At 44.7% G+C, this 70,968-nt stretch overlaps 4 protein-coding genes and 1 long non-coding RNA gene across 5 annotated transcripts; 3 read left to right on the top strand and 2 right to left on the bottom strand.

The window, feature by feature from the left end:
* Positions 1-15,595: 15,595 nt before the first annotated feature.
* On the top strand, positions 15,596-22,055 carry LOC127296245 (65-kDa microtubule-associated protein 7). The gene is made up of 12 exons (XM_051326280.2): positions 15,596-16,077; positions 17,734-17,937; positions 18,735-18,992; positions 19,608-19,823; positions 19,915-20,070; positions 20,152-20,311; positions 20,405-20,556; positions 20,747-20,834; positions 21,010-21,083; positions 21,168-21,242; positions 21,326-21,676; positions 21,763-22,055. The coding sequence occupies exons 1-11, from the start codon at positions 15,973-15,975 to the stop codon at positions 21,674-21,676; spliced, it is 1,839 nt and encodes a 612-aa protein (XP_051182240.1). The 5' UTR covers positions 15,596-15,972; the 3' UTR covers positions 21,763-22,055.
* Positions 22,056-22,401: 346 nt separating this feature from the next.
* LOC127296246 (uncharacterized) lies at positions 22,402-25,477 on the bottom strand. Its single transcript, XM_051326281.2, has 2 exons — positions 24,690-25,477; positions 22,402-22,745 (listed from the first exon to the last, which is right to left on the bottom strand). Exon 1 carries the CDS (start codon positions 25,243-25,245, stop codon positions 24,703-24,705), a length of 543 nt encoding a protein of 180 aa, XP_051182241.1. The 5' UTR covers positions 25,246-25,477; the 3' UTR covers positions 22,402-22,745; positions 24,690-24,702.
* A 1,071-nt stretch (positions 25,478-26,548) lies between these two features.
* Positions 26,549-32,394, bottom strand: LOC127296247 (uncharacterized). Its single transcript, XM_051326282.2, has 3 exons — positions 32,123-32,394; positions 27,958-28,031; positions 26,549-26,978 (listed from the first exon to the last, which is right to left on the bottom strand). Exons 1-3 carry the CDS (start codon positions 32,306-32,308, stop codon positions 26,900-26,902), a joined length of 339 nt encoding a protein of 112 aa, XP_051182242.1. The 5' UTR covers positions 32,309-32,394; the 3' UTR covers positions 26,549-26,899.
* A 19,527-nt stretch (positions 32,395-51,921) lies between these two features.
* On the top strand, positions 51,922-52,665 carry LOC139839274 (uncharacterized). Its single transcript, XR_011756898.1, has 3 exons — positions 51,922-52,095; positions 52,197-52,516; positions 52,598-52,665. It is a non-coding gene; the product is annotated as an uncharacterized lncRNA (long non-coding RNA).
* A 233-nt stretch (positions 52,666-52,898) lies between these two features.
* On the top strand, positions 52,899-54,052 carry LOC139839273 (uncharacterized). The gene is made up of 3 exons (XM_071829321.1): positions 52,899-53,003; positions 53,104-53,367; positions 53,446-54,052. Exons 1-3 carry the CDS (start codon positions 52,934-52,936, stop codon positions 53,889-53,891), a joined length of 780 nt encoding a protein of 259 aa, XP_071685422.1. The 5' UTR covers positions 52,899-52,933; the 3' UTR covers positions 53,892-54,052.
* The last annotated feature ends 16,916 nt before the right edge of the window (positions 54,053-70,968 follow it).

Below are 70,968 nucleotides of genomic sequence, written 5' to 3'. Positions count from 1 at the left end.
AATTCACTTAGTTGCATATCTAGAGAATTTACCTTTGTGTCAAGCCTAAATTGAAAAAGAACTAAAAATTGGTTAGCACCTATTCACCCCCCCCCCCTCTAGGTGCGGCATACGATCCTTTCAATTGGTATCAGAGCCTCGGCTCTTATTTCGGGCTTAACCGCCTAAGAGTATGCCGGACAATGGACCTACGGAAGGGGAGGCTAAGATGGTCACCATGGATGATATCAATTCGTTGAGTTCATCCATGGAAGCTCAAATGGAAAGCATGAGAAAGATGATTTCTAAGCTTTTGACTCCGCCCCGTCCCGTGGCTCCCACCAAAGAGGTTAATGTCACGGATGCGTTAGAAGAGGGTGATGCTTCGGTATTACCCTCCTCTACCACACCCGTAGATGGTGATAACTTAAACACTATCAAATCTACCATTGCATCTCCTAGAGGAACTAGTGGAGGTGAGAGCTACAATCGAGTGGCTCCACCTTTTCTATCTCCCGATATACCGGTTCCTCACCGTCATATAAACATTCGAGGTGACCCACCTAAGTTTTCCGTTAATGATTACGATACTTGGCAATTTGAGTTTAGCTCTCATGTTCGCAGTGCCTCCAATGAACTTTGGAGAATCATCGTGGAAGGCTTCAAGCCTTACAACCCTGACAAGTTGACTAGAAGAGAAGCGGTTGATAGTCAACTCAACAACACCGCCTTGCACATGATTCAAAATAGTGTGGGGACAAAGGAGTTGTCTCGTGTTCGGCACTTCACCACCGCCAAGGAAGCTTGGGATGGTTTGGCCGCGAGTTGCATTGGAAGTGAGAGCACAAGAAGGAACAAGTATAATGCTCTTCGGAATAAAGCTGAAGGATTCATGAGGCTACCGGATGAAGATCATGAAGACATGTACGGAAGACTTCTCACCGTTGCCGGTGCCTTCCGGAATGTTGGTGCAACTCACATTGATGACTCTTGGATCAAGGAAAAGTACATTGATTGCATGATGCCGTTTGAGCCTATTGATGTCAAGACTCTTGTCGGTAGAGAATGCTATGCCTCTCTCACCTCTCAACAAGCCGTGCACGAGATGCAAGCTCTCAAGGTGCTTGAGCAAAACTCTCATGATTCTCGCAATCGTGCTCTTGCGATGTCAAAAGGGTCCAACCTTGCCTTGGTGGTCAACTCCGTGGAAGAAGTGATTCCTCAAGAATCTTGTAGGGCATCTTGGAGCATGTCCTATCCGGAAGACTTGGAACACCACTACCATGACCACATGGCGTTCCATGCAAACACCTTTTGGATTGATCCATCCAAGGCCAAAGAAGACAACATCAAGAGAAACAACTCAAGGGGTCCCTCAAGCTCGGGCCCAAGAACAAGATCTTGCTACAATTGCAATGACAAGCGCCATTTCATTGCCGAATGTCCCTATGAGAATAGGGAGACTCATGGTGGAAGGCTCATCCCCAAGGACAAGAGCAAAGACTCAAAGGGCAAGTATTCAAAGCCCCCCAACAAGAAATTCTATAACAAGAACAAGAAGGGAAAAAGGCCCTCAAGGATTGTGCTAGTGACTAAAGAAGAATACTCTTCCGATGAGATTGAAAGTGCTAGTGATGATGAAGAGGAAAGCTCAAGAGAAGTGGCCGCCATTGTCACTACCAACATTCCCTCTTCCTCTCTCTTTGATTCACCCAATGAGAACCCTCAATTGAAGAATGCACTTTGCTTCATGGCAAGGTCCACCTTGGACACATCTATTGTGCTATCAACTCAAGAATAGTATACCTCCGGAGATGAAGATGTTGATGATGAAGAAGATGCAAACTCAAATGGATTGGTTGCCCTTGCCTCGCTCTCCACTAACTCGTCATCAACAAGTGAATCTCCCAATGAGGTCATTCATGTGGAGGAAGAAAGTTGCCTCATGGCTAAATCTTCCGAGGTATCATCTCCTACCCCCTCTACGCCTAGCACTTCAAATGATTTAGGGGTTGATCTTGCTAGTCTAAAAGTGAAACAAGAAATGCTAGAGTTTGATGATTTCATTCTTAACCTACAAGGTAACACTAAGAAGCATGTTTCAAGTCTCATGGTTCGTATAGCTCAACTAAATGGTACTCTTGAGAAAAAGTGCCAAATAGAAAGAGAAGACTCTCTAGAAATACATGCTCTTAAAAATGCTCTTGAGGAATATCAAGAAACTATAGCATCTCTTGAAGAGAGGCTAGAAAATCTTGAAGAACCTCAAGATAAACTTAACAAGCTCACTAAAGCTAGAGATCTTGCTAGAGCTAAGACTAAAGTGCTTATAAAGGAAAAGGCCAAATTTGGTGTTGATCACGAGAAACTTGTGAAGGATCTAGATGAACTAGACAAGGCTCACAAAGCCTTGAAGAGTGAATACTCTCTCCTCTCCGAGTCTTATGAGCAACTTCAAATTAGGCTTGCTTCATATGACATACCTAGTACCTCTACTCCCTCATGTGATCATGCAAATATTATTGAGGAAAATGCTAGGTTGAAGGATGAACTTGCTAAGGCCTCCTCTCCCCAAAGTAAACTTTCCTTGGATGATCTTTTGAGTAAGCAAAGGTCAAACAATGGGAAGGAGGGACATGGCTATAATGCCAAGTCTAAAAAGGCAAATAAGAAAAAGGCCAAGCCCGCACATGAGAAAGTCACCACTAATGGTGAAACCCCAAAGGGCAAAACCATTAATGATGATGGTGCGGGAATTGATAACCCTCACTATGTTCTTTTTAAAGATTATTATGGTGATGTTTATGCTAAATATGTTGGTCCATATGATGGTTATGTTGCTTGGTCTATTTGGGTCCCTAAAACCCTTGTTGCTAACAAAAGAGGACCCATTGAAAAATGGGTACCTAAATCCAAGAATTGATCTCATGTAGGACTATGCCGCCGGAGGGTCAAAATGGGTACTTGATAGTGGATGTACAAGTCATATGACCGGCGGCAAGAATCTCGTCAAGGAGTTGAGGCCCAACATAAATAGTATCACCGTCTCCTTTGGCGATAATTCTACATCCGAGGTATTGGGTTTTGACAAGGTTGTGGTTGCACACAACATTACACTTGTGGATGTCATGCTTGTCAAAACCCTTGGTTACAATTTGCTTTCCATTTCCGCCCTTGGCAAGATGGGTTTCGCCGTCTTATTGATAATGATATTGTGGTCCTCTTGTGGAGCAAGACTCTAAAAGTCGCTTTCGTTGGGTATCGCGAACACAACTTGTATGTGGTGGACTTTTCGGGGACCACCACGACAAGTGCGATGTGCCTATTCGGAAAGGCGGACGTGAGTTGGTTGTGGCATCGCCGCCTAGCCCATGTCAACATGAGAACTTTGCAAAGTCTTCACAAGGGGAACCATATTGTGGGACTAATGGAAAAATGTGTCTTTTGCCAAAGATCGTGTTTGTAGGGCTTGTGTTGAAGGCAAAATGCATGACTCTCCGCATCCAAGCAAGACCATCATCTCTTCCAAGAGAATCTTGGAGCTCCTTCATGTGGATCTCTTTGGTCCCGTTACTCATGCAAGTCTTGGTGCGAAAAAACATTGCTTGGTGATTGTTGATGACTACTCAAGATACACTTGGGTCTACTTTCTCAAGACGAAAGATGAGACTCAACAAATATTCATTGACTTTGCTACCGAGGTGCAACGCCAACACAACCTCCTCATTATGGCAATAAGAAGTGACAACGGCTCCGAGTTCAAGAACTACACACTCAATGATTTTCTTAGTGATGAGGGGATTCGTCATCAATATTCCGCTGCTTACACCCCTCAACAAAATGGTGTTGCGGAGAGGAAGAACCGGACTCTTATGGATATGGCAAGATCTATGATGGCGGAGTATAAATCCCGCTATAACTTTTGGGCCGAAGCCATCTCCACCGCTTGTCACTCCTCTAACCGGCTCTATCTTCGCAAGGACTTGAACAAGACTCCATATGAAATACTCACCGGGAACAAGCCTAATATCTCATACTTCAAGGTGTTCGGGTGTAAGTGTTTCTACAAAATCAAAGGGGTTTGTTTATCTAAATTTGCTCCTAAAGCTTTGGAGGGTATATTTGTTGGTTACGGTGCCGAATCTCACACTTATAGAATCTTTGATATATCCTCCGGGATTATCATCGAATCTAGTAGTGTGAAGTTCGAAGAAAATGATGGCTCCCAAGTGGGGCAAGTTGATGTATGTGCAGGTGATGAAATACCTCAAGATGCCATAGTAAGAATGGGTGTGGGATTTTTCCGCCCCGTTGAGGGACACGGTGTGGCGTCTCGGGAAGGACTATGCTCTACCACGGTGGAGCCCTCATCTTCTCAACATCAACAAACCCCATCAAGTGAAGCAAATGATGCACCAACCCAAGAACAAGAACAAAACCCTCCCTCTTGTGTGCAAGATCAAGGACAAGATCAAGGACAAGATCAACCAAGAATTCATGATGGCTCCGACGAGTATACATTTGATATTTGCTCCGCACCAAATGATGTCCAAGATCAAGCACATGAGGTTGAGCACACTCAAGAAATTGAAGTTGCTCAAGTTGAAGGTCAAGACGGGGACCCAAAAGATCAAGTTGATCAAGTGATACCTCCAAGGCCAAGAAGAACCAAGGAGGAGATCGAGGCCCGTCGTCTAGCAAGAAGAGATAGGAACCTTGAACTTCGTGGACACACTCATGATAAGGTTCTTGGTGATGTAAGGGCAAAGGTTTCCACAAGAAGGCAATTGGCTAACTTTAGCAATCATCATGCCTATATCTCCTTAGTGGAACCCAAGAAACTATTTGAAGCCCTTGAAGATTCGGATTGGTTGGAAGCTATGCACAAAGAACTCAACAACTTCAAGCGCAACAAAGTGTGGACCTTAGTAGAGAAGCCAAAGGGGTGCCGCAATGTTATTGGCACTAAATGGATATTCAAGAACAAGCAAGATGAGTTTGGAAATGTTGTGAGGAACAAGGCAAGATGGGTTGCTCAAGGGTTCTCTCAAGTTGAAGGAATTGACTTTGGAGAAACCTATGCTCCCGTGGCTCGCCTTGAGTCCATCCGTATCCTTCTTGCTTATGCATCGCATCATAACTTTAAGTTACAACAAATGGATGTGAAAAGTGCATTTCTTAATGGTCCTTTGCATGAAGAGGTTTATGTTAAGCAACCCCCGGGGTTCGAGGATCTCAACTTTCCTAACCATGTCTACAAGCTTGATAAAGCTCTTTATGGTCTCAAACAAGCTCCTAGAGCTTGGTATGAGCACCTTAAATAAATATTGGCAGACCGTGGGTTTGATGTTGGGCTAATCGATCCCACTCTTTTTACTAAGAGGGTCAATGGGGAGCTTTTCGTTTGCCAATTATATGTTGATGATATTATCTTTGGCTTTACTAACAAAGCTTTCAATGATGAATTCTCAAAGCTTATGACCGATAGGTTTGAGATGTCTATGATGGGAGAGATGAAGTTCTTCCTTGGTTTTGAGATCAAGCAATTGAGGGAATGAACCTTCATCAACCAAGCAAAATATCTCCAAGACATGCGCAAGAGGTTCAAGATGACCGAGATGAAGGGTGTAGCCACTCCTATGGTTACTAAATGTCATCTTGCACTTGATCCCAATGGTAAAGAGGTGGATCAAAAGGTATATCGCTCCATGATTGGATCCTTGCTTTACCTTTGTGCATCTAGACCGGACATAGTGTTGAGTGTTGGTGTGTGTGCAAGGTATCAAGCTTCTCCTAAGGAGAGCCACAAGATGGCTCTCAAAAGAATCTTTCGGTATTTGGTTGATACCCCAAGATATGGTATTTGGTACCCCAAAGGCTCAAGCTTTATTCTCAATGGATACACCGATGCGGATTGGGCGGGAGACAAGGATGATAGGAAATCAACTTCCGGGGCTTGCCAATTTCTTGGTAGGTCCTTGGTGTGTTGGTCTTCTAAGAAGCAAAATTGTATATCTCTCTCCACCGCCGAAGCCGAATATGTTGCCGCCGCAAGTGGATGCACTCAATTGTTATGGATGAGGCAAACTTTAAAGGAATACGGTGTCATTTGTGACAAAGTGCCTCTATTATGTGACAATGAAAGTGCCATCAAGATTGCCTATAATCCGGTGCAACATTCAAGAACGAAGCATATTGAGATCTGGAATCATTTCATTAGGGATCATGTTGCCCGTGGTGATATTGAGCTTATCTATGTTCCTACCAAAGATCCACTTGCCGATATATTCACGAAGCCTCTTGATGAAGCAAGGTTCACTTATTTGAGGAATGAGCTAAATATCATTGATTCAAGGAGTATAGCTTGACCATCTTGCAAACACACCTTTGTCTCAAAACTTTATTTGGTTTAGATGTGGGCATGGAAATAGGGGGAGTGCGGTTTAAATTATTGAGCTATCCCTCCCCCCATAATGCCAACATTAAAGATATCATTCTCGTTATATCATATGTTGATATGTGAGCTTCAATGATGAGTATTGGTTTGGACCCAAGATATATCTTCGCGGTGCCACTCCATAACACTCATATATGGTGGCCTAGGCCACCACACTCTTCTTAGTGAAGAGTTGGGGTTATTTGGATCTTCATTGGATTTTATTGACATCTCCTTGTTTATGGGAAATCACTCACTTTTGGCCTTCATTTGCATTACTTGCAAAAATGAGTGATCATGTACCATCTCACAGTTTGGCGCATCTGTCCTAAGCCTATATGATCTAAGCCATATCCTTTTCCCTCTCCGAGTGCACCACTTTCCTGTCAAAAACCTGTTCCTGGCACAGTTTTTCTGTTTCACCGGAAGTTCCGGTCGTTTCGACCGGTACTTCCGGCTGGAATCTATCTGCCAGTTCCTGCCCGCTGTACCTGATCAGTGATTGTGGTTTCTGAGGGACCGGAAGTTCCGGCTCCCACGAGCGGAACTTCCGCCCTTACGATCCCACTACTTATCTGGTCGGGAACGGGGAGGCAGTTCCTGCCCCCTCACTTTCCCCCATCCAAGATCTGTTTGAAGCACTTCTCTCCCTGTGGCGGCTGCTCCTCCCTCCGGCCGGATCTCCCTCCTCCGGCGACCCCCGCCGGATCGGCTCCGTGGATTGGCATCCCCTCCCTCTCCTCCTCCATGGCTCCCCCCGGTTTGTGCCCTCTCCCTCTCTATGTGTGGGTAGACCTCACTAGATGAACTATAGGGTATACTCTAGGCAAAGCTATGGTAGAACATCTCTAGATGCCTTTCCCTTACTAGATCTTGCATAGGATGTTGTGATAATGCGGGTCACCTAGCCATTGCCGCAGATCTGGTGAGAAACTGCTGCTGTTTTCGAACAGCCGGAAGTTCCGGCCCTGCACGCCGGAACTTCCGGCCTGGCAAGTTTTTCTGCTGTTACTCAATATCCTGTGCAGGCTCTGGTTTTGGCCTCCTTGCTAGTGTGCACTCATTTATCATTCCTATTCTGTTGATTCCATCCCAGGTGGTTCCAAGAAGAGAGGCAAGGCTCATGTGGATGAGATTGAGGAAGAACTTGAGCAAACTAGACCATCCAAGCTCACCGCTCGTCAGCAAGCTGCTCAGAGGCATAAGTCACCCGCAGTTCGAGGCAAGAATATCCATGTGTCGGTGAAGAACATGTTGTATCTTGAGTACAAGGAGCTCCGTGATATGAACCCTTACCTCACCCCTCGGAGCAATAGGGTTGGGGATAAGCGGTTCCACAACAAGACTCAAGAGGAGATTTTCTATGAAGTCTATGTGCCATTCAAGAAGGGGGTAGCCCCTCAACATGCCATTGACACCGGCATGATGGCCGCTTCTAGGTACTTTGAAGAAGCCTATGCTATGTGTGGAGAGTTTGGGCTCTATCCCATTATGGAGCTCAACAAGGATTATGACATCGGGTTGATTCAAAAATTCTATGCCACCGTCCACTTTGAACAAGATGAAGCTAGAACATTCCGGTGGATGACTCATGAAAGACTCCTTGAGTCTAACTTGGCAAAGTTTGGAAGTGCCCTTGGATATCCTCGCTACCCGGGCGTAGATGCAAATGGTTGGAGGTGCCATGATAGTTCATTTCCTCAAACAAGGGAAGTCTTGGAGCACCTCTACATCAAAGGTTGGGGTATTCCGGGCAAGAGTGCGGATCTTCTCCCTACTTGGGACATTATGCTTAGAGTCTACCGGAAAACCATTGGACCAAAGGGTGGCAACCTTGATGAGTTACATCTATATGAAGTGGATCTAATGGCAAACTCCTTTGCTAAGAAGGGCACCGGTGAGAGGCTTGATGTGATGGATTACATCTACCATGAGATGTGGTCATGTGTGATGGAGAAGAAGCTTCCCTCATTTGCTCCGTACATTATGAAGCTCATTGAGGACACTTGGGTTGACACTTGTGAGAGTACCCTCCTTCACTCTATTCCTCTCAACATCACATCTCATGAAGTGAAGGTGCTGAGGACCAAGCGCCACAACTCCCCCATAGAAGATGTTCCCCCCATGGATGAGAAGCCACCTAGCTGGGCTTCTAAGCTTGCTCGCCGCATGAGACAGATTTTTTGCCTCACCTCTGCAGTCAACCACCGTCAGTATCAGCAGCATGCAGAAGCCAAGAAGTCTCGGGTTCGTCAGAAGAGCATCATGAGGGATCTTGAGGTGGAAATGTCTCCTCCCGGATCCGAGGAGAATATCACTCCGGAGGCTGAGTGGGTTTCTCGGCATGGTGTTCCTCTTCCTCCGGATGGTCTTGAGATCGAGTCTCCTCCTCACACTCCTCCCTACCCCGGCGCTACATCGAACCTCCCTCCCGGTTGGGCTAACGCTGACCCTTGGGATGTGTAGTTTCTCCTATCCCTTTTTGGTGCCTTGGTGCCAAAGGGGGAGAGTGAGAACCTTATTAGGTTGCTCTCCGTTGGGTATTTGCATGGGGGAGTCACAAGCTCGTGTTGGCTTTGATTTTTATCGCTTGTGATTCTATTTATCCTTGTGGTGTCGAACTATGTTCTTAGTTTATTTGGTTTGTAAACTCTATCTATGTGTTTGGAACCTTATCTATGTGTATGGTAAACTCCGTATGTGAGTCTTCCATGGTTATCTATGTGTGCATGATCTTATTATTCATATGCTTATCACTATGTTGTATTGCTAACCCATGGAAGACGGATGCAAGATATAGGGGGAGCTTTTTATGTACCAATGCTCATATCTAGGGGGAGCTCCTCTATATCTTTCACATTGTTGGTTTACATTTTTCATTCCTTGCAAATACTTGTGTTGTCATCAAACACCAAAAAGGGGGAGATTGAAAGAACATTTCCCGCCCTTTTGGGTTTTGTGTGTTTGATGTCAACACTAGGTATATATTTATGTGTGTTGATGTAGACAGGTACAAGTTTTCGAGAAATATATTTGATCGGTGATATGGTATGGCTGTTCTGATGTTATGAAGGCTTTTTATCTCTGGCGGAAGTTCCGGCCTCAGCCGGCGGAACTTCCGCCCTGGTGCATCCAGCAGAAGCCTCTCAACGCAGCTTTGTTTGCAGGTTTTATACCCTGACCGGAAGTTCCGGTGAAGTTGGCCGGAAGTTCCGGTCAGCGGAACTTCCGCCCAACTTCCGGACAAGTTCCGGAATTCCCGAATTGTGGCTCAGTAATGTCCAGTATGGTTTTCTCGGAATTCCGGAACTTGGCCGGAACTTCCGGTCACCGGAAGTTCCGCCCTAGTTCCGCCCAAAGATCTTCTGAACTGGATGTCTGTCGAAGGCGGAAGTTCCGGTCCTCCTGGCCGGTACTTCCGGTGCATGCCGGAACTTCCGGCCCTCCTGGCCGGAACTTCCGGTGTTAGTGGATTTCGCCCCAACGGTCAGATCTGAGAGCTCCAATCATATAAATAGCTCTCTTCTCCAAAGGGACAAGTTGCTCAATCATTGCAAGAAAAATCTGCCAAGCTTCACCACCATTAGAGCCACCTCAAGAACACAAGATTTGCAAGATCTCCTTCCTCCCCCAACCAAAGCTCTTGATCTTTGGAGATTCGAAGGAGAAGACACCGATCTACATCCTCACCGAAGCGTTTTTCATTTCCCCCTCATTTGTTTGAGGGATCTCATGCTAGTGTTCCTATTTGGTTCCCTAGTTGATTTGTGTTGATGTGTTGTTGTTGATTGTTGTATTGTTACAGATTTGGGAGCCTCCAATTCAGTTGTGGATGTGTGCCCCAAGAACCTTGTAAAGGCCCAGTTTTCGCCTCGAGGAAATCCCTTAGTGGAAGTGGGCTAGGCCTTCGTGGCGTTGCTCACCGGAGATCTGAGTGAAGCCTTCGTGGCAGTTGGTTTGGCTTTCGTAGCAACCACACTCCTCCAAACGTAGACGTACCTTCTTGCAAAGGAAGGGAACTACGGGAATCATCTCCGTGTCATCGCTTGATCTACTCTCGGTTACCTCTATCCTATTCTATCTCTTATATTGCTTAGCTATATCTTTCTTAGTTGCTTATCTTGTCGTATAGGTAAATTCACTTAGTTGCATATCTAGAGAATTTACCTTTGTGTCAAGCCTAAATTGAAAAAGAACTAAAAAATGGTTAGCACCTATTCACCCCCCTCTAGGTGCGGCATACGATCCTTTCACAATCCTCCACCATCATCCCATAAGCCATGACGATAGAGGAGCAGACGACCTAGGCCGCCACGATCGTGAGCACAATGACGATGTAAATAGTTGTTGCGGACATGGACAATGCCCCAACAACTGTCACGCCGACCAGATCTACGCACTGGACGCCGGGAACTATGCGCCACCACAGCAGTTGAGTGGATCTGAGCCGCGCAGTACTAGGTTAACCCCCGGACTAAAGCCGGACAGATTCGACTGCAACACACGACCCGCACTTCCCGACCTCATGCGCAGCCAGACCGCCGACCCTCCCCGCACCACGCCGAGCTAGCCTTCGCCAAATCCCATCCGAAGTCGCTGCCAAGGCTAGCCGCAGTGCCCATGCATCCTTCCGCGTCCACAATGAGCTCCCCTCAAGTCACCTTCGAACATGGGGGTTGTTGCCATCGTGTCAAGGCAAGTGGCAGCGACAGAGGAGGAGCGTCCTGGGCGGAGGACCTGTTCGGTGGTTCTCTCATGGTTTCCCCGTGTTGCCCAAGCAAAGCGACATGGGGGATGGTCTCAAAGCTATCTTAAAGTGGGGAAGAATTTCACTTGCCTTGTCTCTGCAGTCCGCACCAACTAAAGATGCATACGGTCATTAAGAATGAGTATAAAGATTTTAAATCTTGGTTAAGAACCAATCCTGGTCCTGACGATAAACTGCATGAGTACTAGGACAACTGGTTTTCAAGTATAACCTAAATTCACGACGATGAGAATTTAAATCCAGGTGTTAGGTTCGCACATCCGGACAATAGCGACGTGCGTAGTGCGTGCGTACGAGAGATAGCTCGAGTCATCCATCGAGAGGTACACGCAAAAGAGACGTAGCACTACCCAAGGCACGGACGAGCGCAAGGTTCGGCGAGATCTGTCCTAACGCTGAACGGTACACGTAGATTAATTAGTTCTTCAGAGGAGTACCGAGTTCAATACTTGGGTTAACTGAGGAATGACTAGTGCATTATCTTTGAGAGTACTGGCACTATGTATAGCTCCTCAACAAAAATATGCAGTACTAGGAGCATCACTGATTGCGTCAATGTACCAATCAGTGTTATTGACCTCAACTTTGTCTCTGTTTGGTTTGCTGCAGGGGGAGATGCTAGAATACCAGGAAGCAGTACTATGTAGTACCGCACGTCCTAAATAAATGAAGCAGATAAAATAGTTTCAAAGATTGCACGAAACAAACACGTGCAAGTGTGCTAGCACCTCAGGGTAGGGTACTGTTCACTCCTCAGAATTCAGGAATACTTTTTTTTCTCCTGAAGATTTATCACGGGGGTTGGTTTGTTTGACAAAATGAGCGTAGCTAGGCGACCGTACTGTCGCGTACATGTCACTGCGACGGGATTAATGGCGAGCCGGTCGAAGGGACCATGTGAAACGCTTGACATCGACTCTAGTCTCATGACGATGGCCACAGTAGTCCTCGTGGCAGAGACTCCTTACCATTTCTGATCTGCCTGTAGTACGAATCCACGTGACGATGCGTGCTTTATGAAGAAGAAAACATTGCATCTACTACAAACAAAATTTGGAGCTCGGAGTGGAGTATTTGGAGCAACCAATGTATCAGCATGCCTTGCGTTGTCTCCTACGGGCGACGCGGGGGTGAAACCCTAACCCCTCCCCCTCCCCCCTCCTCCACCCTCCGTCATCCCTTCCCTCCTCGCCATTCCTAGAGGTGCTTCCGGTCGAAGTCCACGGTACCGGTGAAGGGGGCCGCGGGATTTTGGCCCTTCCACTCCTCGGCGCGGCCACATGGAGGGAGGTTGGTGTTGAGGTCGCCGCTCGACAGCTTCCTTCTGGCCATACGCTTATCCCCAGGCTGGCGGCTTTAGTGGCCACCCTCTCCCTTACGGGGACGGGTGGATCTGGATCTAACGAGGCTGGGGCAGCCGCTGGTGGGGGCCTCGGTTGGGGGAAGGGGGCTTTGGGTGGTGGTTTCGGCGTAGTCTCTCCGAGCGGCGGCCATGCTTGGCTCACGTCCCCGGCCATGACGGTGGCGTAGCCTTGGATGTTGGGCGGCAGCTCTGGACAATTTGGTTGTTGCTGCTCTAGGGGTGGGCAAAGCTTTGTTGACGTTGCTCCAGGGGTGGACATCGCTCTCTGGTGCTCGATTGTTGTCTGTCGTGGTCGTGCGGGCGATGCGGTGATGGTGGTTTGTAGCACACGTCTCACACCATCGTCTCGTCATGCTCTTGGTGGGGTGTTGTGCTATCATGCACCTCCTTTCGCATAGCTCGATCATGCCTCCTTGCAAAACTTGCGTGCTTCTCCGATCGGGGCAAAGTCTTTCTTCATCGACTCTAGGCTCACCATCTCACACTCTTTGAGCTTGTCGCCGCCATTGTCACCATGGCTGCTCATACACGGTGTTTCTCCCGGTTTGGTTGGCTACCTAGAAAATCAAGGGTCGTTGTCTAGCTATGCGTCATGCCACAGGTGACGCTGATGATATCTTCTTTAGGTCGTGGGCTCAATGCGTTGACAAGTGTCAAGGTTGCGTTTTTGGGATGGTGGTTGGGCTAGGACGAAAGCTCAACAAGGCCTTGGCCAGTGCAAGCGACGACGGCATCCTTGGGCGTCGTTCCTCTCCTTGGAGGCGTCGCGTTCAAGCCCTCCTCTTTTAGAATTTCGAGTCATAAAGTCAACCAAGCCTTCGGTCATGGGTGTATTCTATTTCTGTATGGGAGATATGTTGGTTTGGTCAGTTTCGACATCGCGCCTTTCAACATAAGTCTTCGCCTTCATCGATGGGATCAAGATCTCTGCCTAGTGTTTAGTTCTAGTTAGTGTAGCTTGCTCTCCTTTTATCTGTAATCATTAGCGGCTAACCCTTTCAAGTCGGTGTAAGTGTCGTTATACTGGTATCTATTCTAGAATTTATTAATATAAAGCTAGGCTCTTGGAACTTTATGTTGAAAAGGAAGTTATAAACATTGATACACCTGGAGTTTGTGAGTGTAATTCCCTCACTGTGGCATGTGGGGATGAGCCTCACCACAAGGGGCACATGCAAGCCTAGATCTAGTATGAGCGCTGCATTGTTTATGCCTCCAATGAATAAAAATATCTGAACTCGATGTCTTTTGCTCCTAAATTCCTAATCTATGTTTGGTTGACCTCAGCATCACATGGTCTTATCGTCACACTGTGCATGTGGAATTTGCAGGCTCTGATCGATTCATTCACAGAATTAGTATACGTTTGAAGCTTAAAGATTCATATGCAGCTAGCTGCAGGAATACATGTTCAGTCAACTCTTTCCTGCGCGCCACTTAACGGTCGGCACAAACTGTCAAATCGGCGCCAAGATTTACAATCGCAGATTCCTCATCCCATCCCATCCATCATTAGATTACGATGATCAACGTCCGTAAAACAAGATCGCGTGTGTCCATGCTCCTCCCGGTTGCACGTGATCTGGACCACCGGTTGGCTGGCTCCCAGTGTGGCTTGCAATCTACGGCGTCAGCAAAAGCGGTCCATAACAATGGTGGTGTTTGGCGTAGCCGGCCGCCTTTTCAGCATATGATTTGTAGTGTTGTAGGTAGCCCCACGCACTGGGAAATGGAAATGTTATTGGTAGATGCTTGATTTGGTGGTATGATGACCATTACACGGTTACACCGACGTAACTTTCAGGTTCTCAATCAATGATGCAAAATTTGTCTCACAAACTTGTACCGTACATGTTAGATTATTAGAAAATTTCTCAACGAGTTTACTCATCGAAAGCAACATCACAGATGCACTAACATATTTAACTTAACATACTTAGCCATATACATTAGATTAAACACATGCAACAAATAGGAATATTGAACAAGTAGTAGCGTAAGATTTGAGATGAGAAGCACGTGTATCGCCACCGGAAAAGCCGCTCCATCAGCGGCATCACCATAACCATTGTTGATGTTGTTTGTAGTGTTGTTGGAGACGCCGAATATGTCGATGAAGAGGCAGACCGACGAGGAAGAAGAGGAGGAGCAGCGAGCAGTCACGCCGAGACGCTTCCTAGAAAACCTTATCGCATGCTTCCCAATGCAGGATCTCAACGACGGAGTTTCGGAGGCCCGCTCTTTCGAATGGATGCAGTCGGGATAGGGAAGACTAGAGGACGACGCAGCAAAAGAAACTGGACGGACATGAGAGGCAGGGGCGAGCGAAGAACATGAAGCCAGGGACATGCGGCAAACATGCACAACACGGAGAGAGACAAAGGCGAGTGAAGAACCGGTTTCGAACTTGAACTCGGGTCACCAAACTCAACGAGCGCGTGCTAGGGGTACGGTGAAGGAGTGTTGCCCTAGAGCTCCTTCTTGTCTCACTCACTTGCAACAATACATTTACTATTAGCATCGTTCTAGTGACTTCAGAGTAAGCAGTGTTGTTCAAATGCCATTTTCACCATAACTCCATGGAAAATGGCCCGCTCCTTCCTGCGTGTACAGCAAACAATCGATTCTCTATTCTTAAGAAGAAAAAAACGACTTTTGTAGATAATTGTTGTCTATCTGAATTGGAATAAGTAGCTACAATAAAGGGCAGAATATGTGACTTAACCGCTGAAGAGTACAGCTAAACATGGTAACACTTTACAACGCATGCTTGGCACTACTGTTGCTATCATGTTACAACTTACAAGTGTGCACTCCCCTCTGCATGTGATACTTCAAAAGTAAAGGCAGGCAAAAAACATAGCATTATGCAGTAAAATCTTCTATATTCTTGGTTACAAAATTTCGGATCTTGTCACCACATTTCACCGACAAAATACGCTTTTGGAAACGAACAGAGAAAAAGAGAAAAACCGCATCAAGGAAACAGCTGTAGTTCCTTTGTCCGTTACTGCCTGCACTTATCAGTTCTCAACTCCTCACATGCAGGAACACCCCTGCAGTGTCTGCATTTTACGACCGACTCCCCCCTCGTCTTCCTCCTCCAACCTCTCGCCTTATCTCACCTCGCTCTCTTTCCCTACCAACTGCTGCACTGGACTGAGATCCGTATATAACCAATCAACTACCGCTGCCCATCCCTCTTCCTCTCTCTAGAGCCCAGGGTTGCCGAGTGCGCGGGGAGGGGGTTGGTGGTTGCGTCGCCAAGAGACGGCCGGCATTGGAGTTGGAATTCTTGGTACTTTCATTGCGACAGGACCAAGGAGACAACAAGAGGACGGCCGGTACAGTGAGACGGCGCTGCCGAGGTGCCTCCTTTGCTTCTGACCAGCCGCTTCTTCTTTCTCCTTCTCGGGGAGAGAGGAGATGGGCGAGACGACGGTCATGGCCGGGTGCGGGCTGGACAACAAGCCGGCGCGGTGCAGCGTCAGCTTAGACGCGCCGTGTGGCTCGCTGCTGCGCGAGCTTGAGGTACGCTTCTCGTCTCTGCGACAACGGAATGATGTCTGCCGGTCTGGTCTCTGTTCGAGGCATCCTTGATTTGCTTGTTCCTTTGCAGTAATACCTTTTGCTTCGAGATTTGGGAAGAGAGCAAACGTTTGGAATATTGATTTCCTTGTTCCCTCCATTTTTGTTTTGTTTTTACAAAAGGATTGTTCACTCCAATTATGTTGCCGTTTCTTTCAGTAAATCTTTTCTAATGTAAAAAATCACGTTGATGGTTTCTGAGAGCAGTTGCAGAATTTGAGCTGTCTGGATTTGGTGTCTTGAATTTGCCTGCAATCATTCAGAGACCAGAGCAATATTCTTCCAGAATATTCTCTTGTTGTTGTTTTCTTCGGTTCCAAGCTTCTTGTATTCTCTTCCAAGAAAGAACTCTATTAACTTCCAACTTTTGGTAGTAGAACTTTTGATTTACCGTCCAGCTTCTTTCTTGGTTTGTATCACTGTATCTTTCTTAAGAAGTCAAGGGGGCAGAGATCTACTTTTCCTTCTTACTTCAACGGTTGGAGTTGAAAGGGGCTTCAAAGTAGTACTGCTTAAATAGTTAAATCCCAATTTGTGTGGTACCGTTCTGATTATGCCACAGTCTAAAGTAGCACTAGAAATCAGAATAATGTTATCCTTGTTTAATCTTTTTTTTTACTCATCATCGTTGTGAGCATAACAGCATTATGTGCGCTTAAATTGGAAATCATAACCGAGAGGTTATTGCTTGCTGATTATGGTTGAACTCTTATCTGGATGTATCACCTAGTAGGGATAATTGTGCTAAGAATCAATAAAATGCTTCTGTTTCCAAGTTTTGTTAATTCTCAATTGACTCGGAATTAATTTAGAGCTCATTCAACTCCAGAACCGTCGGATTTGTATCAAGATTTGTGCGCCCTATGAATTGCAATGGGGGTTGCAACTAAAAATTTTCAATTGCCAGTCCGGTTGCAACTGAGATTTTTCTAGTTGCAAGTCGGGTTGCAACTTGAGATTTTTAATTTGCAAGTGAATTGTAACTGAATAATGTTTCATGCAGTACAGTAAACATTCACACAATAAAAACATATTCATATAGTACAAAATCATGGAGATGACGTCACTTGACTATTAAGCTAATTCTCAGTCGACACCCAAAAAAATAAAGTTTGCTGATCATGCAACCCTCTGATGTCCCAACTCCCAAAAGAACGGAAATTTTTCGGGTGTTCTTTTAGAAGATATGAAGAAATAGAATAAGGAACAAATTACTTTTCCAATAACAATGCCCATTTCGATAGTCATTTATATTTCGTGTGATCTGACTGTGGCTTATGCTATTATTTTATTTGGTGTGCTGCGGGCCTGGTGGGTTGGGGGTCAAGCAATCAGCTTGCTTGTTCAACAAAAGTCCTGTCAGTAGGGTCCTTTTGTTGCTTGTGTGTTCCATTTTATGAACTAAGAAGTAGGTACAGCATCACATAAATGAAAGTAGTTCGTTTTGAATTTAAAGGTCCTGAAGTTATTTCATTATCGCAAAAGTTATTAGGTACTTGATGATGTTTATTGTCTTGTAAATATTAAGAGCTTATATTCTATTTTTACGTTTTCTCTGTCCCTCTTGTTTGATTATCTGACACATGAATTTTATTTTAGCAAATATGGACAGAGATTGGGGAGCGTGAGCAAGATAAGGATCGCATGTTCCAAGAACTCGAAGCGGAGTGCATGCGTGTGTATCGTCGTAAGGTTGACAGTGCCAATGCTGATAGATCCCAGCTCCGTCAGTCATTGATGGCCAAAGAAGCAGAGCTTAAAGCTCTAGTGGCTTCGATAGGTGAAAATACCCCGCAATTTAAGGTATATATCTTATGTCATCATCTCTAATTTCGCCTTTTGTTCAAGGCGTTGAACGTATGGTCTTAGGTATGTGTCATGCTTTCTAAGTTTTGGTTTGTCTAAAAGGCGTAGAAGTAGTTTAATGCGAACAACAAGTAATAAAATTATTGTTGATGTCATGCAGCACCTTGTGCAGAATATTACCGTACCCTGCGGTTTAGCTGTCCTTTTTCAGTTAATGATGATAGGACTTGGACATGCACAGCTAAGTCATCCTATTGATTCATAGTTATGTTGGATGGTGATGGGTATATTAGAATAAAACAAAAGGAAGTACATAAATTGGCTCGAGAGATCCAATCCTTGCCAACTAGATTCTGTATTTATGTATAATGGTTAACCATCCATTTGATAGATCAATTTATTTGACATGATGATTTATTATTATTAAGGCTACCTGGATTGCGCATCTAGAATTTTCACCTAGTGATAGTACAACGGGCTACCAAGGGAAATTCCTTCCGATCATGCCTTTTTTCTCAAACAAAGCTGTGCGGTCTTCTGCCCTAGAAACCACAGCTGCAACATGCATCAGCAAGTACCTACATAAAGAGATTGCTTTTGGAATGTCAATGATACATTACTGAAGTACACCAAACAGTGGTGAATTACTAGGATGTTCTGTATCATAGATACTCTCTGTTTTGAGAATCATGAAGATTCATGTTTAACACTACTAGAGTTACAGCTGACATCCTTGTACAATATAAACAAAGTGGTATGTTCCTTTGTTTAGTAATATGAATGCCCATTTATAGGTGGATGAAAAACATACATCGTTGAAAGAACAGCTTGCCGCAGTGATGCCTCTCTTGGAAGATCTTAGGGCCATGAAAGAAGAAAGAATCAAACAATTCTCAAAAGTGCAATCCCATATCGTGAAGATAAATGCACAAATATCTGATTACAATTGTCAACAAGATGATGGTTCGTTCAAGTTTAACAATGATCATGACTTGTCAACCAGAAGGCTTGCTGATCTTCAAATGCAGCTACGGAATTTACAAAAAGAGAAGGTAATAATGACCTTGACTTAAATGTTTATATGGATGGTTCACTTCTATCCAACCTTCAAAATCAGATAGATATTAGTTGAGCCATCAAAATCGTTCAATTCATGTAAAAAAATATGCTCAGTTGTTTCTTATCAAAATGTGACCTACAACTTCTCACGCAAGGTATTTCTAAGCAATAAGTGTTCAGGTGTTCTAATTATTATACATTTACGTTGACCAAAGGGGGAGGATTCCCTCCCTTGGCTATACGTTGTTCGATAGATGATGAGACCTCTCCAGCAGCGGATTTATACGCGTTAGATAACACCCCATTTAATTTGATCCCCTTGGGACTCAAACCCGGGTAGGCTGGTTGCGTACTTGCAAGCCTTGCAACTGAGCTAGCACTCAGTTCTCATTATTATACATTTATCTACTGCTTTAGCCAGAAACAGTGACTAGCTATATAATTACACATTTGAAAGAACAACTCATGCTATTTTTGCTAAATCCCTTTCTTTATGATGCTATGTTTACTACCAGCTAGCTATATAATTATAGAGTGCTATTCTGGCTAAATCCCTTTCTTGACTATGCCATGTTAATAAAAGCAAATTTCGCTCCCTTTTTGTTCAGTCTGATCGCCTTCAGAAAGTATATGTTTATGTGGATGAAGTGCAATGCCTATGTGCCGTGCTTGGGATGGATTTTGCAAAGACAGTAAAAGATGTGCATCCAAGTTTGCATGGAACCAACTCAGAAAATGCAACGAATATCAGCGATAGTACTCTTGAAGGTCTTACTCAGACTATCCTGAAGCTCAAAGCGGAAAAAAGGACCAGAGTCTCGAAGGTGATTCCTCTTAGCGAAAGTACGGCAGTGATTCATTTTTTGTTTGTTCGTAGCCTCTCTAACTACATGTTAGCTGTGTTGATGTATTCAGTTGCAAGAAATTGTGGGAAAACTCCACAAGTTATGGAATCTGATGGAGTCGACAGAACAAGACAGGAGACACTTTGCCCAAGTAGCCTCTGTTCTTGGATCTTCTGAGGAAGAGATCACTTCTCCCAGTGTCCTGTCATTGGAGACAATTCAGGAGGTTTGGCAACCTTTTATCGAGTTGTCCGCTTTTATGTAAGCTATGATTCAAACTTATTAGTATTGTTATCTGGTTCTCTAGGCAGAAGAGGAAGTCGAAATACTAACTAAACAAAAGGCGAGTAGAATGAAGGAGCTTGTTCTTAAGAGAAGGGTAGAACTAGAAAATATCTGCAAAAAGGCACATATGGAGCCTGATCCGAGCACAGCACCAGAGAAGATTGTCGCTCTAATTGATTCTGGTATTGATCCTGTTGCTATCTTTCTCTTCTGAATATAATTGAAAAATGCTCCTTCTGAATATCTTGAACGATCCAAGAATTTACCACTTACAGGTCTAGTGGATCCTTGCGAACTTCTTTCCAGCATTGAAGCACAAATTGCGAAAGCAAATGAGGAATCCTTAACAAGGAAAGATATCATGGAGAGAGTAGACAAATGGCTATCAGCTTGTGATGAAGAGACTTGGCTTGAGGAATATAATCAAGTATGCTCTTATTCATGAAAATATGCTATTTTGTAGGGTCCTTCAGTTGAATACGGTTTCTACCTTTTCCCTCTATTTTGGCATGTTGATGTTAAATATTCAGATATAGTTTGGCTGAAATTATACAGTGCACAACTCGGCTATGATATGGTTAATGTCCTCCTTAATGTTTGCATATGTCCTGCTGCAGGATAGTAGCAGGTACAGTGCTGGCAGGGGTGCCCATTTGAATCTCAAGCGTGCAGAGAAAGCAAGGGTACTCGTTCAAAAGATTCCAAGTGAGTCTCTGTTTCTTCAGTTGGACAATGTAGTGACTTCCATATAATTGTTTCAAAATATATGTAGTGACTTCATGATTCATAAGCACTGTCTAGTAATACTTCATAAAAAGATTGACCTTGGGTCTCGCTCATTTGGTTTGTAATATAATCAGAAGCTGCATCTATTCTGCAGCCATGGTTGACAACTTGATAGACAAGACATTTGCCTGGGAGGATGAAAGCAATTCGCCATTTCTGTATGACGGAGTAAGTCACTGAGCTAGCTCACCATAATCATCTGAAAGCAAGATCTGTTTTATAATGTCAGATGCGTCTAAATTGCGTGTGAAGGTACGTCTGGTTGCCATTTTGGAAGAGCAAAAGCTCAGAAGAGTACAGAAGGAGGAAGATAAGAGACGATACCGGGTATGAATTCTGCATCATGTACTCCTACTAGCGCTACAATCACGACAAATGGCATCCGTCTTATTGCTTCATTCTTACAACAGGACCAGAAGAAACTGCACAATCTATTGCTCAAAGAGAAGGAGCTGATCTTTGGGTCGAAGCCTTCTCCAAGGAAAGCAAGCAGCTTTAACAGGAGAGCAAGTGGCCATCATCCAAATGGAAACGGGGCTGGTTTCATGACGCCTATGCCCCGCAGGGTCTCTGCAGGTGGTGCCACTCCTGAGCTATTGACACCACGTTCACACTCTGGCCGGTACAACAATTACTTCAAGGAGAACAGGCGGATGACAGCAGCGCCACTCAATTTCTCGACAGCTTCGAAGGATGATAGCATGTCTTCCTTTGCCTCCGTTAGCGGCTCGGAACCTGGTTCTCCATTGGTTTTGCACTGAGTATGATATCGCCACCATTTTTTTTTTTCAGTGATTTCCAGGAATTTCTACTGATCTTGATTTCTGGATGCAACATTTCTGATCAGGGAGGAAGACTTTCTTGAAGGGAAGGGTGACGATAAAGGCTATAATCAAGATTGGACCATTGTGAGCTGTTGACAGTGCTAATGTGTGACAGGATTTAGATAAGCCTGCTTGTAGTTGTAGATACATGACCTAGCAATTATGGTGATGTTGTAATTCCAGCTGCGAGTTTGATCGGTGTGATTAGGGAACATGAGAAAGATGTCAATGTATTTGTTTTGTGCTAACTGTTTTTATTTCTCTTTCTAGTTGTATATCATTATTTGGAAGTGAAAGAAGAGGGTCGATTTTTGTATACCGCAAAAGGGTGTTCCTATTCATTCTGTATTCAGCCTACAAGTTGTTCGTGATGTATATTGCTTATGAACATTAAACATTGTCGTGCAGTCAGGCTGGCAGCATGACAACTTCATACTGCGCACTTGTATAATTTCCACATAGCATTCGTATGTTTCTGGATATACTTGTTGCAAGCGCCACATGAGTTCATGCTGAACAAATTGATGATCATCTTATCTGACTCCATATCCCTGAAAGTCTGGCACCCCAGTGGCGCCCGCAATAACTTCGAGGTTTTGTGATTTTACATGACTAAAGAAACAGGAAAGGTGAAGAAATACATCGGAAGGGTGAAGAAAATGTTCACATCAACGCGACAGAAAACCTGCCGATCTGCATAACAATTATCTCCATCCAGGATTTCCATTGAAAAAAATGTTTATCATCAACTTCTGGACAAAAACCTGAATGGTTCAAGCTCTAAGCAGGATTGTACAAAGTATTTTTGTACAGTGTACCAGCAAGATAAGCCGTTTTGCTGCAGCACACCATCTAATCTATCTGGTCGCTATTGTTGTAGCTTCTCTCACTAAGAAGCTGGATTGGCACATTTGATTCATACTATCCTCTAGGAAACATGCCAGTTTGTGTACAAACAAAGAGAATTGAGATGGCGTAAAGCTGCCCCCTACCCATCGCATATAGCCTGCAAAAAAAATGGACAAACGAAATTAATAAACCCGTATAGTCCAGTATACCAAAAAGAAACAGACAAGGAAAGAAAGAGCAAGTTATGTGTCAGATTGTGGAATAATTTATGCAGATTTAGCTCACATCCTCCTGTTCACAAAAGAAAGTAGATGGCCAAAACAAAAGCACCCTTTTCTACATTTTCTTTGAAGAAGCACCCTTTCTACCTTCATTAGGCGCATAAGACATGTTCAGTTTGCAGAAAGTGCAAAAGTTAGGGTTGCACTGGGATTGGAAAATTAACACTTGACCACACTAAAGAATCATATTATCATGGTTATATAAAGTAATGAAAAGAAATGCCTACGTAACTATGTCAGAAATGCAGCACAAACTAGTTCACAACTCCAGCTAGAAAATTTACAGGCATGGTTTGTTCCAATATATGCTGAACCCATAGTAACCAATTGAATATGTTTGCCTCAGGGCAGGCAAAAAAATATCCACAAAACGAGAGCAAACGGCATAGAGATGCAGCCTAAACCTACAAATTTACTCAGGAACCAGAAATCAAGGAAATTAGCAAATTACCCAGAAGAACGGAGTGTAAACAATGCATTGAACACTGTCACTAGTACAATCCTAGTATCTTCCAGCAGCACTAAAAGTTCAACGTGGCCTTGGAAGTAAATTAGTCATACACATCCACGAGCAAAAGCTCCTGCACCTAAGCTTTTTTTTTCGAAATGGGAGCATAGCCCCGGCCTCTGCATCAATTGATGCACACAGTCGTTTTATTGTAATTCAGAGTTTAGAATTCAAAGTTTACATCTCAAGGGTCACACATGGTGTTCATAAAAATCAGCCAACGGAACAGAAGAAAAAAGTGCTTATGCACATACTATAACACAATGAGTGATCAGCATGATAGAAGATCTGTAAGACAAACGTTTTTTATTTGGCTGTACTGCAGGATGTGTATTAACTACACACATGTTTAATCCGCACCAACTTGATTGAATTTAGGCAGGAGCACAGATTTGCAGGTCACTCAGCAAAACAAGAAAACAGAAAAGAAAAAATATCTTCTACCGGCTAAATCTTGTGTGTAGCTAGATTTTAAAAAAAAAAACAAATTTGATCTAATTGGTTGAACCATTTCGTAACACCTTGGTGTAGATGCCAGGATAGAACATAAGTATCCCTTCTTTAAAAAAAAAATCGCATAGCTTTGTCTCAAGCAGAAATTGGAGTTATTTTTAGTGGACCAACACCTTTGGCAGATTTGAATTTTCGAATTTGGAGTCGTGGATGAGGAGGCTATTGGGATCTCTACACAGTGATATAGGATAGGATTATGGCAATTTTCAGATGGTCCCACATGTAAGGACAAAGAAAAGATGAACAGGCTACTGCCATGAATTGACATATATATGAGTAAAGAGGCACAACTACGGATTCAATGAGTTCCTCAATCATACACTTCATACTGACAGTCAATCAAGATTTTAAGCAAATTGTATTGCTAAATTGTTACAGTACACTAGAAACTTCAGTGCATACAAATTTCAATCTATCTCCAGAAAAGATGTGCCTTTAATCTAAGCGCGGACACATTCACATTATGCTACAAACAACTTCACGGACTCACACAAACCATTTGCATATAAATCTTGCAAAAGGTAAACAAAAAAAAAATCGCATCACATCTCACATGTTGAGGAACACGAAATACAAAATATAAGACAGTTTAATAATCAAAATGATTGGGAGCATTCACATCGTACAATGGGAGCACAATGAGACAGTTTAATAATCGCATCACATCACATCTTACTGCAATGAGAGAGAAGCATTCACATCGTACAATGGGAGCAGCAAGACAGTTTTTTTCAGAACCAATTCGCACCCAACGGAACTTAAGAATGGAGAGAAGCAATACACCGAGAGAAGGAAATACCTGAGCTTTGGTCTCAGAAGTCAAAGCTCTTTAGATATGAGGGATCCTTCTTGGCCCTCTCCTGGAACTTGCGGAACCAGCGGTCCATGATATCCGTGGGCACAATCAGCTTGCCGCCGTCGGCGGCGCAGAAGGACTGCATGAAATTGAAGAGGTTCTCGCCGACGCGGAGCGCGACCCGCTCGGCGCGCTGCTCCTCGGGGGCCGGGGGCAGCGCGGCGGCGTCCTCCACGGCGACGCCGAGCTTGGCGGGCCCGGCCGGGGGCTCCGGCTCGTCCCCGGCCTCCGGGAGCCGGAAGGTGGCGGAGGGGCGCGCGGGGCCCAGCGCGCCGAGGAAGGCGAAGGGGCGGTTGGCGGCCGCCTGGTAGTAGACGGCGACGGCCTTGCCCGGCGGCAGCGCGGCGGCGGCGGGCGGGAGCAGGAAGACGACGGCGGAGCGGGGCGTGGAGGGGAGGGCTAGCGTGGAGAAGTCGAGCAGCCAGGAGGTGGGCGCGACCTGCGCGAAGGCGGTGGCGTCGAGGGGGAAGGTGTGGTCCGGGAAGACGACGCCGAACATGGCGGCGGGCGGCGGGCCGGCGGGCTGCAGCTTGGTGAGATGCCGCTGAGCTTGTTGTGGCAACGGTCGATCGGGGTGTAGATCGGAGGGAGGTGGTGGAGGCTCGAAGCGGAATTCTTTTGAGATCACCTTCGATTCAGTTATGGAAAGGAAAAGATTGTTCTAGAACTCTGTAGAGCCTTCTCGTCACTTCGTCAGCTCGTGGCAGCTAAACTTTTGTTTTCTCCACAAGTCGTCGGAGCTCGATGTGACACTGCACTACCGTTTCCACAGGCAAATCGTAGCTTGAAATCAAGGAATATACTCCGTATAACTTTTTAAAACTTGACGGCTAGAGTTCTAAAATAAACATGTGAAATTACATGCAATTGTCAATTCAACCAAAAGATCGATCTAATGGAGAAGGGCTAGGCAATTATATTCAACACCTCCTCTCGCGTCTAAGTCGGTGGGCCTTTTTTTCTTAGTCTCGCACGAGCCTTAGACGTGTATCCTTCAATTTTTTTGGGAGGCCACAAATATTTATTTTAAATACCGCATTGGCTTGGATTTGAATCCAAATCCTTGTAGGTCTGATACCATGTGAAATTACATGCACTGGCCAGTTCAATCAAAAAATCAGTCTAATAGAGGAGGGCTAGACAATTATATTCAACAACACCATCTCAATTACAGACATGTGGTGAGAAACAAATAAGCACAACAAAGTATATAAATAAAATATAAACGGTCTTACTAATAACGCTAGGCTCCCACCAGAACATATCTATGCCCACAAATGTAGGGATCGCTGAAATCTTTGTTACGGTGTGTAGATTCACTTATTACGGTGTGTATCTATTTCACTTTGAAATTGAAATGTCTAAAACATCTTATATTTATGAATAGAGGGAGTAATAGTCTAAATTTATAGTTCAATACCATAGGAGGACAAGGATACACCATCAAGACTTTTAAGCATTTTGAAAAACAAAACTTTGCTAAACTTCTGTTTTCTCAACAAGTCGTGGGAGCTCGATGAATGCATGATGTGATACACTAGCAGTTAATGGAATGCTATATTGTTCCTTTAATAACGGTGTGTTATTAGTAGATTTAATGTTAAATATATTTTTAAACTGCCACATGCTTAGCATCAGCCATTAGGTTGTGCTCATTGGTAGGCAACTGATTGACCGTGCCGCAAAGATCATGACAATCAGAAATCATGATTGTGGAATACGGGTGCCCCAGTAGGATGCACCGATGTTAGGCGTTGACAGTATTATCATATCAGTACACAGATCATGACAAACAAATCCAATTTGTCAAAGAAATCACTGGAAACCGTACAAGTGCCTAATGTTCCCACAGTGAGATTGTATCAACTTCTGATGATCAAAACAAAGACATGCTACTGTTTTTCTTTCTATTTTAATTGGAACGGTGTGTCTTACTGATAGATACCACCATAGGCCAATCTCAGAAAGCACCGCTCATGGCAAGACCAGCACTAAGTTTGCCATGGAACTGTGGAATTCAGACTAAAGTCCACCGATTACTGTTCGTGGAGAGAACAACAGCAGAATACAAACTGAGATCTGGGGATTTCCATTGTACTATGAAGTTCAGCCATGGCTTGATGCGCAAACTGAAGTTATTGAGGACATAGCATTTATGAGCTTGAGTCACCCGTGTTCCCTCTTTCTCCGCTGCAACAGTAGAAGTGGGGCAGCTTCACTCGACCGCAGCACCTGAAAGCCTCAAAATCATATCCAGTCATGCCCTTCCAGTATACGACAAGACAACATATATTTACAAGTGTTGGCCGATGATTCATTTTCTAGATTCAGCATTCCGGAAAGGTGCCCTAGAATAATGGGGCGAAGATAATTGCATGAAACAAACAGCAACAGTAACTCAAGGATAACAAATCTGAAAAATGAGATGAAGCAGGCAGTTCCAGATTCATCTCTAAAGAACTAATATGCCATCATTACAAACAAAATTGTTGTTTTAGAGCCTGTGAGATGACAAGATCACATGGCCTACTGTAAGAACCTATGAATTTCTGAAGGTACATGAAATTGTGTGGCTCCGTTCAAAAATAAAGTTTGTACCTATCGGTGGCATCATTCTCTAGGAGAAATATCTCAATGCCACTCAGGGAGTTCATGAAAATTTCCAACCTGCTATCCAAGTTTGAGTATTTATGTATTTTTTATACCACCGGAAGGACGTGCCTTTGATGTTATATCCTACTTTCAGTGATCAACGGTTGACAAAAATACCTTAGCACTACGTCACTTGCACTACCCAAAAGTAAGAGTTAGTTCAATTGATTAGACTTGTCTGTATTTGGACTGTAACACTAGCAGCGTACAACAATATTTTGATCCTTCTCTACAGTTGCGCTGAAAGTGCAATAGAACATCAACCACATATTTTCCTGATGGTAAATACAATAGTAAGCAAACAGGGATAGCAGAACTAACTCACAGTTAAATATAACTATATAAGATAATTTTTCTACATTCTAAAAGGTGATGTATATCGCTAAAAGAGTCTAAATAGTCTAAAAGTTGTTAAGTAAATAGTAAAACAATCATAATCCAGCATAATGTTGCATAAGAAAATGTGATGTTTATCTTTAGACAGATAACTTGGCAGAATGTCAGCAAGAGCATAACTAATTAGTAGCACTGACACGCAGATCTTAAGTTGTAAATGTACCTGCAACGAACAATCACTGGAACAGGCTTCAGGGCTTTGGGCCCATTTCTCAAACCTCTCTTATATTTTGAGATCTGAAATGTAGAAGAAAGTATGAGGGAAGCCACGGTACAAGGTTAACAAGCAAACCAAAGAATAATCCATATGAAGAACACGTAGATAGAAGGATAAGATACCAATAAATATATGTTGTTATTATGTAGTGTATAATTCGTTCATTAAACATGAAGATCATGTTAATTTGCACGTACATGAACGGAATGTGTTTGATTATCAGAATTATGTCTTCAACCAGCAGTATAGTCCAACATACTACTGAAGCGGACTTTGTGAACTATCTAGCAGGTTCCATGGGGGCAGAGATGCGGGACGCGCCCATGGCGGCAGCATACTACTGAAGCGGACTTTGTGAACTATCTACCAGGTTCCATGGAGGTGGAGATGCGGGATGCACCCATGGTGGCAGCGCTTCCCAGCAGCGTTGTTATAACTTATAAGTGGGAACTCACTGTCTTGGCTCAACTGCTGTAACTATTGCGCTTCTCCTTTTAATAAAAAGACGTGCATTCGTCTTCTGTATATTCTCTAAAAAAGTATTTTATTGCTATTCTCTTTGAAATAAAAAGACGCACACTCATATTCTATTGCTATTCTCTTTGAAATAAAAAGACGCACGCTCATATTCTATTGCTATTCTCTAAAGAAGTATTCTATTGATATTCTCTTTTAATAAAAAGACGCAACTTGTTTGGGTTTATACCAGAAGGGATTCTTGTTGGCAAAATATAGTATCTTCACATGTTATAAATGGTTTCTGAAGCAAGTTCACTGGTTTTATCCTGATCCCCAGGTTTCAAGAATCATCGACGGTGATGTGGACGATTCCTTGGATCCTGAGACGGAGATGGCTGCTTCTGATCATTTGGCTAGCCAAATGTGAGTGCAATCTCTAAATTTCTTTCAGTTGCCTATTGTTGTTCTCTGTTTTGCATGTGTGCTAATTATGGCCTAGTTTCATGTGTATTCTTATGGGTCCACCCACAATATGTGATGCAGGGCAGCCTCAACCTGCATGCCTTGGAACGGCACCGGACACCCAGACAATTATTCAAGCGGCAAAGGGAGAACTCTTGATGGGAAGCAGAGCAATGACGGCCCTGATGTGTGATGTGAGGCTCCATACTCTCCTGTCCAGGTTAACTTTAAATATACTCCCTCCGATCCATAATAAGTGTCGGAGCTTTAGTTCAATTTAGTCCATGTCATGTGTTTGATGCAGTGCACAATAAGAATAATTGCACTGGACGATTTTATTTTCTGTGTGAGTGGTACAACATCGACTCACTATAGGAGATGCCACCAATCTCCATAGCCCAGCGTTGCAACTGAGCTTGATGCAGCTTGCTGTAGAATTTATTTATGTTCCAGATACAAATGTGTTGGTTCAAGAGCCATCGGAACTGTCCACTTCGTAGGAATTGTCAACGCCTTAATATTTGGATCGTTAAATTTAAAAATATATAATGCATTGGAATGAAGGTATGGAGGATCTGATTACCTTCACAAATTTGCTCTCAAGGTTAGTTCAGTAACTGTCTTTTTTATTCAGAGGGAATGTATTCTACAGTTATAATAACTTGTTGTTTGATTATGCATTTTAATTTTAGTATATAGCATAGTTAAGCTGAACAACGTTTCAAATCCAAAGTCAAAAAATCTCCTGTAATAATTAGCTCTTGGTATAAGAATCTGGGTGAGGTTTATATCTGCTGATCCCAGTTATGCTTGCATTCAGGTTTGATACATTTTCTTTAAGCATTTTATACCAAGTCACTTGCTTGTCATCTTTGACCAAATGTTTTGCCTCATCAGGTACTTCACCACAAGTGATAACACAATAGAAATTCAATTATTGTGCTCAAACTACTGCAATCTATTAAGTAAATGAGATACCACAGTTTCTAAGGGCATGCTTGGTCATCTTTTAAGTATGTGCTTTGTTTGCATAATTCAGAGTGTTAAATGTAATGGACTGAAACCGTAGATGATATCTCAAATAAAGAATGCAAAGCCTCACTCAGCTTGAGGAATAAATTAGCGGATCTGCTTTGGAGCAGCTTAATAACTACCTTTATCAGTCAGCTAATGAGTACTTCCCACATGGCCACATATACCAATAATGCACTCGAGTAGAAAAAAACATATATTTGTGTTTGTTATTTCGCATCAAGCCAGTTCTACTGTTTTTACCGTGCATCTGAAAAACCATTCTTCACATTCTTGTATCAAATGGTGATTACTATTTCAAGTTGTCTAAATTGCTACTTTTTGCAGTATACCAAGGACCATTGGTGTAGTCATACCAATGAAGGCAACATTTTTCATAACATACGTAATGGTTAATGGTTGGAGAGGTGTAGCTCTTGAAATAACGAGAATTAGGTCATTTGTAATATTCCACTTGAAAAACTGGTTCATGGTCAAGACTAGGACAGAGAAGAGGCAATGGATCCTGGTAGCATCTGTTTTTACTCGTCTGAGCCTCGAATACAGCTGTACTTCTTGCTTGGTCTTGTCTATGCCACGGTGACGCCGCTCCTGCTGCCTTTCATACTAGTATTCTTTGCGTTGGCATATATTGTCTACCGCCACCAGGTAAAGTACAATGCACTACTAATTTTTTTCTTTGTTCATTAATCTTACAAACCTCTGAATGAGCTCTGTTGTCACTGCCAAGACATACGACCACCATGAAAGAACTTATGATCAAGCTGCAGCTCCTGCTCTGTACCCCATGCATTGTTGTTCGTTCCAGCTCACTAAACAGGTGCATGTTTTATTTGCTAATGCTAGGCTCTGTACCCCATGCATTGGTGTTGGTATGAATCAACCATTACTTGTGAGTAGATTTGTTCATGGCTTTATCTGGTCGATGATGTTGTTCTAGAGTTTGACAGCACCCTCTTACAGATTTACCAGACAAATATATAGTAAGGTACATTCCAGAAGGCCAAAGATCTGGTTTGTCTTTAGGATTTTTTTGGAAAATATTTGGTTGGGAACTAACAAACCAGGGTCTCACAAGTAATGATTAGTTCATACCAACACCAAGAATGTAACGTATTATTTTTCTCTTCTTGGAATCTTTTTTAGAAATGCAAAGTCCTCACACCCTACAAGCTTCATGCATTTTCAGGTGTTTCAGTGTATCTTTTGATGAATACCACTATATGTTCACTCTGTTTTCATAAATTGGTAATGAGATTCAGTGAGTATATCATTGAATAGTTTGTAGGTTTGCAGCGTAAAATCATGATCATTCATCGGGTAAAGGAGATGTCACTGCTGGTGCAACAGGCTCTCTGAATCCTGTAGCTAGTCCATACAAAGAGGCCTTCCTAGATGATTTATTCTTGTAGCGTTTGGTCTAGGTTCAGATAGGGCAGCATTAATTTTTGATGACTCTTCAGGTTGACAAATCTACTCATTTTGTTTCTCTTGTATCCCAATTTTGTATGTCTCAACATATCATGATTTTGTCTTTTATCATTGCTTGTTCGCTTCTCCAAATCTTTGCCTGGCCAATTAAGTATTCCATGAGTGTAAAAAAGGTGGATATTTTTAGGCATGCATAAGGAATCTTATCACCCTGTTGGTGTAAATGTGTCTGACCGTTTGGTCCTTAAAATGCACAATGTATCTACATACTTAGCTCAGTATGTAGATACATTGTGCGCGCTAATGCACAATGTATCTACATACTGAGCTAATGAGATTATGCACTAGGAATGGAAAAATATTCAGTCGATTCCAAGTTAGCTCTTTGAAGTTAGAAACTATATGGTATAAGTTCGTCGTCCTACTTTGTATGTAACTTGTGGTGGATCTCCAGTAAAAATAACATTGCGTTGAAATTTGGGCGCAGAGGTCTGACGAGGAGCGGCACTCGCTTGATAAGAAGACAAGAAGCAAACAAAGCTTCTCCTCCAACCTTAATGGTACTACGTTCAGGTATCTCTCTCTGTTCTATCAGGTACACCAGGCAATTGAACGAACACGTAGAGTGCACCCACTCAGTACAACGTTACAGCAATGCAGAGATCACCAGAACCAGCGGGCACGAGAAAGATAAAAATGGAAATATTATGGGGGTAAACGACGAGACCTTCTTCTTGGGGACGGCCATAAGTTCCATAGCGGGGGCGATGGCGGCGCCATGTCCGGGGAGCACGAGTGACTGGGCCTCTGGGAGAGGAGCGGGTGGAGGGGCTGGCATGATGGAGGATCCGGAAGGCAGGCGAGGCATCGCTACCGCTGATGCCGCTCGCCTGAGCCAGCCCGCCGCCGCCATGGATCGCTTCCGGGTTCGGGGTTTTTTTTTTTTTTTTGGTTCGGGGTTAGGAACTTGGGGAGGTTTCGGCGAGGAGGATGGGAGAGACGCCGATCTGACCGTCCAGCTTTTTTAATGCCATTCGGCTAGTTTTACTGGTGATCAAAGAGACAAAGACCCGGTTTGTAAAAAAAAAAAATTGTCTGGTGTCGAACACCACTCTCTCGTCGGATTTCGACTAGAACTCCGAGTAGTTTAGGGTAGTTTTGAAATAAATATCGTTGTAGCATCGAAGTTTGAAATATATTTCGTATTTCCAGTTTATTTTTCGTGTTTTGTTTGATCTATCCCGTAGCAAAATATGATCAAAAAGTTGTTTGCGCCGCCGCAGCGCGCTGCATAATGGAGCGTCCGGCGAAGAAACGTTTTTAGCGCCCGAGTGCGTGCTGTATAATAGAGCGTTCGGCGAGGAAAATAAGTATAGTGTGCGACAAGCGTTTACAGCGCGGTCGCAGCGAAGTATAGCCGCTGAATTTTAGTGCACCTGTTGGATATGCCCTAAAAGAAAAGACAGTGCTGGAAAGAAAACCACCGCTCTGAAACTTTCGCGCGCTCTGATCCGCCGCCGCCAATCAGTCACGCCATCGCTAGTCTACAATTAGCTTCAATCGGTTGCGCATACATTGATTCTGCATTTGTTGTATTATTGATTTACAATTTTTTGCATTGACAATAAACTATTTGATTGTGTTGTAATAATATTGAGACTATTTATATTTCAGTTTTTTGGTTGTGTTTGATCTTCCTTGTGCTATATTTGTTGTTGATTCCTCTTTGTGAATGCGACAGCGCACTTTATTTTAGGAAAAGTTATGTTTTGTGCGGGTTACTTTTTGGACGCCTGGTAAAGCGTTTTAGTCCCGCACGTGCTAAACAATGAAATCTGGCGTTGTAAACCTTTTTAGCGTATCGTGATTTAGTGCGTCTGTTGGAGATGTGATTTAGTGCGTCTTGGAGATGCTCTTAGAGCAATTCTATCATACCCTTCATCGCGTCGTTCGCAAAATGCGGATGGAGTTAACATCATCGGCATGTTTGGGCGAAAAATGTGTCTCGGCAGAACAGACCCCGCATAACTGTACGGCGTATGAAAAATTAAGTCGTGTTCATTAAAGATATGCGAAATTAAAGCAAGAATAGTTCGAAATAACAGTAATTGAGTAACAGTAAAACAGAGCGACCACGGCCATCACACAGCGATTTCGCGCTTTGGACCGTCCGATCCGCTCATCTAACGCTCCAGATCGTCGCGTGCATCCCGCAGCTTCGCGAAACTTGTTTACTTCGTTGAACCGCGATTGACGGGCCAACCAACCGTTACCGGGCTGCTATTCCGCAGACCAACTTAGCCCAATCATGGTTGATCGGGCCGCGAAACGCTCTTATGGGCCGTAGGCCCTTGTATTCTTTTCTTCTGGGAACGCTCTTTGTTTTCCTTTGCTCTCTCCCCAGTCCATGTCCCCCTCCGCCTACATCTTTCTCTCCACTGTTACCCTCTGCCTACAGCTTGCCTCATCGGCACTTAGCTCCATAGAGCCGGCCAAGACACTGGCGGCGCGACGCTAGCAACATTGTTTGCGTGCTGGTTTCCAATTTCCGCCGATTCCGCTAGGATTTAGAATCCTCTGAAAGTCATGCCTTTCTTCTACGCCGCTGCCGCCGCCGTTGTGAGGATGGCACACAAGCAGCGGCGTGGGGTTCCTCTATGCGTACAATCCTCTGAAAGTCATGCCTTTCTTCTACGCCGCTGCCGCCGCCGTTGTGAGGATGGCACACAAGCAGCGGCGTGGGGTTCCTCTATGCGTACAATCCTCTGAAAGTCATGCCTTTCTTCTACGCCGCTGCCGCCGCCGTTGTGAGGATGGCACACAAGCAGCGGCGTGGGGTTCCTCCATGCGTGCCTAGGGTTCATCCACTCGCATGTGGACCCGGCCGACCTACAGAGCAACGCCTCTCCTTCTGTTCCTGCAGACTGTTCTCCAGCTCTGCTCCTTGCTTGGGGTTGATTTCTTGTTTGCCTCCATCCTCCTTCTTCCCGGTAATATCAGCATTAGCTAGATATCTGACCTATTGTTGTTTGTTTCAGGGGTTGCCGTGCTTGTTTGTTTGGGATTAGTATTCAGAAACTGCTCAGAGAGGTTCTGTGTGACTTTCATCTGAGAGCCTGAGACCATGGCTGCTGGACAGGTACATCCGTCTACGTAATTTTACATCTTCCCACAATATTTCTTATAATTACTGTTTCTTTACATTTAATGTATATTGCGTGGAGCTTCTTAAATTTTTATCCCAGACAAATACATGCAACTGCCTTTCTTTTCCCATGATACACAATAGCCTGCTTCCTTTCCATTTCTGTATTTCATAACCAGTATATATCAAAGGATATACAGCAGTAGAATCAAAATGACAAAGCATTTTCAAGTATGAATCCAGGAACCGATGCCACGACACATTTTGCTAGCGGATCAAATATTATTTTTCCCTAGAGTAAAAGGGCAAGGATTATTGAACCAATTGTTATGTTTAATCCCATTATGCGACATTCTCACATATTTTATGAACTATTCTTCAGAAAGAGCAATGCTTACGCAGACTTTTATCTCTTCTAATGCTAAAAGTTCATATTCAGAAGAAGGAAAAACAAATTGCTGTTGAACGAGTACACCAGAAGTTGTCCCATCAAAGATCAAATATTGTACAGGGAGGGAGGGAGGGAGGGAGGGAGGAAGAGAGCTCCTCAAGGGAACTCACTTTCGGTAATGAACCCCTTTAGTCAAATTTATTTCTGACAAAACTAATACCTCATAATAGATGCTATCAGTACCCATCTTCATGTCGTTATGCTGATCTTGGGTGGCTAAAGCACTAAGTAACATATTTGTCTCCAGTACCCATAACTGTTGCTAACATTTTATTCATTTTCAGTTAAAAGGTAGTCGTTCAGAAATTTACGAACAAGATGTCAAAAAATTCACCAACGTCATGTTCGATGTTGTGGTTAACACTGTACATTTTCCTGGTTTCCAGATTTTTCTAATATGATTTAGTTCCAAGCTGAAGATAAGATTTCATTTCTAAGCTGAGAGTATTGGTTCAGAAATTAAGAGAATCAAAGAAGTGGTCTGGGGCCTGGTAATTGAATTTTCTGCTTCAGAGTTGGTCACATGATATAATTGTTTTTTCTTTCAAATTGATTGCATTAGTTCCCTATTGCTCCTACAGGATAAGAAGATGGATTCACCTATAATTTGTTTTGGTTATTTCAGTCATTTAGTGTGCACCCTTTACTTTAGCAAATCCACCGATGTGAGAAAGAATGCCGCTCCTGTTTTTCATAGACAACCATTATTTTTAGAATATGTGAGGTATATGTCTTGAGTTGCACATAACCAGGCAGTGGTGCGTGTAAGTGCTCATATCCCACTAAGGTCATGCGCACAAATCTATTAGGAAAAAGTATTCTGCCAAGAGAACTTTATGCTTATCTGTATGAAGCCTGGCTGCATTCACTAGTGGAAAATGGGGCTATAGGCCCGGTCCATTTGAGCCTTCAGTCCCGGTTCCCAAACCGGGACCAATTAGGCGGGACTAAAGGGTCCCCCCTTTAGTCTCGGTTCAAAGATGCACCGGGCCTAAAGGCCTCGACACGTGGTGCGGCCAGGGAGCTCGCGGTGGATGGCCTTTGGTCCCGGTTCGTGTTACGAACCGGGCCTGGGGTTCTCTGCCGCGGCACAGGTTTAGGCTGTACCAGCGTTTCTCTGCCGCGGCAGAGTTTCAGCAATGCATATATATCATTCAAGAAACCACAAAAAATCGTCGTGAATATATATAGACATCGTCAACAGTACACGTAATGCATGCATATTTACAATATAAAGCTAGTCGGATCTCTTTACTAAATCTATTAGCTTCTACGAAGTTGCTCAATCGTCACGAACTGCCGATAGTGCTCTCCACCTAGGGTAATGGCCTCGGTAATAAAGAATCCCGTGATTTCCTCTTGAATTGCTCGTATTTGATCCTCCGTTATGAGAGTGTCCCGCAGGCGTATCATCTATATTTAAAAAAGGAGATCAATATATGAATGGAACTCAATACAATAGATGGTACTAATTAAGATTAATTGTGAAAATTTGTTATCGTACACGATTCTGGTGTATACGGGCATCCCCACCCTTGGGACAGGCCATGTCACGAATGAAGGTGCAGACGTAGTATCCACATAAGTTATTCCCGGGTTCCTGCCACATACACTTTACGAAAAAATAGTTCGGTCAAACTAAAATCAAGCATCGTATTGAAAGTAAATATCATATATAGAGTTTCACGGACATAGCTATATATATAGTACTACTTACAGGGTAATCTTGAAATGTAAGCTCCGGTTTCCATTTACCCGGAACAGTATTGATGAACCGTTTCCAAGCCCTGCCTGACAAGGTATCAACTTGTCAATGCCTATGGATTGTAGGCTAGGGTTTAGTTGGAAGTAGAGGGCAAGTAGATCTCGAAGGTTTCAGCCGAAAAGTACTCGATGATTATGAGAACTAGGGTTTGTAACAATGATTCGATGATCTCTTCGTCCCTCGACTCCCCCTTTATATAGGAGGCGGAGCCGAGGGTTTCGTTTTGTACAAGTTACAGAGTTCGGATCGGTTTCTAACTCATCCCGCCAGATTACAAATAACACTTCCTATTACAACTCTAACTTTCCTTAATATATCTTGGGCTCCCGAACCTTCTTATTCTTCGGGTAGTGGGCCTTCAGTAAATCCCGGGTACTATCTCCGGCAGGCCCATTTGGGATGCCTATGTCAGTAGCCCCCGAGATTTTGCTTGAATCGTAGAGTCAGGGAAAATCTCCACTGTTTATTTTTATTCGAGAGCAATATTTCTTCACATAAAATTCTATATTGTACAGGGATAATGGTAGTTGGGGCTAGTTCATCTGACGGATCAGGTACTAGTTAACTGCTCTAGTGGCAATCCGCAAAAACCTACTTCAAGATCACGTCCCTGGACATGATCTCGGGATACTGGTGTAAACTTCGACAGGTGCCGCTTAAGGTCTTACCATTCTGTCGAGTCCCAGTCAAATTTATCGAGTACCTAACGCGTCCGTTAGGATTTTTCTTCGTATCTGTTGATACGGATAAAAGTAGCAGAGCGCAGTCTTCGGCGATGCCATGCCCAGCAGAACGGATCTGGGGTCTTACCTTCGCAAATTTGCGGCATTCAAAAATTGATCGCAACTTTGGCGTTCTGAGAATATATTGTCGAGTGCTTTTCCGGCTGTTGGAATGGTACATTTTATCGAGTCAAATATGACTTATATTGCTCTCCCGATGGGAGTATATGTAGAGTTAATTATAACTCGAAATATACTCTTTTACTTTTCTATCTTTCTTTTTTAATTTCATCGGGCACGCGAACAGCGTTCCCGATGGGAGTAGCCCCCGAGGCTACAGCCAAGAACTTGTGCTTGGTTGTAGGCTCAACATTTTAGTCCACCTTGTCGCTATATTGTCATTATTTCCCGATGTGATCTTCTTTTCATCTCTCGGGTGCGTGAACAACGCTCCCGATGGGAGTAGCCCCCGAGGCTACAGCCAAGGACTTGTGCTTGGTTGTAGGCTCCCACAATATCTATACTGCCATACTCGAAATTTTACTTTTGTCGAAGTAGCCCCCGAGCATTTGGGCAAAAACTTGTATTTGATCAAAGGCTCCCGAAGTATTCAATGACTTCTCCTGTCGCCAATCTTCTTTTATTTTTCTTGTCGGCATGCTTCCCTTAGTCAAATTTACTTCATCTCTGTTAATAGTCGTGATTTTTCTGCCTTGTGGGTCCATTGTTTCCACCACGTTGACACGTCGTGCAAGTGGGGGACACACGTCCTCCGCTTTTCCTGGCGCACGTACTGTAACGCCTGTTCTATTCCATCTCAGTAAAAATACCTTTTTACCCTTTATCTAGAAGATCATTTTTCACCACACGATTTCTTCATCCAACGGTGCATTGCTTCGCCCGATTCCTATATAAACCTTTCTTCAACCTCCGTTCACTCCTTCGCTTGCGCCGCCCATCTGTTCCCCTTTGCGAAAACTTCCACTGCGCCCAACTCTCTTTGATCTCACCCACGCACGGACTTTGCTTTTCCAGTGCCGTTGATGCCACCGCGCACGCGACTCACTCGCCACAAGCACTCGAGTCCAAGATGGCCGCTGAAGATCTTGAGTGGGAGAGATCTAAAATCTCCAACCAAGATGTCAACATGCTGAAGAGGCTTGGCCTGATGAAGAAAGAGGACGCCATCCGCTTTCCCAGTGAAGAAAAATACCCAAACCCTCCAATGGAGTACCGGGTTAGTTTCGTTGATCACCTCATCCGTGGCCTTTCTGCCCCAATTCACGATTTCCTCCGCGGCCTTCTTTTTGTTTATGGGATTCAACTGCACCAGTTGACCCCCAATTCTATCCTCCATGTCTCCATTTTTATCACGCTTTGCGAATGCTTCCTTGGAATCCCTCCTAACTGGGCTCTGTGGAAACGCATTTTCTGCCTCCGCCGCAATGGCTCCCACAACGCCACCTATAACATAGGCGGCGTTGTTATCTGTGTCCGAACTGACGTTGATTACTTCGACGTCAAATTTCCCGATTCTGTCCAAGGATGGCGCAAAAGGTGGCTCTACATACACGAAGAAAGTGCCAATTCTATTGAGCACAACATAGTCCCTTTCGACGGAAGTGCCAAAATTCAGCGCCGCCGCTCCTGGGATGCTGAAGCTTCCGAAGAAGAGAAAAAGGCGACAGAAGCACTTATGTCTCGTATTCATCAGCTGCAAAATACTCGAGGCAAAGAGCTGTCTGGTGTTCAAATCACTGCCTACTTTCTTAGGATTAGAGTGCAGCCTCTTCAGGCTCGCAAAAATCCCCTGTGGACGTATGCTGGTGAAAATGACGCCAATAGGCTCTCCAATGATCTTTCTGCAAAGGACTTGGAGAAGCTGATTCGAAGAATTTCCCGTTTGAACAAGAAGGATCCTATTCCCTCCTCTTGCCGCGTGGAACCATACAGCTCCGCCAATCCTCTCCCTGAGGTATTTTGTCTTCTCGAATTTTTGTCTTGTTCCGAACTTTCCCTGCATCTCATTGTATTGATATCTTTCTAATTTTTCTTTTGTCGCTATTTTCCTGCAGAACCATCCTACGATGGCTTCCCTTCCTCCTCTTCCTGAAGATGGAGAAGTCGAAGAACAGGCTATCGTTGCCGAAGACAACCAAGGTTCTTCTCTTCCTGAAAGTGAAGTCGCAGGTTCTCACAAATCTGCGGCTTCCCATGAAAAAGAAGTTGAATCTGACGCCAGCGAGTCGACGCAATCCCTTCCTCCTGCTGTTTCCCCAAGGAACAAAAGGAAAAGGAATGACACCGAGGATTCTGGCACTTCTAAAGCCGAAAAAGTTGTTCCTTCTCATCCGAAGGCAGCTTATGATCCTTATATTGAATCCCTCGTCAGCTCGTAAGTCATTTTCATTTCTCCTTATTTCTGTACTCGAAATGTTTATCTTGTCTTGCTTTTTATGCTTGTCGATTTTTAATCAACAGTGATGACGAGGAAGAAGTACCAACTGTTGACGTGGCTCCTCGAACAAGCACGTCACATACTGTACTTGCCTCAGACACGCTAGTTGAAGGAGAAGAATCCTCGCCTCCTCAACGAAACGTCGTCACCACAACTCCGCCGGCAAGCCCCCTTGCTCCTTCACCAAAAAGGACAAGGATTGAAACAATTCTTGAACCTGCCCCTCAATTGGGCAGCTCTTCGACCCTGCTCTTGGATGATGTAAGTTTGTCGATATCTATATTTCTTCTATTTTGCTTTTTCGCGCCTTCCCTCTTTTTTCATGCCGATGTTTCTCTTGCTATGTTCTTCTTTGACAGCCCATGATCAAAGATCTTATCCGCATCGGATCCCAATTCATTGGGTACCGTGAGTATGCTAGCAGAACTGAAGGTAACAACTTTTATACCTGCCGTTCTTTCTGACTTTTTGCTCTTGTTATTTGTCGCGAGTTTTGATCTTTCTTCTTTTTTTTTATCTCGACAGAGAAACTTGCAGAGGCCAACAAACGTGCCGACGCACTTGCTCAAAAACTGGAGCAAAGTGAGGCGGCTCGCAAGAAAGCCGAACTTGTTGCTAGCGAAGCCAAAGCTGAGGCTGATGAAGCCAAAGCAAAAGCTGCTAGTGTCGAGGAACTGCAGAAAAGACTTGAAGACGATGAATCTGCTTTAAACGAGCATAAAGCTGCACAAGCTGCTCGTGAACAGGGGATCCTCAAGCGCCTGAAATCACAAAGTCGACGCACTCACAGTAATATTATTGATCCCTTCTATTTTTATGAGAACCGCTGTTTCTTGTTGTTGACCAATGTTTTGTTTCCTGTGGCAGACCAAACAAACCAAGATTTTGATCTGGAGAATCCCGTCAATGACCCTCTCCTTGACGCACTTTCTTATCTGGAGCTTCATGGGTCCGAAATTCGTGAAGGCGTGGCAAATGCTTATGCGGGATTGTCGACGCTGTTCCCCTACTTCTTCCCGAAGAAAGAGGAGCCCCCGACTTTCCTTACCCTTGCCAAGAGCTTCAATTCATCAGAAGATCTTGGACTTAAGATGCGTCAGGAAAACATGAAGATTGCTGTCGAAAGCACTGTTGCCCTGGTTGCTGACAGCCAACAGACTGTTGATTGGATGAAAGTTGGCGACACCGATCAGATAGAGCAATCAAGATGGAGGTCACTGATTAAGGCAGCCAAGCCCAACACGAAGAAAATCTTGGCCTATCTCGGGATCAAACCAGCTTCGACTCCTAGCTCATCAAGGCCGGAGGTCTAGTTTGCATGCCTCTTTGTTTATCTTTCTCTGTTTCTTTTGCCCTTGTCGCCAAAATAGTTATTTGGCGACACGTACTTCATTAGCTCCACTGTAAGGCCTTTGTAATTGTTCCGAAAGGTTAATGAAAACTCTATCTTTGCTTGTTGATTGATGTTGTCTTGTTTTATTAAATTTTAGTTGGTATTTGATAACTATACTCCATCTTCCGCTCCTTCCAATGTTTCGCCTTCTTCCTCTCGCTCAAGGAGAACTCTTGCTGATGCTACACCTGTCGAGGATTCCTTGCCGCGAGAATTGGATGAACTTCGGCAGCAACTTCAGTATGCAAAGAAGCAAACACTTGTGATGATGGAAAAGTCTCGTAAGTCATCTGAAGCCGAAAAAATTGCACTTCAGCAAGCTCGCGAGGCTGTGGCTACTAAGGAAATCGCTGCTTCCGAGGCTAAAAAGGCGACTACTCGAGAAAATTTCATGCTCGAGTTAATGAATGAAGCCAGTGCGGATATGTCGGGTATGCTTGTTTCATCCTCAATATCTTCCGTCTTCATGCTACGTCTCTTAAAGTTTTCTGCTCCATTGTTTTAATAGGTTCCTTTACTGATGCTGTTGCCGAAGAAGAGAGGGTAAATACTAGGACGAACCTCCTTGTTAACCTTTCCCTTGATCATGGTTCTCTGTTTTGGGCTACCCCAGAGAGGACCCGCCAGATTGTCAGATTTCAGGATCGCGCCTCTCAAACTCGCGACTTCCTTGACTTCTGTACCAAGACCCTGTCTATGGTTTATAACTCCATGTTTCCTCGGAACGTTCAACCAAAAACTCTTCCCGAGTTAATGGAGAAATTTAAGGATGCCCACAGGATCCATGATTTTGTCAGAGCTCAACTGGTAGCTGGCGCCAGATTTGCTCTTATCATGCTTCAGATCTGCCACTCAAATCATGACCTGACCCAAGTTGTTGCGAAAGTTCATGAGAAGGTAAAGCGCCGAAGAGTTGGTGTCGACCGAATTAACACGAAGGTTTTGCCTATAGCCGAAGAAATGATTAATGACCTTCTTCGGATGGATGCCGACTTTTTTGCAGATGGTCATTATGCTGATTTTCTTGGCGCTGCTCCTGAAGAAAACAGAATTACCCTTGATGACATATTGAATCATGACTAATTAGTTTCCTTTGGTAGATAACTCTTCTTTGTAACCCATGATTGTGATTATATTGTGAAACAATCATCATATTTCTATATTTGTCTAGCCCCCGAGTGTTTCGGTGGCTATTTACTGTATTTGTATATTGCGAGGTTCTGAACCAAGGCATGTATTTATGGCGAATATCAGCCCCCGAGCTTCTTTGTTGAGTACTATTTTGTATTTTTATTGACTCACGAGGTATTTTAATACCAAGGCAAGGCTTTTCTTTTTTCGAGGGACTATTTTGAAATTCGTCGGGTCGGAGACTTTGAGCATGTCGATAAAGAAAAGTTATATTGACACTATCTTTATTATATTGCAGCACCGCGAGCCCGCCTCATTAAAAACCTTTCCCGGCCCCACTCGGTGCCCCGAAAAAGGAAAAGAGTGCGTCTGAAAACTCGCGGGCGTTTCAGTACATTGAAGTTTTACAAGGACTATATTTTAACTCTAGGCATAGAAACGCCTGAGCTGCGCCACGTTCCAGGGGTTTTGCTCCTCTACCCCTGTCTTCTTGTCCTTTATCCTGTATGCTCCTCCTCCGATTACTTCCGTGACAATGTAAGGGCCAAGCCATGGTGACTCGAGTTTTTCATGACTTTTTTGCGTGAGCCGAAGAACTAGGTCTCCCACCTGAAAAGATCTTGGCCGCAAACGTCGACTGTGGTAATTCTTCAAGTCCTATTGGTATTTGGTTACCCGAGACAGTACTTCATCTCTAGCTTCATCAAGTGCATCGACGTCATCTTCTAGCGCTTTTCTCGACACCTCTTGATCATATTCTACGACTCGTGGAGAGTCATGCTCTATCTCGATTGGCACATCGCTTCTGCTCCATGAACCAAGAAGAACGGAGTTTCTTGTGTTGCTGTGTTTGGTGTTGTTCGTATGCTCCATAATACACTGGGCAACTCCTCTGGCCAGGTGTGTCGAGCTTTCTCCAGTGGTGCTAATAAGCGTTTCTTAATGCCGTTGCAGATGATTCCATTAGCTTTCTCGACTTGGCCGTTGGTCTGCGGGTGCGCAACTGACGCAAAGTGTAACTTGATACCCACTTCTTTGCAATAATCTTTGAATTCGTGGGATGTGAAGTTGCTGCCATTGTCTGTGACGATGCTATGGGGCACTCCAAATCTGAAGACGAGGCCTTTTATGAATTTTACTGCGGATGCTCCGTCTGGTGAGTTTATCGGCTTCGCTTCTATCCACTTTGTAAATTTGTCGACAGCTACTAGCATGTACTCCTTTCCTCCTGGCCAGGATTTGTGTAGCTTGCCCACCATATCAAGTCCCCATTGGGCAAAGGGCCATGACAATGGTATTGGTGTTAGTTCTGCTGCTGGAGAGTGAGGTTTTGCGGCAAACCTTTGACACGCATCGCAAGTTCTTACTATTTCCTTGGCGTCCTCGATTGCTGTCAACCAATAGAATCCTGCCCGAAAAACCTTGGCTGCAATAGCTCGACTACTCGCGTGGTGGCCACATATTCCTTCGTGTACATCCTTCAGAATTATTCTTCCTTCTTCGGGTGTAACACACCTTTGCAAGACGCCTGAAATACTTCGCTTGTACAATTCTCCTTTGATCACCGTGAAAGCCTTGGAGCGTCGAATTACTCGCCTTGCCTCAACTGGATCCTCGGGTATTTCTTTCCTGAGGATGTATGATATGTACGTCTGCATCCATGGTATCTGTATCACCATGACCAGGTCCTGATCTTCTTCTTCCTCTTGATCTTCTTTGGTAGCCCCCGAGGGTTTCTTCTCCTTCTTTTTTGATTTTGTTGATTTTGTAGATCTCTCTGTTATCTCTTCCCAAAATACACCTGGCGGAACTGCAAGGCATTGCGACCCGATGTTCGCAAGAACGTCGGCTTCGTCGTTACTCAATCTGCTAATATGATTTACTTCGCATCCATCAAACAACTTTTCGAGCTCGTTGTACACCTCCTTGTATGCCATCATGCTATCATTGACTGCGTCACATTGGTTCATAACTTGCTGAGCCACCAATTGTGAGTCGCCAAAGATTTTTAGTCGAGTTGCACCGCAAGCTTTCGCCATCTTCATCCCGTGTATGAGAGCTTCATATTCTGCTTCGTTGTTGGATGCGTTAGGGAACGTCATCCGAAGGACATATTTTAACTTGTCGCCTTCAGGTGATATGAGTACTACTCCTGCGCCAGCTCCTTCTAGTCTTTTGGACCCATCAAAGTTCATGGTCCAGGTTCTCGACAGGTCTGGGGGTCCTGTGTTTTGCAACTCCATCCACTCTGTGATGAAGTCCGGCAGAACTTGCGACTTGATTGCTTTTCTTTTTTCATACGTGATGTCCCGAGGGGAAAGTTCTATTCCCCAAAGGGAGACACGACCCGTAGCTTCTGGATTGTTTAGTATATTTGACAAGGGAGCTTCATTGACCACTATGATCGGGTGTGCCGAAAAATAGTGGCGCAATTTTCGTGCTGTTGTGAGCACTCCATATGCTAGCTTTTGGTACTGAGGGTACCTTTGTTTTGATGGCGATAAAACTTCGCTGACGAAGTATACTGGCCTCTGTACTCCGTGGAGTTTTCCTTCTTCTTCTCTTTCGACAACTAGCACCGTGCTCACCACTTGGGGCGTGGCTGCAATATACAGCAGGAGAGGTTCCTTTTCCTTCGGCGCCACCAGAATTGGTGGTGTCGAGATTGTGCGCTTCAAATCCTCGAAGGCTCTGTCGGCCTCTTTGTTCCACTGGAATTTATCTCCTTGCTTTATTAGAGCGTAAAATGGTAACGCTTTTTCTCCCAACCTGGCGACGAATCTCCTCAAAGCTGCGACTCGCCCAGTTAGCTGCTGTATTTCTTTCAACTTTGTTGGCTTCCTCATTGTTATGATAGCTTGTATTTTATCGGGATTTGCTTCAATCCCTCTTGCTGAGACTAGAAATCCCAGAAGTTCTCCTGCTGGGACGCCAAAGGAACACTTCGTCGGGTTCAGCTTGAGGCAGAATTTGTTGAGGTTGTCGAAGGTTTCCTTGAGATCCTCGATCAGTGTTGCCCCCTCTTTTGACGTTATGACAACATCGTCGATGTATACTTGCACGTTTTTCCCGATCTGTGTCGCCAAACACTTCTGCATCATCCTCTGATATGTTGCTCCCGCGTTTTTTAAACCGAAAGGCATTGTTCTCAGAATGTAACACGCCGTAAGGTGTTATGAACGCTGTTTTGGCCTCGTCTTCTTCTTTCAATCTGATCTGGTTATAACCAGAATATGCGTCCAGGAAGGAAAGACGTTCACATCCAGCCGTGGAGTCGATAATTTGATCGATCCTCGGAAGGGGAAAGTGATCATTTGGACAATGTTTATTGAGACACGTAAAGTCGACGCACATGCGAAGGACTGTCGTGTGTTTCTTCGGCACCATCACTGGGTTAGCTACCGATGTGGCTTCTGTAGATATTTCTTTGATAAAACCAGCTTCCTTGAGTCGATTTACTTCTGATAGCATAGCTTTGCGGTTTGGTTCCGAAAAACGCCGCAGAGGTTGTTTGATTGGTCTCGCTAATGGATCCAAGTTTAGGTGGTGCTCGGCAAGTTCCCTGGGTACTCCTGGCATGTCAGCTGGACACCATGCGAAGATTTTCCAGTTCTCACGGAGGAACTCGACGAGCGCGCTTTCCTATGCGATATCCATGTCGTTTGCGATAGATGTCGTCTTTTTCGGGTCTGTCGGGTGAATCTGCACCTCCTTAGAATTTTTCTCGGTATTGAAAGTTGATTCTTTATTTGGCCTTCCAACGTCTGGTAGTACGTCGTAATCAGTCATGCTTTTTGACGCCAAATACTCAGCTTGCATCCCGAAAGTTTCTGATAGCCGATGAAAATCCTTATCACACTTATCGGCTAAGGCAAAGCTTCCTTTGACTGTGATTGGTCCCTTTGGTCCAGGCAACCTCCACAACAGGTATGTATAGTGTGGCACCGCCATAAATCTAGCATATGCTGGTCGTCCCAACAGAGCGTGGTATTGTGACGGAAAATCCACGACTTCAAATTCCAGCCTCTCGATTCTATAATTTTCTCGGGTCCCAAACTGAACGTCGAGATTGATCTTCCCCAATGGATAACTTGGTTTCTCCGGTGTGATGCCGTGGAACCTTGTGTCTGTTGGCTTCAAGTTTGCTAAGGATATGTTCATCTTCCTCAATGTATCTGCATACATAAGGTTTAGGCTGCTGCCGCCATCTATGAACACTCGAGAGACATCAAATCCTGCGATAATCTGGCGTAATAAGTCTTCCCCCCTGCCACAGTCGAGGAACTTGCTGCGGATGATCTGCTATTGTGAAGCCAATATCTTGTCCTGACCAATTAAGATACTCAACTGTTGGTGGAGGCATTTTTTCTGCCATAAACACCTGTCGTGAGATTACTTTCTGAGCTCTATTGGACGGCCTTCCCTTCTGAATCATTGACACCGCTCCGTTGGAGTTAGGATCAACATAAGGTGGTGGTGGAGGTGCTGCCGCTATTCTGAGCTGATGCCGATTGTCGTCTGTAATCGCGGGAGGAGGCGGCAAGTGAATCTCGCTTCTGGGTTCTCGAGGATTTCTCTGTGTTGCCCGCGCATTAGCGTGCTCTGCATACCTTAGCATTGCCTGAAAATTTCGACAGTCTTTCTGCAGGTGCCCTGACTGTCTTTTACCGTTGCTGTCGAGGAAAAAGTGCATTTGACACGGCCCATTCATCATCTCTTCAGGGGACACGAAAGTCCTTGGGAACCTAGGCCCGCTATTTTGCCTGTTGTTGCGAGAATCATCCCTGTTATCACCTCGCTGTTCACTGCTTCTCTGATAATCATCTCTGTTGTTTCCTCCTGTGTTTGCCCGAAAACCTGCCGAAATTTGCCCTGGAGCGTCATAGTTCGGGTACTGCCGAGGAAATCGTCGCCTCGGTTGGTAGTTTCGACCACGGTCCTCCTCTGGCGACCTGTGTCGTTTGTTGTGGACAGCGTCTTCTCCATCTGCCCATCTGTTTGCTATCTCCATTAACACGGATACTGTCTTTGGATTGGTCCTTCCCAAGTCTTCGACAAAATCTCCACGCCTGATTCCTGCGACAAACGCATCTATTGCTCTCTCGTCAGATATATTTTCTGCCAAGTTTTTGATGATATTCCACCTTTGGATGTACTTTCTCATTGGCTCATCTGGCTTTTGTCGACATGCTCTCAACTCCTCTAACGACGCAGGTTTTTTGCACGTGGACCTGAAGTTCTTGACGAACACATCCTCGAAACTTTCCCAGCTGTCGATAGATCCTGGAGTGAGTTTCTTTATCCAAGATCGTGCGGCTCCACTCAAATGCACCTGGATGCTTTGCATAGCTGTTGCCCTGGTTCCTCCTGTGAGCTTCACTGTCTCGAGATAATCAACTAGCCAATCCTCTGGATCTTGAAGGCCGTCGAACTTCTTGAAGTTGTCGGGTAACTTGAATCCTGAGGGGACTCGAGTTTTTCGGACTCTCCTCGTGAAGCATGGCAAGCCGCACATATCTTCGTCATTAAGCTCCGGAGATTGCCGATGATCCCGTCTGCTTTGCCGCGCTCTGTCGACCCTTGCTTGTGCTGCTGTGTCTCTTGCTCCACTTGGTCCTTCAGGTGCTGCCGCTGTTGCTGCTGCGGGTCGTGGACTATTTTGCCTTGCCGCTCCTTCGGGAGGCGTTGATACAAACGCTGTCCCCATAGCTCCAACTCCTGCTACCGCCATATTGTATAGTGTCTCCCTTGGATCACCTGGAGGTGGTTTAGATGCGAGGATAAAAGCATGTGTCGCCATATACCCAGCCTCTGGTGTCTTAGGGATGATGTTTCCTCTTGTGTCTATCGACATGAAGGACATGTCGAGGTTTTGGACCAAGTGCTCTCTTTCTGCCTCGGGTATATGTTGCAACCTTGATCTTGCTCTGTTCCGCGCCTCCCTGTGGCTATCACCCGAAGTTCTAGATTGTCGACTTAGATCTGCCCTCCTCCTGCTAGATGCAGAAGCTGCTTCCTTTCTTCTGTTTAACTCAGCTGTCTGTTTTTCCAATTCTCTTGCAGCTCGTGCGAGCCTATATTGATATGCTTGCAATTCCTCTGGTGTGGCTGTAGTGGTCATTGGTTCTGAACCGTTCATAGCTCTCGCGGCTCTGTCCCACGCTGCTTGCGAAAGCTGAACTCTGTCTCGCGGCTGCGGCCCGACGTATTTATTGCCCAGGCCTTGTCGCAGATTGGAGGGATCGACGTATGGATTTCCCGGATCGTCGAAAGCCTCAGATGTTTCCTCTTGATCTTCAATGGCATAAATCTGATGATACTTTGTACTCAGATCTATATTAGGTTTGGTGACATCATCGTTGAGATTGATGAAGACCTTGCCCACTGTGATAGATTTGTCGATGAAGTCGTAACTGTCGACATCGCTTGAGCCATCGCTTATATATGAGTCCGCAGATGACTCAAACGACATGTCGTTGAAGATCTTGGCGAGTTTCTCTCTTGCTCTGGTGCTGACGTAGCGTGTTGACGAAGTTTCTTCTTCTTCTGACTCGGTTGACGATGTATAGCTTGAAAAATCGGAACCGACCGCCGACGATCCCAACGAAATCGGAATTTTGACACGATACGATCCTTCCTTCTCGACGCGAAAGTGAAACCTTCCGAACGTCATCTCCATGGGCTCCGCCAGATACGTATATGCATCCAAACGGGAGGGTGGGTGAGGAACAAAATCAACAGGACCAGCAGCGATCTGTTTACCTCGATCCATTGCGTTGCTTGCGGTTGACGATGTCGAAGATCTTGAACATGCCATCGAGATCAGATCCTTACGCCTCTAATCCCCACAGACGGCGCCAATTGACAAGGTATCAACTTGTCAATGCCTATGGATTGTAGGCTAGGGTTTAGTTGGAAGTAGAGGGCAAGTGACAAGGGATTAACTTGTCAATGCCTATGGATTGTAGGCTAGGGTTTAGTTAGAAGTAGAGGGCAAGTAGATCTCGAAGGTTTCAGCCGAAAAGTACTCGACGACTATGAAAACTAGGGTTTGCAGACAATGATTCGATTGATTCTTCGTCCCTCGACTCCCCCTTTATATAGGAGGTGGAGTCGAAGGATTCGTGTTGTACAAGTTTACAGAGTTCGGGACGGTTTCTAACTCATCCCGCCAGATTACAACACTTCCTATTACAACTCTATTTCTTCCTTAAACGCATCTTGGGCTCCCGAATCTTCTTATTCTTCGGGCAGTGGGCCTTCAATAAACCCCGGGTACTATATTCGGCAGGCCCATTTGGGATGCCTATGTCAGTAGCCCCCGAGATTTTGCTTGAATTGTAAAGTCAGGGAAAATCTCCACTGTTTATTTTTACCCGAAAGCCTTAATCTTTCTATATTTCTTCTCATAAAATTCTATATTGTACAGGGATATTGGTAATTGGGGCTAGTTCATCTGACGGATCAGGTACTAGTTAACTGCTCTAGTGGCAATCCGCAAAAACCTACTTCAAAATCACGTCCCTGGACATGATCTCGGGATACTGGTGTAAACTTCGACAGGTGCCGCTTAAGGTCTTACCATTCTGTCGAGTCCCAGTCAAATTTATCGGGTACCTAACGCGTCCGTTAGGATTTTTCTTCGTATCTGTTGATACGGATAAAAGTAGCAGAGCGCAGTCTTTGGCGATGCCACGCCCAGCAGAATGGATTCTGGGGTCTTACCTTCGCAAATTTGCGGCATTCAGAAATTGATCGCAACTTTGGCGTTCTGAGAATATATTGTCGAGTGCTTTTCCGGCTGTTGGAATGGCACATTTTATTGAGTCAAATATGACTTATATTGTTCTCCCGATGGGAGTATATGTAGAGTTAATTATAACTCGAAATATACTCTCTTGCTCTTCTATTTTTCCTTTGTTAATTTCATCGGGCACGCGAACAGCGTTCCCGATGGGAGTAGCCCCCGAGGCTACAGCCAAGAACTTGTGCTTGGTTGTAGGCTCATCATTTTATTCCACCTTGTCGCTATTTTGTCATTATTTCGCAATATGAACTCTTTCCTCTTCTTCTTCTTCTCTCTCTTTATTTTTATATTTCTCGGGTGCGCGAACAGCGCTCCCGATGGGAGTAGCCCCCGAGGCTACAGCCAAGAACTTGTGCTTGGTTGTAGACTCAACATTTTCTATATTGTCATACTCGAAATTTTACTTTTTGTCGGAGTAGCCCCCGAGCATTTGGGCAAAAACTTGTATTTGATCAAAGGCTCCCGAAGTATTGAATATTTCATCCTGTCGCCAATCTCTGAATACTTCCTTGTCGACATTCTTCACTTAATCAAATTTACTTCATCCTTGACAAGTAGTCGTGAATTTTCTGTCCTGTGGGTCCATTGCTTCCACCACGTTGACACGTCGTGCAAGTGGGGGACACACGTCCTCCGCTTTTTCTGGCGCACGTACGGTAACGCCTATCTCAGTAAAAATACTTTGTTGCCCTTGTATCTAGAAGATCTATTCTCACCCCACGATTTTTTCATCCAACGGTGCACTGCTTCACCCGATTCTTATATAAACCCTTCTTCAACCTCCGTTCATCCCCTTGCTTGCGCCGCTCGTCTGTTCCTCTTCGCAAAACTTCTCCTGCGCCCAAATCTCTCCGAGCTTCCGCATTCACGAACATTGCTTTGCCCATTGCCGTTGATGCCACCGCGCACGCGACTCACTCGCCACAGCACTCCCGAATCCAAGATGGCCACCGAAGATCTTGAGTGGGAGAGATCCAAAATCTCCAACCAGGACATCAACACGCTGAAAAGGCTTGGCCTCATGAAGAAGGAGGACGCCATCCGCTTCCCCAGCGAAGAAAGCTACCCCAACCCTCCAATGGAGTATCGGGTTAGTTTTGTTGATCATCTCATCCGTGGCCTCTCTACCCCAATTCATGATTTTCTCCGCGGTCTTCTCTTTGTTTATGGGATTCAGCTGCACCAACTGACTCCCAATTCCATCCTCCACATTTCTATTTTTATCACCCTTTGCGAATGCTTCCTCGGAGTCCCTCCTAATTGGGCTCTGTGGAAGCGTATTTTCTGCCTCCGCCGCAATGGCTCTCACAACGTCACCTATAACATAGGTGGCGTTGTTATCTGTGTCCGCACTGATGTCGATTACTTCGACGTCAAGTTTCCTGACTCTGTCCAAGGATGGCGCAAGAGATGGCTCTACATTCACGAAGAAAGCGCCAACTCCGTTGAACACAACATAGTTCCTTTCGACGGAAGTGCCAGAATCCAACGCCGCCGCTCCTGGGATGTCGAAGTTTCTGAAGAAGAGAAAAAGGCGACAGAGGCACTCATGTCTCGTATCCATCAGCTGCAAAACATTCGAGGCAAAGAACTGTCTGGTGTTCAAATTACTGCCTACTTCCTTAGGATTAGGGTGCAGCCTCTTCAGGCTCGCAAAAATCCCCTTTGGACGTATTCTGGTGAAAATGACGCCAACAGAATCTCCAGTGATCTTTCTGTAAAGGACTTGGAAAAATTGGTTCGAAGAATTTCTCGATTAGGCAAGAAGGATCCTATTCCCTCCTCCTGTCGAGTGGAACCATACAGTGCTTCCAATCCTCTTCCCGAGGTATTTTGTCTTCTCGAAGTTTTATCTTGTTTTGAACTGTTCCTCGTATCTTATTTGCAGTGGTATCTCACTTATTCTCTTTTGTCACTATTTCTTTGTAGAATCATCCTACTATGGCCTCCCTTCCTCCTCTTCCTGAGGATGGAGAGGTCGAAGAAAGAGCCGTTGTCGATGATGTCAACCAGGAGACCCCCTCTTTTGTGAATGAACCCGCAGATTCTCGAAAATCTGCGGGATCTACTGAGAAGGATGCTGCCTCTGAAGATACAACATCAGCGCAATCTCCTCCTCCTGCTGTTTCTCCGAAGAGCAAAAGGAAAAGGAGCAATGCCGAAGATTCCGGGACCTCGAAACCCGAAGAAACTGCTCCTGCACCTCAAAAAGCAACTTATGATCCATACATCGAGAGTATCATCAGCTCGTAGGTTCCTTGCTCTTTTCCTTTTCTATTTGAAGAATTTTATTTTGCCTTGCTTTTTATGCTGCCACTATTTTGTCGCAGTGATGATGAAGAAACACCAACTTTAGATGTGGCTGCTCGAACGAGCACGTCACATACTTTAGTTATTTTTAAAAACCAGCTTGAAGGGGAGGAATCGTCGCCTCCTCAACAAAATGTTAATACATCTACTCCTCCTTCGAGCCCCGTGCCCCTTCACCAAAAAGGGCACGGGTTGAAAAGATTGTTGATCCTGCCCCTCGGTTGGGCGGTTAAATCGACTCTGCTCTTAGATGATGTAAGTTTGTCGGCATCTATATTTTCCTTATTTTGTTTTTTCACACCTTTTCTCTTTTTCATGCCGATGTTTCTTTTGATGTACTTACCTTTGAACAGCCAATGATCAAAGAGCTTCTTCGGATCGGGTCCCAATTTGTTGGGTACCGTGAATATGCCGCCAGAGCCGAAGGTAACGACTTTTATACTTGCTATTTTTCTTTGACTTTCTATTCCTGCTGCTTGTCGCTATTTTTTGATCTTTCTTTTCTTTCTTTTTCATATCTCGACAGAAAAACTTTCAGAGGCTAACGAACGCGCCGACGCACTGGCTCAAAAACTTGAGCAAAGTGAGGCGGCTCGCAAGAAAGCCGAACTCGCTGCTAGCAAAGCCAAGGTCGAAGCTGATGAGGCTAAGGCGAAAGCTGCTGGTGTCGAGGAACTGCAGAAGAAACTTGAGGATGCGACAGCTGCCTTGGATGAGCACAAAGCTGCACAAGCTTCTCGTGACGAAGGAATCCTCAAGCGTTTGAAGTCGCAAAGTCGACGTACTCTGAGTAATATTATCAATCCCTTTTATTTTACTGCACTTCCTGTTTCTTGGTTGTTGACTGATGTCTTGTCTCGTGTGGCAGCCCAAACAAACCAGGATTTTGATCTGGATAATCCTGTCAATGACCCTCTCCTTGATGCACTTTCTCTTCTGGAGTTCCATGGGCGCGAAATTCGTGAAGGCGTGGCCAATGCCAGTGCAAGTTTGTCGGCGTTGTTCCCCTACTTCTTCCCGAAGAAAGAGGAACCTTCGACTTTCCTTGCCCTTGCCAAGCTTTTCAATTCGTCGGAAGACCTGGGATTGAAGATGCGTCAGGAGAATATGAAGGTTGCTGTCGAGAGTACTGTTGCCCTGGTTGCTGACAGCCAACAGACGCTTGATTGGATGAAGGTTGGCGACACCAGCCAGATAGAGCATTCGAGATGGAGGTCGCTGATCAAGGCAGCCAAGCCCAACACGAAGAAGATCTTGGCGTATCTGGGGATCAAGCCAGCTTCGACTCCTAGCTCCTCGAGGCCGGAGGTCTAGTTGCATGCCTCTGTTTTTCTTTCTGTTTCTTTTGCTTCTGTCGCCAAAGTAGTCATTTGGCGACACGTACTTTCTTAACTCCACTGTAATGCCCTTGTAATTATTCCCAGAGATTAATGAAGACTTCTATCTTTGCTTGTTATTTGATGTTGTCTTGTTTATTTTTCAGTTGATATTTGATAACTATACTCCATCTTCTGCTCCTTCCAATGTTTCGCCTTCTTCTTCCCGCGAGGAAAGCTTTTGGTGATACCGCTCCTGTCGACGATACCTTGTCGCAAGAACTGGATGAACTTCGGCAACAACTTCGGTATGCGAAGAAGCAAACACTTGTGATGATGGAGCAATCTCGTAAGTCATCTGAAGCCGAAAAAATTGCTCTTCAACAAGCTCGCGAGGCCGTAGCTGCTAAGGAAATTGCTGCTTCCGAGGCTGAAAAGGCGACTATTCGAGAAAATTTCATGCTCGAATTAATGAATGAAGCCGATGCAGATATGTCGGGTATGCCTGTTTCATCCGCCGATATCCTTTATCTCGCATACTATTGTTTCTTTGAAGGTTTCCGCTTTTTTGTTTTGATAGGTGCCTTTACTGATGCTGCTGCCGAGGAAGAAAGGGTGAATGCTAGGACAACCCTCCTTGTTAATCTCTCCTTGGACCATGGTTCTTTGTTTTGGGCTACCCCGGAAAGGACCCGCCAAATTGTCAGATTTCAAGATCGCGCCTCTCAAACTCGCGATTTCCTCGACTTCTGTACCAAGACCTTGTCCATGGTTTACAACTCCATGTTTCCTCGCAACGTCCAACCAAAAACTCTTCCTGAATTGATGGAAAGGTTCAAGGATGCTCGCAGAATCCATGATTTTGTCAAAGCTCAACTAGTAGCTGGCGCCAGATTTGCTCTTATCATGCTCCAAATCTGCCACTCGAAGCTTGACCTTACCCAGGTTGTCGAGAAGGTTCACCAAAAAGTAAAACGGCGGAGAGTTGGTGTTGACAGGATTAACACGAAGGTTACGCCTATAGCCGAAGAAATGATTGAGGACCTGCTTCGGATGGATGCCGACTTTTTTGCCGATGGCCATTATGCCGATTTTCTTGGTGCTGCTCCTGAGGAAAACAGAGTTACTCTTGATGACATATTGAATCAAGACTAGTTAGTTTCTTCTTGTAGATATTTCTTCTTTGTAATCCATGACTATATTGTAAAGCAATCATTATATTTCTCTGTTTGGTTAGCCCCCGAGTGTTTCGGTGACTCTTTACTATATTTGTATACTTGCGAGGTTTTGAACCAAGGCATTTATATATTTAAGGCGAATATGAGCCCCCAAGCTTTTTATTGAGCACTATTTTGTATTTTTGTTGACTCACGAGGTATTTGAATACCAAGGCAAGTTTTTTCTTTTGTCGATGAACTATATTGATATTCGTCGGAGCGAAGACTTTGGTCATGTCGATAAAGAAGAAAAGTTATATTGTCACTATCTTTATTATATTGCAGCACCGCGAGCCCGCCTCATTAAAAACCTTCTCCGGCCCCACTCGGTGCCCCGAAAAAGGAAAAGAGTGCGTCTGAAAACTCGCGGGCGTTTCAGTACATTGAAGCTTTACAAAGACTATATTTTTGACTCTAGGCGTAAAAACGCCTAAGTTGCGCCACGTTCCAGGGGTTTGGCTCCTCCACCCCTGTCTTCTTGTCCTTTATTCTGTATGCTCCTCCTCCAATTACTTCCGTGACAATGTACGGGCCAAGCCATGGTGACTCGAGTTTTTCATGACTTTTTTGCGTGAGCCGAAGAACTAGGTCTCCCACCTGAAAAGATCTTGGCCGCAAACGTCGACTGTGGTAATTCTTCAAGTCCTGTTGATATTTGGTTACCCGAGATAATACTTCATCTCGAGCTTCATCAAGTGCGTCGACGTCGTCTTCTAGCACTCTTCTCGACGTTTCTTCATCATATTCAGCGACACGTGGAGAGTTGTGCTCTATCTCGATTGGTAGTACTGCCTCTGCTCCATGAACCAGGAAAAACGGAGTTTCTGCGTTGTTGTGTTTGGTGTTGTTCGGATGCTCCACAACACGCTTGGTAGTTCTTCGGCCAGGTATGTCGAGCTTTTTCCAAGTGGTCCTAACAAGCGCTTCTTGATACCATTGCAGATGATGCCATTGGCTTTCTCGACTTGCCCATTGGTTTGAGGATGTGCAACTGACGCAAAGTTCAGCTTAATACCCACCTCTTCGCAATAATCTTTGAATTCATGGGATGTGAAGTTGCTGCCGTTGTCTGTGACGATGCTGTGGGGCACTCCAAATCTGAAGACGAGGCCTTTTACGAATTTTACTGCGGATGCTCCATCTGGTGAATTTATCGGCTTCGCTTCTATCCACTTTGTAAACTTATCGACAACTACTAGCATGTACTCCTTTCCTCCTGGCCAGGATTTGTGTAACTTACCCACCATATCAAGTCCCCATTGAGCAAAGGGCCATGACAATGGTATTGGTGCTAGCTCTGCTGCTGGAGAGTGGGGTTTTGCGGCAAACCTTTGACACGCGTCGCAAGTTCTTACTATGTCCTTGGCGTCCTCGATTGCTGTCAACCAGTAGAATCCTGCCCGAAAAACCTTGGCTGCAATAGCTCGACTACTTGCGTGGTGGCCACATATTCCTTCGTATACATCCTTCAGAATTATTCTTCCTTCTTCGGGTGTGACGCACCTTTGCAAGACGCCCGAAATACTTCGCTTATACAATTCTCCCTTGACCACCGTGAAAGCTTTGGAGCGTCGAATTACTCGCCTTGCTTCAACTGGATCGTCAGGTATTTCTTTCCGAAGGATATATGATATGTACGGCTGCATCCACGGTATCTGTATCATCATGACCAAGTCCTGATCTTCTTCGTCCTCTTGCTTTTCTTTGGCAGCCCCGAGGGTTTCTTCTCCTTCTTTTTTGACTTTGTTGGCTTAGTGGATCTCTCTGTTATCTCTTCCCAGAATACACCAGCGGGACTGGAAGGCACTGTGACCCGATGTTTGCAAGAACGTCGGCTTCGTCGTTGCTCAACCTGCTAATATGATTTACTTCGCATCCATCGAATAACTTCTCAAGCTCGTTGTACACCTCCTTGTATGCCATCATGCTATCATTGACTGCATCACATTGGTTCATAACTTGCTGAGCCACCAACTGTGAGTCGCCAAAGATTTTTAATCGAGTTGCTCCCAGTTTTTGCCATCTTCATCCCGTGTATGAGAGCCTCATATTCTGCTTCATTGTTAGATGCGTTAAGGAACGTCATCCGGAGGATGTACTTCAATTTGTCGCCTTCAGGTGATATGAGTACTACTCTGCGCCAGCTCCTTCTAGTCTCTTGGACCCATCAAAGTTCATGGTCCAAGTTCTCGATAAATCTGGAGGTCCCGTATTTTGCAACTCCATCCATTCTGCGATGAAGTCCGCGTATTTGCGACTTTATTGCTTTTCTTTTTCATACGTGATGTCCCGAGGGGAAAGTTCTATTCCCCAAAGGGAGACACGACCCGTAGCTTCGGGTTATTCAAGATATTTGATAAGGGAGCTTCATTGACCACTATGATCGGGTGTGCCGAAAAATAGTGGCGCAATTTTCTTTGTTGTGAACACTCCATATGCTAGTTTTTGGTACCGAGGGTACCTTTGTTTTGAAGGTGACAAGACTTCGCTCACGAAGTATACCGCCGCTGCACTCCATGGATTTTCCCTTCTTCTTCTCTTTCGACAACTAATACCGTGCTAACCACTTGGGGCGTGGCTGCAATATACAGCAGGAGAGGTTCCTTTTCCTTTGGAGCCACCAGGATTGGTGGTGTCGAGATTTTTCGCTTCAGATCCTCGAAAGCTCTGTCGGCCTCTTCGTTCCACTTGGAATTTATCTCCTTGTTTTATCGGCGCATAAAATGGTAACGCTTTTTCTCCTAACTCGGCGACGAACCTGCTCAAAGCTGCGACTCGCCCGGTTAGCTGCTGTATTTCTTTCAACTTTGTTGGCTTTCTCATTGTTACTATGGCTTGTATTTTGTCGGGATTTGCTTCAATCCCTCTTGCCGAAACTAGAAACCCCGAAGTTCTCCCGCTGGGACGCCAAAAGAACACTTCGTCGGGTTCGGTTTGAGGCAGAATTTGTCGAGGTTGTCAAAAGTTTCTTTGAGATCCTCGATCAACGTTGTCCCCTTTTTTGATGTTATGACGACATCATCGATGTATACTTGCACGTTTTTCCCGATCTGTGTTGCTAAACACTTCGCATCATCCTCTGATATGTTGCTCCCGCATTTTTTAGACCAAAGGGCATTGTCTTGTAGCAAAACACGCCGTAAGGTGTAATAAACGCTGTCTTGGCTTCATCATCTTCTTTTAATCTGATCTGGTTATAACCAGAGTATGCATCCAAGAAAGAAAGACGTTCGCAACCTGCCGTGGAGTCGATAATTTGATCGATCCTTGGGAGGGGAAAGTGATCCTTAGGACAATGTTTATTGAGACACGTAAAGTCGACGCACATGCGAAGGACTGTCGTGTTTTTCTTCGGCACCATCATGGGTTAGCTACCCATGTGGCTTCAGAGATATTTCTCCGATAAAACCAGCTTCTTCGAGTCGATTTATTTCTGAGAGCATGGCTTTGCGGTTTGGTTCCAAAAACGCCGCAAAGGTTGTCCGATTGGTTTCGCTGTTGGATCCAAATTTAGGTGGTGCTCGGCAAGTTCCCCAGGTACTCCTGGCATGTCACCGGACACCATGCAAAGATTTTCCAGTTCTCACGGAGGAACTTGACGAGCGCGCTTTCCTATGCGATATCCATATCGTTTGCGATAGATGTCGTCTTTTTTGGATCTGTCGGGTGAATCTGCACCTCCTTAGAATTTTTCTCTGTGTTGAAAGTTGATTCTTTATTTGCCCTTCCAGCGTCTGGCAGTACGTCGTAATCAGTCATGCTTTTTGACGCCAAGTATTCGGCTTGCATCCCGAAAGTTTCTGCCAACCTGTGAAAATCCTTGTCGCACTTATCGGCTAAGGCAAAGCTTCCCTTGACTGTGATTGGTCCTCTTGGTCCGGGCAACCTCCACAACAGGTATGTATAGTGTGGTACTGCCATAAATCTAGCATATGCTGGTCGTCCCAACAGAGCGTGGTATTGTGATGGAAAATCCACGACTTCAAATTCGAGCTTCTCGATTCTATAATTTTCTCGGGTCCCAAATTGAACATCGAGATTGATTTTTCCTAATGGATAACTTGGTTTCTCTGGTGTGATGCCGTGGAACCTTGTGTCTGTTGGTTTCAAGTTTGCTAAGGATATGTTCATCTTCCTCAATGTATCTGCATACATCAGGTTCAAGCTGCTGCCGCCGTCTATGAACACTCGAGAGACATCAAATCCTGCGATAATCGGGCGAATAAGTGCCGATCGCCCCGGTCGAGGAACTTGCTGCGGATGATCTGCTATTGTGAAGCCGATATCTTGTCCCGACCAATTAAGGTATTCAATCGTTGGTGGAGGCATTTTCTCTGCCATAAACACCGTCGTGAGATTACTTTTGAGCTCTATTGGACGGCCTTCCCTTCTGAATCATCAACAACACTCCGTTGGAGTTAGGATCAACATAGGGTGGTGGTGCAGGTGCTGCCGCTATTCTTAGCTGGTGTCGATTGTCCTCTGTAATCGCGGGAGGTGGCGGTAGATGAACCTCGCTCCTAGGCTCCCGAGGGTTTCTCTCGTGCTGCTCGAGCGTGAGCATTTTCTGCGTATCCGAACATTGCTGAAAATTTCGACGCCTTTCTGCAGTGCCCTGACTGTCTTTTCCCGTTGTCGTCGAGGAAGAAGTGCATCCGGCACGGTCCGTTCAGCATTTCCTCGGGGGACACGAAAGGTCTTGGAAACCTCGGCCCACTATTTTGCCTGTTGCGTGAATCATCCCTATTATCACCTCGCTGTTCCTTTGCTTCTCTCGGTAATCATCTCTGTTGCCTCCTGTATTTGTCCGAAAACCTGCCGAAATTTGTTCGGGGCGTCGTAGTTCTGGTACGTCCGAGGAAATCTTCGCCTCGGTTGATAGTTTCGACCACGGTCCTCCTCTCGGCGACCTGTGTCGTTTGTTGTGGACAGCGTCTTCTCCATCTGCCCATTTATTTGCTATCTCCATCAACGCGGATCTTGTCCTTGGATTGGTCCTTCCCAAATCCTCGACAAAGTCTCCACGCTCGACTCTGCGACAAACGCATCTATTGCTCTCTCGTCGGATATGTTTTCTGCCGAGTTTTTGATGATATTCCACCTCCGGATGTACTTTCTCATTGGCTCATCCGGCTTTTGTCGACACGCTCTCAACTCCTCTAACGATGCGGGTTTTTTGCACGTGGATCTGAAGTTCTTGACGAACACGTCCTCGAAACTTTCCCAACCGTCGATGGATCTGGAGCGAGTTTCTTTATCCATGATCGTGCGGCACCACTCGGGTGCACCTGGATGCTTTGCATGGCTGTTGCCCTAGTTCCTCCTGTCGGCTTCACCGTCTCCGGATAGTCGACTAGCCAATCCTCCGGATCTTGAAGGCCGTCGAATTTCTTGAAATTATCGGGTAACTTGAATCCCGAGGGGACTCGCGTTTTTCGGACTCTCCTCGTGAAGCATGGTAAGCCGCACATATCTTCGTCGTTAAGTTCTGGGGATTGCCGATGATCCCTTCTGCTTTGCCGCGCTCTGTCGACTCTTGCTTGTGCTGCTGTGTCTCTTGCTCCACATGGCCCTTCAGTGCCGCCGTTGTCTCTGCGGGTCGCGGACTATTTTGCCTTGCCACTCCTTCGGGAGGCGTTGATAGAAACGCTGTCCCCATAGCTCCAACTCCTGCTACCGCCATCTTGTACAGTGTTTCCCTTGGATCACCCGGAGGTGGTTTAGATGCAAGGATAAAAGCATGTGTCGCCATATACCCAGCCTCTGGTGTCTTAGGGATGATGTTTCCTCTTGTATCTATCGACATAAAGGACATGTCGAGGTTTTGAACCAAGTGTTCTCTTTCTGCCTCGGGTATGTGTTGCAGCCTTGATCTTGCTCTGTTCCGCGCCTCCCGATGGCTATCACCCGTAGTTCTAGATTGTCGACTTAGATCTGCCCTTCTCCTGCTGGATGCGTAAGCTGCCTCCTTTCTCTGTTCAACTCAGTCTGTTTTTCCAATTCCCTGGCAGCTCGTGCGAGCCTATATTGATATGCTTGCAATTCTTCTGGTGTGGCTGTGGTAGCCATTGGTTCTGTGCCGTTCATAGCTCTCGCAGCTCTGTCCCACGCTGCTTGTGAAAGTTGAACTCTATCTCGCGGCTCTGGCCCGACGTATTTGTTGCCCAAGCCTTGTCGCAGATTGGAGGGATCGACGTATGGATTTCCCAAACTGTCGAAAGCCTCAGATGTCTCTTCTTGCTCTTCAATGGCGTAAATCTGATGATACTTTGTACTCAGATCTACGTTGGGTTTGGTGACATCATCGTTAAGATTGATGAAGACCTTGCCTACTGTGAGAGATTTGTCGATGAAGTCATGACTGTCGACATCGCTTGAGCCATCGCTTATATACGAGTCCGCAGATGACTCAAACGATATGTCGTTGAAGATCTTGGCGAGTTTCTCTCTTGCTCTGATACTGACGTAGCGTGTCGCCGAGGTTTCTTCTTCTCCTGACTCGTTTGACGATGCATAGCTTGAAAAATCGGAATCGGCCACTGATGATCCCGACGAAATCGGAATTTCGACACGATACGATCCTTCCTTCTCGACGCGAAAGTGGAACCTTCCGAACGTCATCTCCATGGGCTCCGCCAGATACGCATATGCATCCAAACGGGAGGGTGGGTGAGGAACAAAATCGACAAGACCAGTAGCGATCTGTTTACCTCGATCCATTGTGTTGCTTGCGGTTGACGATGTCGAAGATCTTGAGCGTGCCATCGAGATCAGCTCCTTACGCCTCTAATTCCCACAGACGGCGCCAATTGACAAGGGATTAACTTGTCAATGCCTATGGATTGTAGGCTAGGGTTTAGTTAGAAGTAGAGGGCAAGTAGATCTCGAAGGTTTCAGCCGAAAAGTACTCGACGACTATGAAAACTAGGGTTTGCAGACAATGATTCGATTGATTCTTCGTCCCTCGACTCCCCCTTTATATAGGAGGTGGAGTCGAAGGATTCGTGTTGTACAAGTTTACAGAGTTCGGGACGGTTTCTAACTCATCCCGCCAGATTACAACACTTCCTATTACAACTCTATTTCTTCCTTAAACGCATCTTGGGCTCCCGAATCTTCTTATTCTTCGGGCAGTGGGCCTTCAATAAACCCCGGGTACTATATTCGGCAGGCCCATTTGGGATGCCTATGTCAGCAAGTAGATCTCGAAGGTTTCAGCCGAAAAGTACTCGATGATTATGAGAACTAGGGTTTGTAACAATGATTCGATGATCTCTTCGTCCCTCGACTCCCCCTTTATATAGGAGGCGGAGCCGAGGGTTTCGTTTTGTACAAGTTACAGAGTTCGGATCGGTTTCTAACTCATCCCGCCAGATTACAAATAACACTTCCTATTACAACTCTAACTTTCCTTAATATATCTTGGGCTCCCGAACCTTCTTATTCTTCGGGTAGTGGGCCTTCAGTAAACCCCGGGTACTATCTCCGGCAGGCCCATTTGGGATGCCTATGTCACTGCCCGGCAAAAAATAATGAGTAAATGAGTAATTGATTAGTTGATGAACCGGGACCAATGCCCCCCATTACAGGACAGGCGCCAGCTAGTGGGGTCGCCCTGGGCAAAATGAACCGGTACCAATGCCCCCCATTGGTCCCGGTTTGGTTCTGCACTGGGACATTTGCTTGGGACCAAAGGCCTCTTCTCCACTAGTGATTCCCATTTTCGCATTTATGAATTATTGTGTGCTCTCTTTTCTTAATTATGGTTCAGATCCATGATCCTAGCAGAGCATGGAATTTTTCCGCCCTCTTGATTTGCCTCCATGGCCTTATTTTGTAGATTTGGAGTCTGCTATTGTTTAAACCGGAATTGATTATTTGGGTGCAATTTTTTTTTCAAAATGGGGAAGCCTCAGCCTCTGCATCAATCGATGCATACGGCTCTCTATTGCATTATTATTATAGAGTATTACAATTATTATAAATTATAATTTGGGTGCAAATTATATGATGGTTGATGCAATCCCATGCTCTCACTCAGATTCGATATGCTTGCTACCCATCACTTTTTGAGTGATATTTGCTTAGTCGCGATGTCCTTTAAACAAACAAACATATTGCTTTTATTCCCAGTGCAAGTAGAGAGGGGTAGTTCTATGGTAGCCCTCTTTGTGCTGCATGTATGTATTACACTATACTCCGCACGTCATTAGAAATAGCCACTCGTGCCATTGATCCATCTATCCTTCTGCTATCAGCACACGAGCCACAAATGCAATCCTCTCAGACCGACATATATGGAACACATGGGCTACTATGCTACAAACATGTCATTATAAATAGCCTGCCGATGAGTTAGATTTTCAACACTTTGCCACTAATTAAAAAACATCACCGACAATGGTGATTCGTATTCTCGGCTCTCCATCAACGTCGACAAGGCAGATCGGTTTTTATTCCCTGACATACTGGTGTTGGTACTCTTGCCGATATTGATTGACTACTTTAATGGTTGCGCGCGTGCACGCAGCCTTGGCATTGCGGCTCAAATTAAAATTATGGGAGAACCTTCGTTGGTATTTACAGGTCTATGGTTTGTTATCTATCTTTGGCTGCTTTTAGAAAAGTACAAGATTATGTCTTGGAAGAAGAAAGAGTTTGAAGACCTCGAAGATTTGCTAGTATCTTTTAGACTTTATTTTGTAATCGCTGGAGACAGCTCATGTATCTCTACCATGTACTATTTGTTATTATGAATATATGTGGTATTGATTGTCAAAAAAAAAAAAACATCACCGATGGTAACCGAGCAACATGCCATTAGATAACAAGACGAATAAATGAAATCCTACCTTGACAGGCCACGTGAAAATCTATCAGTCTGCGAGATAGTTGTAGGCCATCATACCCACATATTTCAATTCTTTTACACAAAAGATGAAAATATCCATAAATTTGTACTCACATTTCTTCAAATATGGGCGGGCGCAGCAACGCGCGCATTTATGCTCTAGTGTTAACATAAAACATAGTCATGGTGATTACAGACTAGGTAGCATATCATATATGGTAGATTACGGACACACGGTGATTCAAACCGTAGAGGAAGGGACATTCCCGTCGCCATCGGCTCCACCGGCACCACCATTGCGGCAAAGCCAACAATAGCTGTTGAGGCAGCAAAGGAAGTGATAGTTGTTGCAACGGCAAAGGCAGCTGATGCAACAGGTGCTGCAGTAGACGAGGCCTCCCTTCTTGCCTTGTTTTCTTCCAAGATCTCAGCTCTTCTTATCTCCCACCATTCTTTGGTGAGAGCATCCATTGTAGTTCGATTCATCATCATCACCCAGTTTTCCTCTTTTTCCTCCTCTAGCTGGATCCTTCTATCTTTAAAGGCAGCCTTCATCTTCTCGTCTTCTTTAATTGCTTCTCAATTCCTAATCTTGTCCCGGTGTTTGATTTCCGCCAACTTCTTCATAGTTTGCAATTTCTCCGGGGTCAATTTTTTGCTTGACGATCATCATCTCCTCAATCTTTGAGGTGAACTTCTCATGCTCCTCCCTTCTGTTGATCTCTAACTTTGCTTGCATTCATACATCGAGCCTTCCTTTGTTTCTTCCTCCGGTCGATGCATCATCACTATCATCATCTAAAGAAATTGTTGCCCCTGTGCGAGGAGGAGGAGGAGCCTTTTGGTCCCTCAACTTCCACTTCTCACTATGCTCTAGAATTTTCCAACAATGATGCGATGTGAAAACCCGGTTCTCGCTTGCTTTCATGTTTTTGATCTTTGTTGAGCAATACGATCCTGCGAAGAAAAGTGCAAAGAAATGAGATAGGTAGTCAACATTGCAATGAAAAAGATTCGAACTTGGAAAGAAATGACTCACCAAATCATCAATTGTTGCACCGTTTGGACGATTGTTCTTCACTTTCTCCAAGCAAGCAGCCCACCGGGAAGAACATGTCTTGATTGTGCCGTACCGGCCTTGAAAAGATCGCATCATGCGGTTTTCTCCTTCCCCCATCTTCGACCTCAACCGGTGAAACTTGCCCTCAATTCGCTGCCAATACTTCTTCCCGGATTGATCGTTGTCAGTCACCATGTCGAGAGAAATACTCTCCCACATGTTGATAAGAGCAATATCCTCCTTCTCTGTGTAATTTGTGGAGCGTTTCGACGCTCCGGCCTTGACGCTGGCGGCAACGGCATCGTCGAAAGCCTCGTCCTCCACTGACGAGGGATCACCACGCCAATGCCTACGGATTGTACACTTGGGTTTCGGGGAAGAGCGAGATTCTGGGAGCGAGATTGGGCAAACGATTTACCTATCTTCGGGTCCCCTCGGTGGAGGATCCCTACGTGTTACTAGCAATCTAGTATATGATCACAAGTATGTTTACAGGGGCTGCCGTAGGCGGAACTATGTTATCTATATGTTGGCCTCCTCTATTGGGAGCCCTGGCCTACGGTTTTACAAGAGTCCTAGTCGACTACTCCTTCGGGTTGCCTTCTTGGGCCTTCTTCATATTGGGCCGAGCCAGGTATGGTAATAATGGGTACCCGAAAGCTATACCCATGACAGTAGCGCCCGTGTGTCGAGAGAAGTCGAAGACTTGCGTAGAGACTCCAATCATAATCATCTATGAAGTCGAAGAAGTACAAGGCGAGGCCATTGATCCGGAAATACATCAGGTCAATGTCATAGATCATGTGTAGCGTAGACGTTGTCGAAGATTTTCGAAGTTAATTTTCTATCGGGTGTGCGACCAGCGCTCCCGATGGGAGTAGCCCTCAAGTCTATGGGCAGGTGTTTGCACTTGGGGATAGACTCAAGTTGTACTACTCAATGAAGAACTTGACTATACTCTTGGGCGTAGCTCCTCTTTTTATCGATTCCTACTGGAGGACTTGATGAAATCCATGTGCTCCCAATGGGAGTAGGGTCTACTTGAGTCACAGAGTCAAGTTGAGTCTACAAACCTTGATTTATTTATCATGAAGATATTGGATCGCAAAATTGGGTTGAATCTCCGAACCCTAATTTTTCTTCTTGATTTTTTTGACTCCAGCCATTGCTATTTTTATTCGACATCTATATTGTACAGAATATTGGTAAATGAGGCTGGTTCATCTGATGGATCATGTACCTGTTAATTGCTCTTGTGGCAAATACGCATAAACCTACTTCCAGTTCGAGTCCCCGAACTCAAACCTGGGATACTGGCGTAATTCAGGATGTGCCGCTTTAGGACTTATCGAAAACTAAATTCTAGCTAAGTTATAGGGTACCCAACGCGTCCGCTGGGATTTTCTTCATATCTGTTGATGTGGATAAAGTGGGAGATCGCATTCGGGTGCAATATCACGCCACACAGGACGGATCCCAGGGTCTTACCTTTGTGACCCTTTTACAAGTCACGACATTCAGAGTTTTTACCGCCACGGACGCGCTCTGAGAATATATTGCCGAGTGTCTTTGTTCGGCTCATGGAATGACTCATTCTCGGGTTCTTCTATATTTTTCTCGGGCGTGATGCAATAGCCGAATGTATTGGGTTCTTCTATATTTTCGTTGGATACACCACCGGTGCTCTCGATGGGAATAAATGACAAGTCTACGGACTCAAAGATTTCTCCATCTCTGAAGATTTTTTGTCGAATTCCTTGAAGTAATTTTTTTAGAAAATATGCTATTGGAATAAACGACGAGTCAGTGGACTCGAAGATTTTTCCATCTCTATTTTGGCGCCTTCTTTCTTTGAAGAAAATTATTCGGCGCAGCCCTCGAGTGTTGGGTGCAGCGAAAGTAAATGATAATCAACTTTGTGTTAATTAAAGGAACACTTAGCTTATTGGGTATGATGGAGTCGATGCGGAGGCAGTTCATGCAATTGAGTCGATGAAGTCTTTGAGTGCAGCGAAGAAGTCGAGCCGAAGTAGAAACCACCAAATAGCGAAAATGGATACCAACAAATTGTTGATGAAGAAATAGCCGAGCCCCCGAGCGCTGCTTGGGCGATGTCATGATTGTTGCTTAGACGTAGTATCGCGGTTGTGACCCGGGGCGAAGTCGTTGTCGAGCCCCCGAGTGTTGGCTCTATGGATACGTGACCTATTTTTTGTTTTGCCTAGAGAATCATGACCACACACGCCTAGATCACGACGAAAGCTGCGTCATCTTCTGTTTATTTTTGACTTCCGCTAGAGAATTCGATGAAATTGTCGGCCCCATTGAAGTTGATGCCATTTGAATATTAAGCCATTGAAGATTACGTCATGAGAGATAAAGCATTGAAGATGAATCTCAGATGAAGTATTTGAGATGAATTCACATTGAAGATTACACCATTACATATGATGCATATATTGAAGATGAGTCCGCTGATATCGTAGCGGATGAATCCATTGACCCGAAGACAATAAATCCAGTAATAATCATAAATGATAAATCCACTAACCCGGAAATGCATCGGGTAATATTATAATAGAGAAAAATAGTGATAACCTGAAGAAGACAAAGCCAGTAAGCTGAAGAAGATAAATCCACTACCACAAAAGATAAATCCACTAAGCCGAAGAAAATAAATCCACTGAGTCGGGGGAGATATATCCAGGGCCGAAGAAGATAAATCCACTAAGCTGAAGAAAATAAATCTACTGAACCGGGGAAGATATATGCAATGAGCCGAAGAAGATAAATTCACTGAGCCAAAGAAATTAAATCCACTGGGGTGGGGAAGATATATCCACTGAGCCGAAGAAGATAAATTCACTGAGCCGAAGAAAATAAATCCACAGAGCCGGAGGAGATATATCCACTGAGCCGAAGAAGATAAATTCACTGATCCGGAAGTGCATCGGGTCAGTATTATATAACTTGCCGCAAAATCCATGCAAACAATGGTAATTTTTCTTGCCCTCACGCACATCAGTGCTTGGCCTTATCGCATAAGTGCACAACTTTTACAATATCATAATTGAAGTTAAAGTAAATTGTTTTGCATATCGTAACCCACAAATTCTCGTATAGTAGAAAAAAATAGGAAGATAAATTACAATAAGAGATTAGCATCCAAGACAAATTATTGTTTAAATATTCTAATGAGGAAAAAGATGTGTTCAGGCATTTGATAATTAGGTATTTCAATGCTATATAGATTAGGTAATTGCATATATGATTGAAATATTACGCAGAAAGAACGTGTTACCGATGAGTTTTACTTCGTAGTACCCGAGTAATCTGGTGTATTTTCGGTAACGATGTAATGGTGCAACCCCGAGTGCCGGGTGTATTTGTTGTAATATTGTAATGGCACATGATACGTCCAAAACGTATCTACTTTCCCGAACACTTTTGCTATTGTTTTGCCTCTAATTTGTGTATTTTGGATGCAACTAACACGGACTAACGCTGTTTTCAGCAGAACTGCTCTGGTGTCTCGTTTTTGTGCAGAAATCCAACTTTCGGGAAAATCCTCGGAATTTATGCAGAAGGCCCTATTTTCCCGCAGAAGGCGACGGAGCCGTAAGGACAAACCAGGTGGAGGCCCGAGGGCCCCACACCATAGGGCGGCGCGGCCCAGGGGGGGCCCGCGCGGCCATGTGGTGTGGCCCCCTCGGCCGGCCTCCGACGCCCTCCTTCGGACTATTTATCGGCCTCGACCTAAAAACGCACGGAGAGAAGTCGAAGTCGCCAGAAACCCTCCAGAACGCCGCCACATCGCGAAACTCCGTCGCGGGAGCCAGAAGTCTCCGTTCTGGCACTCCGCCGGGACGGGGAATTGGAGGAGATCATCGCCATCATCACCGCCAATGCCTCTACATCAACCAGCCATGTTTCCCCCATCCATGTGTGAGTAATTCCCCCGCTGTAGGCCGAAGGGGATGGTAGGGATTGGATGAGATTGGTCATGTAATAGCATAAGATTGTTAGGGCATAGTGCCTAGTGTCCGTAATTGGTACTTTGATGATATTGTTGCAACTTGTTATGCTTAATGCTTGTCACTAGGGCCCGAGTGCCATGATCTCAGATCTGAACATGTTATTGTTTCATCAAGATAATCATTGTTTATGGTCTTACCTATAAGTTGTATACACATGTCGCTGTCCGGAACCAATGGCCCCGAAGTGACAAGAATTGGGACAACCGGAGGGAATGGTAGCGATGTGAGGATCACATGTGTTCACGGAGTGTTAATGCTTTGCTCCGGTACTCTATTAAAAGGAGTACCTTAATATCCAGTAGTTTCCCTTGAGGCCCGGCTGCCACCGGCTGGTAGGACAAAGATGTTGTGCAAGTTTCTCATTGCGAGCACGCACGACTATATATGGAACACATGCCTATTGATTGCTTTGTACTTGGACACCGTTTTATTATTATCTGCAAATGCCCTGCTATGATTGTTACATGAGTTTCTCTCATCCATGCAACGCTCGTCATCCGTCCCCGTGCCTACAGTATTTTAATCCTGCTGTTTACTAAAATCACTACTGCTGTCTCTGTTACTCTGCTACTGTTATTTCACTACTGCTACTGCTATAAAACTGTTACTACTGATAAACTCTTGCGAGCAAGTATGTTTCCAGGTGCAGCTGAATTGACAACTTCGCTGTTAAGGCTTCCAAGTGTTCTTTGTCTCCCCTTGTGTCGAATCAATAAATTGGGTTTTACTTCCCTCGAAGACTGTTGCGATCCCCTATACTTGTGGGTCATCAAGACTATTTTCTGGCGCCGTTGCCGGGGAGCATAGCTTTATTTGGAAGTTCACTTGGATTAATATTGTTCGCTGCAAATTCTCCATCATGGGTAAACCTCGCGATACTAAGATCGCCATATTACCATCCACTACAAGAAAAGGTACAATTCTGAATACCTCCGCTACACTTGATTCACCATCTGTGATTGATAAACTTGTTTCACCGCCACATGCTTCACATGCGGGTACTTCTGCTGAATCTGAAAACTCTCATAATATTGATAATATTTCTGTTGTGCTTGATGATAGTGGTTCTTTGGGATCCTTTCTAGATGCTACAATTGCTAGGTCTAGACAAATTGAAAATACTGAAACTCCTAATGCTACTACACCTGTTAATTCACCTGAACTTGATTATTTTAGTGATGATCCTGATGAAGATTATGTGGAGCTTAATGATGATTTTATTGAAAAATGCAATGCTACTACTGATGCAAGAAAAATTAAAAAGTTACTTGCAGAACATGCTGTTAGATATAAACTGTCTCCTGATCCTAAGTTTGCCACATCTCCCATAAACATTAAGGATAAAGATTATGATTTTTCTCTTGATCTATCTCATATAGCTATTGTTGAGAAAACACCCTTTTGTGGTACTGAAAAAGAAAGTGCTGTTGAACACATGACTGAGTTATCTACTCTAAGTAGCTTGTTTTCTGATGATGTCAAGATGCGTACTTACTTTGTTGCTAAAATCTTTCCATTCTCATTAAAGGATGACGCTAAAACTTGGTATAATAGTTTGCCACCTAATTCTATTAAAAGTCCAAAAGAATTGCTTGATGTTTTCTTCCGTAAATACTTTCCTGCTAGTGCTCAACATATTGCTTTGCAGAGAATTTATAATTTTGACCAGGAAGATGGAGAGAAATTGCCTGAGGCTTGGGCGAGATTTTGCTCTCTTATTAGAGCTCGGCCTGATCATGATTTGGAAAAGCATGATTTACTTGATATATTTTATAGTGGACTAACCATTGAGTCTAGGACATACCTGGATAGTTGTGCTGGTTGTGTTTTCAGGAAAAGAACTCCAGACGACGCTGAAGAATTATTAGCTAAAATAGGCCGGAATCATGATGATTGGACTACGCCTGAAC

Source organism: Lolium perenne, chromosome 4 (assembly GCF_019359855.2).
Source record: "Lolium perenne isolate Kyuss_39 chromosome 4, Kyuss_2.0, whole genome shotgun sequence".
NCBI classification, from domain to species: Eukaryota; Viridiplantae; Streptophyta; class Magnoliopsida; order Poales; family Poaceae; genus Lolium; species Lolium perenne.
Note: the sequence above shows the minus strand (reverse complement) of the source record. Positions and strands in the feature narration are given on the sequence as shown.

Coding starts and splice junctions, on each gene's coding strand:
- LOC127296245 (XM_051326280.2), top strand. CDS start 15,973: ATGGGCGAGACGACGGTCATGGCCGGGTGCGGGCTGGACAACAAGCCG. Junction 17,938..18,734: donor AAAATACCCCGCAATTTAAG/GTATATATCTTA, acceptor GCCCATTTATAG/GTGGATGAAAAACATACATC. Junction 20,835..21,009: donor ACTCGTTCAAAAGATTCCAA/GTGAGTCTCTGT, acceptor TCTATTCTGCAG/CCATGGTTGACAACTTGATA.
- LOC127296247 (XM_051326282.2), bottom strand. CDS start 32,308: ATGGCGGCGGCGGGCTGGCTCAGGCGAGCGGCATCAGCGGTAGCGATG. Junction 28,032..32,122: donor TGGCCGTCCCCAAGAAGAAG/GTCTCGTCGTTT, acceptor TCTACATTTCAG/ATCTCAAAATATAAGAGAGG. Junction 26,979..27,957: donor CCAGTGATTGTTCGTTGCAG/GTACATTTACAA, acceptor TGAGGCTTTCAG/GTGCTGCGGTCGAGTGAAGC.
- LOC139839273 (XM_071829321.1), top strand. CDS start 52,934: ATGATCAAAGAGCTTCTTCGGATCGGGTCCCAATTTGTTGGGTACCGT. Junction 53,004..53,103: donor ATATGCCGCCAGAGCCGAAG/GTAACGACTTTT, acceptor ATATCTCGACAG/AAAAACTTTCAGAGGCTAAC. Junction 53,368..53,445: donor GCAAAGTCGACGTACTCTGA/GTAATATTATCA, acceptor CTCGTGTGGCAG/CCCAAACAAACCAGGATTTT.
- LOC127296246 (XM_051326281.2), bottom strand. CDS start 25,245: ATGTTCGGCGTCGTCTTCCCGGACCACACCTTCCCCCTCGACGCCACC.